Source organism: Gobio gobio (assembly GCF_949357685.1).
Source record: "Gobio gobio genome assembly, chromosome: 14".
In the NCBI taxonomy this organism is placed as follows: Eukaryota; Metazoa; Chordata; class Actinopteri; order Cypriniformes; family Gobionidae; genus Gobio; species Gobio gobio.
This window is the reverse complement of record NC_137107.1, coordinates 12,631,010-12,703,098: the sequence shown is the minus strand read 5'-3', so window position 1 is coordinate 12,703,098 and position 72,089 is coordinate 12,631,010. Positions and strand designations below refer to the sequence as shown.

Here is a 72,089-nt window from a genome sequence, read left to right as displayed (position 1 = left end):
TAACCGACTGCAACGGCTTGAATGGGGGACCCCTGAGGGCCCTGAGGATCATGGATAGGTCCCATGTGGGTATAGAGGGGGGACGAGGCAGGTTCAGCCTCCTAGCCCCCTTGAAGAAGCATATGACTAAGTCGTTTCTTCCTAGGGATTGGCCGGCCACAGGAGCATGGAAAGCTGGTATGGCCACCACATATACTTTGAGTGGGGAGGGGGTACAACCCGCATCCAGTAGCTCTTGTAAAAAAGAAAGTCCCAGTGGTACTTCACATAAATAGGGGTCTTGGCTCCGAGCTAAGCACCGGCTGGTGAACACTGACTATTTAAGGCCGTGTTTAGGATTCCTTCTGGAAGGTCCCTTGGTACCTGTGTGAGGAGGTCCTTTCTCAGGGGTATCGACCAAGGAGCTGCTCCGAGCAGCTGTATGAACTCGGGGAACCATATTTGGGTCCGCCAGAGAGGTGCTATTAAAAGGACTGCACATTGTTGTCCATCCGGACCAAGACGTGGTGTCCTGCCAGGCTCGGGAGGAATGTTTTTAGGGCCAAAGAGACCGCTCTCATCTCGAGGCAGTTGATATGCAGCCATTTCTCCGGGTTCGACCAGAGGCCGCAGGTTGGCCTGCCCTCATACAGAGCTCCCCAACCTAGGTTGGAGGCGTCTGTTGAAATTACCATCCTTCTCGAGACTAGGCCAATGCTTACACCAGCCTGATACCAGTTGGTGTCTTTTCAAGGGGCCAGGGCTTTGATACAGCTGTGGTTTACCCTTATACGAAGACGGCCAGATAGCCAAGCATGAGCCGGGACTCAGCAGTATAGCCAATGCTGCAGAGGGCACATACGCAGTTGGCCTAACTGGAGTACTATCAATGCAGAGGCCATAAGGCCCAATGCCCTTTGAAAAGTTCTGAGGGGGAGGTAGGATCCCGCTCTGAATAATGCAGCTAGCTGTTGGATGGTGAGAGCGCACTCCGGCGCAAGCCAGGCTCTCATTTGGACAGAGTCGAGAACTGTTCCCTGGAACGTTATTCACTGGCTGGGGGACAGTATACTCTTGGATAAGTTGATCCTAAGCCCAAGGCATTCTAGATGGCTGAGAAACCAGGATTTAATAACTCAACATCCGACTGGGCCAGAATGAGCCAGTCGTCGAGGTAATTCAGAATGCGCATTCCCTGCTGTCTCAGGGGGGAGAGAGACACATTCTTGCATTTCGTAAGTGTACAAGGTGCCAGTGACAGCCCGAATGGCAGGATTGTTTACTGATAAGCCACCCCCTCGAATTGTGAGCCAGGCTCTCATTTGAGCAGCGTTGTGAACCATTCCCAGAAAATCAATCTGCTGGCCGGGAACAGTGCACTCTTGGATAAGTTTATCCTGAGCCCAAGGCATTCTAGATGGCTGAGGAGCCAGGATTTGTGAGTTTCTAACTCGTCCTGCGACCCGCTGCAATGGGAATCCTCTCCGGGAAATTCTTTCGCTGCAGGGAGAGTGAGTCACGCGGGGATAAACCGGCGTGAGCTCACTTAGTCCCGTGCTCCACCGTTTCTTCATCTCCAGCTTGAGAGAAAGAGAATGGTGGAGTAAATGCGAGAAGCCTCGTGAAGGCATCAAGACAAGACTTGTGCTCTCGTAGTTTGAGTCAATATTCAATGAACTCGGCCTGCAGGGCCGGCAAGTGACACGCTCAGATGTGAGGCGTTTTAAAACAAACGCCGGTGAAGCTGCTCTTATACAGATAATATGCTCTCTGAGTCTCAACTGATAGTCACAGGGGAGAGCGATCATAGTCAGCACTGTACTCGTTTGAGTGCAGTCAGCGTTGTGCTCGTTCTCGCAGTGTGAGCCGCACTGGGAATCCCCTCTGGGAAATCCCTTCGCTGCAGGGAGAGTGATAGTGTTGGGTCCGAGTCCACTTTTGTCGAGTTCGAGTCAAGACCAAGTCTTAAACAATCAAGTCCAAGTCCGAGTCCAAAAGGGGCCGAGTTGGACTCAAGTCCAAGTTCTTGTCGGCCGAGTCCGAGTCGAGTCCGCCCGAGTCCAGAAAGTAATGATAATGAAAAAGATTATAAATTGCTATTGTAAATTTTAACCTTCTATTAATATTTTAACCTTTCAACCCATTAAAACAATGGTAATATAATATTGAACAAAAATACCACTATTACATCTAGCCATTGCCATTGCCATTTAACATTTTTATTTTGTCAACAGAACCTCAACTAGTTTCCTATCAAACATGGTTTCAAAGAATAGAATGGACATAGATGTAGAACTTTTATTATTACAAGTGCATGCAAAACACAAATGAACCTGTTTTATTGTATTTCAATTATTTAATGCCTCTGGTATCACCAAATGCTAATGTTGGTGTAATGTAATGGGGTGGGCGATACTAAAATCTTACTTCACGATAATGATATGTTTTCTCAAGTAGGATTATTAAAGTAAGAATAAATACTATAGAAATTGAATAAAACAATTAAATGTAAAATAAAACAAACTTCACTTTATTACATGTACAGTGATTCTTATTAAATTTACTAAAGTTAGTCAGCAGTAGAGTGAGTGAGTGAGTGAGTGAGTGAGTGAGTGAGTGATTTTCTCTTTGTCTTTTGTTGTTTGATTAACATTATGGCAGCAGGTTCATTGGACTGCTTTAACTTGACGATTAACTGTTTACATTTACTTAAGACATAACCGACTGTGTTTACATGAATACTCTGTCAGACTTGCATTTTGACATGATGTATGTGAATTTATTTGACAGTCCAAGTGTAAACCATTAGATAATTTGTTACTGATGATGCACGATGAGGCGGCCTCATTTCTTTCTGCCGCTTTACAAAAATCTGATATATATATTTATCGTCATATCGCCCAGCCCTAAGTTATTTGGATTTAAGTTGGTATTAAAAGTTATAATAAGCAACTTACATTTCTCTAAGTTTTCTTTGAACATGTCGGTAGAAAGTTGTGCCAGAAACATCAGTAAGAGTTTATTTGCAATCCGCAGAGTGCTTCTTTTTACCGGATTTCTTGACAGTAAATTCTTTATGATTTTCATAAGCAAAACAAATTATTGCTGACTTTGAAAACATTGTCCTAGCCACGCATTGCGATCCAGTGTGTGATGTGTGTTTTTTCTGCAAGCATAAGATGATACTACTGCTCCCTGCCGGTGTGGTGCAGTAAAATGACAGGCGGGGAGACATTAATTAATTTCTTATCTTAGTTTTATGCCGGTTTTGTTGTTACACATGGACGCGACTGCACTCTGAATATTTTCCGAGTACAAAATGTCCAAGTCCGTGTCAAGTCCGAATACAAATTCACCCGAGTGCGTGACAAGTCCGAGTTCATTCAAAATTAAACTCGAGTCCAAGTTCGAGTACCCCAACTCAAGAGAGTGAGTCTAGAGAGTGAGGGGATAAACCGGCGTGAGCTCACTTAGTCCCGTGATTCACCGTTTCTTTGTCTTGAGCTTGAGAGAGAGAGAACGGGGGAGAAAATGCGAGAAGCCTCGTGAAGGCAGCGAGACAAGATTTGCGCTCTCATAGTGAGAGTCAATCATCAATGAACGCGACTTGCGGGGGCGGAGCTCTATGAGTCTGCTTGCTCTATGAGTCTCAACTGATAGTCACAGTGCAGTGCTCGTCTGAGTGCAGTCAGCGTTGTGCTCACTCTCGCAGTGTGAGCCGCACTGGAAATCCCCTCGCTGCAGGGAGAGTGAGTCATCCAGGGATTAAACCGGCGTGAGCTCACTTAGTCCCAATTCACTCAGCTTTGCAGCTCACCGTTTCTTCATCTCATGCCTGAGAGAAAGAGAACAGCGGAGGAATGCAGAAGCCGCTCGTGAACACAGCGAGACGAGATGCACGCTCCCGTAGTGAGAGTCAATCTTCAATGAATGCGGTTTGTGGGGGGTGGAGCCCGGCAAGCGGCACACTCAGAGATACGACATTTTGAAACAAACGGCGGCGAAAATATGCTCTTTTAGAGAAATCGCCGGATGGCCGCAGGAAAACGGCGAATCAGCAGATGACGGCGTCGAGCCAGATCGCGCTGAGCAGGAAGCCACCATCCGCTGAACTGCTGCTACAGATTCTCTGCGTTCCGCTGCTGGGCTCAATCGATGATGAGAAGGCTTCAGAGCAGGATAAATCAGTGAAGAGGTTGTTGCTGAAGGAGAATAAATCTGATTCCTATGGCGAAATGGGGCGCTTTCAGAGCCAGTAGCTCCGCCCATTTCGTGGGTGCAGGAGGCGCCCCTATTGGTTCGCACATGGCACCTCGCCATAGGTTCGTGCAGTTCTCGCATCCCCACCAATCTGTGCGCTCATAGCTCTGCTCTATGTAGGTTGTGCAGCTACCCTGCATTTTAAAATAAAGGCTTCCATATAATTTGAGAAAAAAGGAGTTTTCCCATAGCGTCTTTAAACACAAGAAGCCGTTTTCGAAAGGGAACTTGTGTTACTTCCTGTTTTACATCATGTTTTGTAGTCCTTTGTAGTTTTTCTTAATTAGTTATTTGATTAGTCTTCCCCAGGTGTGTCTTGTTAACTTGTTAAGCTTGTTTGCTCCTGTGCATTTAAACCCTTGTGTTTCCTGTGTACTTTGTCAGGTCTTGTCCTACATGGATGTATGTTTGGTGCTACTCGTTCTGTTATCTGTTCCTCTCTGATCTCTGTGGTTTTGTAATGTTTATTTTGTCATTAAACTATTTTGTATTTGGATCCAGCTCTCCCTTTTGTTTTTTAGTTCACCCTGCGTTACAGAATGAGTAGCATCAAACGTACATCCATGTAGGATAAGATCTGACAAAGAACATAGGAAACACAGGGGTTTAATAGACAGGGGCAAACAAGCTTAACAAGTTAACAAAACACACCTGGGGAAGACTAATCAAATAACTAATCAAGAAAAACTACAAAGGACTACAAAACATGAGGTAAAACAAGAAGTAACACAAGTTCACACAAGATAAGGAAACAGACTGCGATCATGGCAGCTATAGTGTTTATTTAGTGCTTTACTCTATAGTCACAATAATGCTTTTAACTATCTTAATTTCTTAGGAAATGTATTAGGAAAAGCATCCAAATGAAGATTCTTGAAAGCATTTTGTGACTGACGAGTAAAGCACTAAATAGACAGTATATTAGTCAGTATATTATTTGGAAAAACTAAAAACATGTTTCTTGCATTTTCCTGTTTTTATACAGTATGTTTTTCTATTATATAGTATAATTTTTTTGTAATTAACATTACATTACATTACATTAACATTTTTTGTTAGATTAACATCCTAAGTTTGCCTATTATGAATAATTCAGCTGTGGTTCCTGAGAAACATACCATGTTTAAAAGCTGTTCTATTGAGTCTCCATGGTGTTCAGTAAGGAAATGATCAGTATGCATGATTATGTATAACTGCGGTCATGACCAATTATGTTGCACCAGTAGACCTTTTGGCTTTGGACCATCACCTCAAGTTAAACACCACCCTGGAGCCCTTAAAAAGCAGTTTACTTAAAGAGCAGTCGTCTAAATTTCTGCTGACAACTCCCTATACATACTTACTGTAGAGACCCCATGCAGACTTACTGCATTCATCATTTCTTCATGCAGAGTCAGGGACTTTGGTTTTATTAGTGCCTCGGCTTCAATGACTGCGGCCTGAATCCATAAAGTACCCCAGAGAAGAAGTGCTGCACCTGGATCGTTTTTTCTCGGGTTACTGTCGGATAATAAATTATTTTTTTTACACTGCTGAACTGTATCATTGTCACCCTTACGGGGCTGGTCAACTCTGGCTTGAGGGTCACTGTCCACTCAGAGTTTAGCTCCAATCCTAATCAAACACACATGCCTATAATTTTCAAGTAAATCTGAAGGATTTTGTGTTTGATTGGGGTTGGAGCTAAATCTGCTGGATGGTAGCCCTCCAGGAACAGGGTTGGCTACCCCTGTTCTACCCTGCAAGAAAAAAAATCTAGTTGAAAATGCAAAGATGTAGTCAACTAAATATAATATCAGTTTAAGTTTAATGTGAATATTAACATTTGTGCCTTTTTTAACTCAAAGTACATAGATTGGCAGTATTGTGGATTAACCCTTTTTCTTACCTTTATCTGGCAATGTATCTCAGAGGATACGGATAACAGTATTGAGTGAAAATATATATATTTATCATGCCGCCTTCAAGAGATTAAAGAGTATGTATCTTGTGGTGCATATTACCTAGTTATTAAGTACCATTTTGGCTTGTGTCTAAGCAGCCAATGAGATTGTTAATATTTAAATAGTCTGGATCAGTGTTTGCTGTAAGTTGGTCCTGCAGCGTGGTATCAGAGTTTCTCTAAAAAACCCTCCAACACCCCCAGCTTCCCCAGCTCCACCTGTCTAGGTCTGCTACAGGATATATGCGCACATCTGTCGGTCTGTGTATCTATTGGCAGTAGCAAATCCATACTTATATTTATGATTAGGTCTTTATAATAAATAATATTTCTACTTTGTTTGAATGCACATTTTTGTATTTGGGAAAATAAATATTTCGTATTGATATTAAATATAATTTAAACCAAACCATAATATGTGAAAACCTAATCAATTGGGCTGTAACAAATAAGAGTATTTTTATAAGAGTTGTTGCAAAGTATAATTTTTTTCAAAGTAGCAGCAGCTGTTTACCACTGTAGCTACGAAACAATTCAGAGTGTACGAAACAAAGCAGAGTGTTATTGAACTATTTGTCCCTCTGGATTTACTACCAAAACTTTATACAGTCTGCCACTGATGCGGAAAACTCAAGCTGCTATTCGAAGGTGATTTTTTTAAAGAGACAAGCAGTAATGAGAAATGTATTATATAAAGTGTGACTAATGGAAAAGTAAATGATATATCATACATAGCTTTTTTTCTTACATAATGTTGCAATTATTAGGAGGGAAACCCATGAGCCACATCAACTCTATGGACTTGTGTGCGGTTCACAACCTTAAGACCCTCTGTGTAAATTAGATGGGTGAACTTATGGCACTTCTGGGGACTTCAGTTCCCAGAGGCCCCTGAGGCATGCTGTATGTTCATCATCAGAGAGGGCCCATCTACAGTCATCACAGGCAGCAGTCTTCACCTGACTAAAATAAACCCAGTCTAGCAGATGTGTGAACAGAAGACACTGTGATCAGAATATATTAGCTCCTTGTTTTTAAGAAACAATTTTACATTTTTGTCTCAGAAAATTTGTGACTAAACGGTTCTTTCAAAGAGGTACTTTGAAGGGTATTAAGCAAGTTCATTTTACAACTCTGACATTTCTTGCTGTACAGTTTTGCCTCTGAGAAAACGGTTGATGAGACATTCAAAAGGGATTTGAAAATTGGCTACTGGTTAAATATATACTTCATTCGAATGTTCCTAGAAATTCTCTAGAACTCGTAATTATGTTGTGATGTGTGTTTGAGTGATTTTGGGCATATATACATTTTTTTTCCCTTCAGGCAATTATTTTTTTAGTGCAAGTACATCCAAATGAAGATAAATAGATGCCCTCTCTGATGATGTCATGAAAATGCTGATTAGCTTGTGACACCACAAGAACATTAAAGAACATTAAGAACATTTAAGATAATTACCAAGCCATTACTTTTACAAATAAATAAAAAATAATATATTAATAATATATATACCAATATTTGGTAACACTTTAGATTAGAGAACATCTCGGTTATTGATGTAACCCTCATTCCCTGAAGGAGGGAACGGAGATGTTACGTCAACTGACTGACGTACCAATCATCATCAAGTGGTAACTAAACAAGCCAATGAACATTGGCGAGTGAGATTTGCATGGCAAGCCACTACCCCAGATATAAGCTTGCAAGCAATTCACTCATTCAGGTTTGTGCTGAGGAGCCGAGATGGGGGTTCCGGCCATTCAGCAGGGGTTCTGGCAGGCAGGACATAACATATCTGTTCCCTCCTTCAGAGAACGAGGGATACATCAGTAACTGAGATGTTCCCTATCAGTCAGTTACATTCAACGTTATGTCAACTGACTGGCATAGCGGGGTCCCTATGGAAAGCGCCACAACCGCTGACCCTTCCCAGCTCCCTCTGTAAGTCGCATAGACCTCCATACCTGGGGGGATGGAAAGACAGAACTTTCCAAAGGAGAAGGTCGATAGCTGCCCATGGAACCATTACCAATGCAAAAAAGTGAAATTTTCCCAGAGAAAGACACAGGTTTACTGATAGGGAAATCGCACCATGGAAGAGTACACATAGGGGATTACCAGGAGGGAATCACAACATATAGGGGCAGCTAGCCCAGTAGAGGAGCTGACCGACTGGGCATGCATCTCGAGTACTGTGCCTGGTGTCGGACACCTGGGCCTAGCGTCTGACTGCCAAAGGATGCTTGGAGGAACTCCATCCAGGGTTCGCCAGGCAGGGAACTCACCTGGAAAGCAAATAGGGTGCGCATATCCCCCTGAGAGGGAAATGGTGCTGTAAGTGAGACACTGAGCCAGGCTTCCCGCACATTAACTATTTGTACCCAACACATGGGAAGAAACCGGTTCAACCCAGTGATTGTAGAATCTTGCAAAGATGTTAGGTGTTGCCCAGCCTGCAGCTCTGCAGATGTTTGCCAGATAGGTGCCACACGGCAACGCCCAGGAGGAGGCAACACTCCAAGTGGTGTGAGCCCTTACCCCACTCGCCTTGGGACTGGCACGCCAAGACGATGGCATCTACTATCCAGTGGGCCAACTTCTGTTTGGAGACAACCTGTTCCTTCTGCTGACCTCCAAAGCAAACAAAGACCTACTCTGAGCTTCTAAAGGTCTGTATGCGGTCCACTTATGCACAAGGCGCACATGGGACACAGCGACGCAAGGGCTGGGTCTGCTTCCTCCAGGGGCAGCGCTTGCAAGTTCACCACGTGGTCCCGGAAAGGAATGGTGGGAACTTTGGTCACATATCCGGGCTGGGGTCTTAGGATTACGTGAGGAACGCAAATTCCAGGCACGCAGATCTTACCATGGGCTGAAAGTAAGGCAACAGATCTGTGTGATGGTTACCCGTTGTGTGCCACGGCGCTACATGCATCAATCCAAGTGGCGTGACCGCAGCTGCGGATGGCATATGCCCCAGGAGCCTCTGAAATAGTTGAACCATTGTTTACCCCCTGAATGAATTCAGGCAGTTCAGCACAGGCTGTGAGGTGTGCTATCATGTTGACCGAGTCTAACTCATACAGAGAAAAGAGATACTCTGGACAGGAGAGAGTTTGCTCTTTTCCCAGTTGACCTGAAGTCCTAGATGGCTGATGTGCATGAGCAACAGGTTCCTGTGTCACACAGCAGATCTTGAGAGTGAGGCACAATGAGCCAGTCATTGAGATAATAGTTAAGAATGGGAACCCCCACTTCCTTTAGCGGAGTAAGGGAAGCCTTGTACTGATATGCCCAACCTTCAAAAGCAAATAGTAGGAATGGTCTGTATCAAGGTAAATTCAAGACGTGAATGTAAACGTCCATCAGGTTGATCACTGCAATCCAATTTTGGGGCCGTACACACGTGAGGATGCGCTTCTGCAATACCATCTTGAATAGAAGCTTGTGAGGGGCCTGATTCAAGACACACAGGTCCAAGATCGGCTGTAACCCACCACCTTTCTTCGGTATGATGAAGTACGAGATGTAAAACCTCATCTTGGGTGGAGAGACCAGCTCTATTGCATCCTTCGTCAGCTGGACCGCAATTTACCCAAGCAGGACATGAAAATCCTTGTCTGCCATTGAGGTAAACAGGACACTGCTGAACCTGGGGGGACACCAGGTGAACTGAATTGCATAGCTGAGTCTGATCATCCAAATGAGCCAACTATGGACTGGGAAGCCCTAGCCAGGCCCCCAGACACCGTGCAAGCAGCACCAGCAGAACTACAGATGCACCCGCATAGGGGTGCTGGGGCCCAACCCAGGAGGCATAGCATCCTGAAGTAGAGGCAGTGAGTGATGTGACTTGCCAAGCTCCATGGTTCCCTTGAGGGAGTGGATGGTGATGTGTCAGGAAGCACTGTGTCTCCAAACTCCTGCGCTGTGGCGAAAGAAGAGGGGGATCGGAGTGAGGAAGCATAGCCTCACTCACTGTCAAACCACACCTCGTGTGACCCTGAGATTGAGGAAACTGTTCTTTTATTGGAAAAAGTAGGTACAGAAATAGACTATTTTATTAAAAACAGGATTCTCCACCCGGGGAAGGAGCAGTGTGTTCATCGGCTCCTGAAGAGTTTAAGGATAGGTAGGTTCAGGACTAGTACCTAGTTATTACCCTGTTATAATTATTATTATCTATTTATTTCGATGGTTATTTAATGTTAATTACTATAATAATTGAAAGTCAATCAAATCAGTGTTTTAAACTGTGTAGACCAATGTTGTATTGAAATAATTGTTGTTTTATTTAGTCCTACATTTTACTAAATGGATTATAAAAAAGACATATTAAAAAAATCATAAAAAAGTTAACTTTTAAAGTAAATTTTTTGGAAATTAATAGAAACCAAAATTCACATGATATTTAGTTTGGCCTCCTAACGTTGACTATCAACATTTTCTGACCATTTATTGAGAAAAGAAACAAGTAAATAAGCAAAAACTTTATTTTTGAGAGTATATTTTCAGGCTCAGTTTTGTACCCTAGTTTGTGGAAAGTGTCTGTTAAGGAGAGTCATGAAAAGATAAATATCAGAGACAAAAAGAGATGGTGGAGTGAGTCACAGATCTGATACTATGTTTTCTTCCAACTGGAATCCCTCCATGTGGGGCCACTGGAGAATTTCCATCCTTTTCCAGGCAGAAGATTTTATTTTAATTTGTTAGAAGTATTCACTCAAGTATGATATTGTTTTTCTTCACCTTTTCCCTATTCTCCTTCTTCAACAAGAGCAAGTGAAGAGTTTCGTTGCAAAACGAGATATATCCATTTTGAGAAAATGTTGGTTATTTGACATTATTATTTAAGACATCAACAGTCAAGTTCATTCACAATTTTTTGTACATTAAACTATTACTTGAGCTCAGTGAAGGCCAGGGACACAATATTCTTCAAATCCAGGATATTTTTTATTTATTTTTATGTCCATAAATAAGTCAAAAACCATGCCAAAATGCAACATATTTATCTTAACATTGTCAAACATCTTAAATTGGTTAAAAAAACAATACATCATAAATATATGGAATAGTATATACAAAGATTGATTAATAATAATAAGATTCCGAGTTATTTTTGGCCAGAACATACACAACATAACTTTTTTTTTTTTTTTTTTGCAAAACGCTATTTATCCACCTTAGGCTATATTCTACTACTGTAATACCATTAAGAAAAGCTAGTGAATCAATGTTTTGTGTGTGTGTGTGTGTGTGTGTGTGTGTGTGTGTGTGTGTGTGTGTGTGTGTGTGTGTGTGTGTGTGTCAGCATGACAGACCAACATTACTCGCAGTCGTACGATGACAACAATTAATCTTTGGATGGTCTTCTCCCTTTGATGATTTTCTTAAGATGCCTTCCTCTTTCTCCCAACAGCAGCTGGAATGACCGGCTCCAATCCGTCATCGAAATCCATAACGTTAGCTTGACTCTGAAGCTTTGATTCTCTGACTGACAGACAGCTGTTTATCAGTGACGTAGCCTACGTGACTGACAGCTCGCCTACAGTATAAACTGGTAAACGTTTTTTAGTTAGCCTATTGAATCCTCTTTTTAAAAATATGTTTTTTGTTTTGATATTATCGTTAAATCACTGAGCAAACTCGGAGCACTTCACCGGCGGTGACTCTCTCCTCGCGTGACTTCCTGAGCTCGCGCGGCATCCTGAACGTTCTATATCGCACTTTGTAAAGAAACTGGGCTGGCGGATATCGCGTTTTGTGAAAAAATACATTTTGTAGTAGGCTTAAAATGTACATTTTTAAATCTTATTAATGGCAGCAATTCACACATAGATTAAGGTACATCTAAACAGTGATTTCCAATAATAAAATCCAAATGTCAAAAAATGGCGTTTATCGCGTTTTGCAACCGAACTCTTCAAGTGTGTCTCTTTGATTTTTCAAACATTAAGGTACTGCTGGAATTTCTTTGTACTGGGGTGTCTTAAAGATACACAAGTTATTCTAATATGTTTCGTTTCACTTCCCTTTCCCTGGACATTCAGAAATGTAGAGAAAGGTCATGTGCAGGTCAAGGGTTGAAAGAGGTCAAAAAAAACCTTTTTCTTGTACCTTTTTTTTCTGAGAGTGCAGATAAATTATTCACAATAACATCTATAAAATGTTTTAAGAAAATATAGGGTTAATTTCCATTCCATGATAAAGTACATCTCGGGGTATGACTATAACCTTGTTTCCCTTAGAAATAGAACGAGACGCTGCGTCTTTATATTGATGCTATGGGGAACGCCATCAGTGTGACTAATGTCTGAGGCATGTGTAAACAAACTCAGGGAACCAGGGTTACAGTTGAATTTTGACATTGTGTCTTAGTATTCACTAGGTATGCCTGCCTCACTATACGCTGTCCTGCAAATATGTTTGTGAATTTTATATTCCTTCTATATCTCTACATTGAGGTGTCAAGATAATGGAGGAATTCATATTTGGCTCGTATAGTCTATGCCATGTAGTCTAATTATTTGTATGTGGAGAGACTGTGTGAGCAACGATATGTAAAGATGCCCCAGTTAAAGAGCTGCTTGCGAGCTATGTCTCCCATAGCGCTAAATCCTCTTTGAAGGCTCCTGCCTTGCCAATGGAGCGAGTGCGTTCAGCACTCGAAAAAACTGAATGCGCTCACTGTGATGATCCGCTGTGAGGGAGCTCTTCTCTCGCTTGACTTTTTTTCTGGATGAAAGTCAGGTTTTTGCACCTCACGGTTCAGGCCCTGGGTCTGCTGAGGTAGCCCGGCAGCCTCAGTCAGGGTTTGAGCTATTCTCTCCTAATCACTCTAGGGTCATTAAAATGAAGCTTCCCTGCAGTAGGCTGCTCTCTAAGAGCCTTGTCAAATAGTGCTGACATAGCAGAGGCTATGTCGGGGATTATTTCCCTTAGTGCTCTGCTCTTGGAGCCATATAGGGCTGAGGCCTGTCCTGCAAGGGTTGAAAAACAAGGGACAAAATTGTCCTGTAAGGTGCAATTGCCAGGACTCCCCTTGTAGTTCATAGAAGCTTGGGGATCTTTCCTAGTATAACTCTGCTATACCCACTATGCACATTCACAGCCTACACTAAAAAAAAAAAGGTACAGTGGAGGTACAATTGTGTTCCTTGGGGAACAAAACGTATAACTGTACCTTTAAAGGTACACAATTGGTCCTTAGGATACAATTATACCATTGTTTTCCTTTACTTAGAGCAGGGGTAGGCAAGTTCGGTCCTAGTGAGTCGCTGTCCTGCAGAGTTTGGCTCCAACCCTGACAAACGTCTATAGAATATCTTATTGAGAATAAACAGAGGTTTAGATGGTGATGATTTTGTTGAAAATGTTTGGTCACCAGTATGGTGATCAGTGTTTCTTTAGTTGGGCAGTTTGACTTTTGGCTTTTTATGTGAGTTTGTGGTTTTTGGTACAGTTTTAATAAAACACATAAAAAAGCTATAAACAAAAATTATCATGAAGAAAAATATTTGAGTAAACACATCATTGACTAAAAACGTTAATAAATAATGTTCACCAACAATACTTTCTTGCCACAGATCAGACATTCTGAATTCTGATTTTTAAATACATTCTAGGGGGAAAAAAGTTTAAACGCACACAGATATCAAGAATCAGCATATGAATCTCAACAATGGTGACATACTTAATGCTGCAATGCATGCTGGGAGCCATGAGTTTTATACTGTGGTGGCTTAGTAGGGTTGGAGCTAAACAGGACAACAGCTCTCTAGGACCGAACTTGACTACCCCTGACTTAGAGGTACAAAAATTTACCCTCAAGGGTACCACCCCAGTGACAGCCACTTGTACCTTAAAAGGTACAATTTTGAACTCTTTTTTTTTTTTGAGAGAGAGTATATATATATATATATATATATATATATATATATATATATATATATATATATATATATATATATATATATATAACAAGTAGGAAATAAGAAGTAGGCCCTACATTTGTTCAGCAATTCTACTGATGCTTCAATAAGATAGATAATGAATCAACAATAATCACTACATTGTTCTCTTGTAGAGGTCTTCACGGGTCCAAAAATTCATACCCGAACCCGAAGAGACCCGTAATGTGCTTAACGGAACCGACCCGGACCCGTCTATTATTTCAAAAGCTGGACCCGGACCCGTGAAGATCCGAGAAATGCCAAAAACGTAGTACCCGGAACCGACCTGGACCCGTCTATTATTTAAAAGCTGGAACCGAACCCGGCGTGAAGACACAGACCCGACTGGACCCGTTTGTCACATATTCCACAATAACTGATATTAACAAGTCAATAAACAAGTTATGAAAAATATAACGTTTTGTCTTACCTAGCCGTCGTCTCCCTTCCTTGTAACGTTACTTGTGATTCATTACATCCTTGCCAAAAAGTTAAATCCATGTTATTCCTCTCTTGTTATTCCAAGCATGCTTAATTCACTCATCATTTCAGCTTTAAAAGTCCACTTTATGTCACGGTGACGGATGACAAATGCGTCTTTGCAGATTTGCATTTCGACTCGAGTTAACTCGCATAATAACTTTGACTGTTTGCCTTTTTGAACTATAATAACGATTGCTCGTTCGGTGGCCGCTGACGTCCGCATTATTTATTTGCTATAATCTCTGTGAGCCGAGCCTGACCACCAAAACTTTAAGAAATAAGACGGTTCATTCATATTATTATTAAAGTCAATCACAGCGGAAGCTCGGGTTGCCATAGAAATGACACGGGCTTGATACTGCACATGCGCGGTGGCTGGAGCAACCTGAAATATGAGCTTTTTTTACGCAATTTGAGCATCATAGAAAACATTTGTGACAGTTCAACTGAGATTTTGTTGCTGATTTTAAATATATTATTTAAATATAATTTCAAATCAAACTTCAACAGTGCGTCACACGTAGACAGCACTTACTTTTTTCTCATGTTTGTCCACAATATGCACGAAGGATGCCCGGACAGAAGAGGTGCCCGTGGGTTTAACTTCTTTATATTCGTTGTTTTTTAGCTTTTTTCACACATCACTCATGAAGGTAACCATTATTATTACCGTGCGCTTGCAGAGAGAGCGAGCGAGCGAGAGAGAGAGAGAGAGAGAGAGCGAGCGCGTGAGGCGAGCGAGCAAGAGAGAGAGAGAGAGATCGCTCGTGTTTTTCTTCTTTCTTTTTTTTAAACCTTATTTCCCGGCTCACACTTTTCTTATCCTAATTTTACAGTTGCAAGTTACAAAAAACACACAAGCAGTGCTGACTGACTCTGATCACGGGCAGGTGTTCTCCGAGTCCGGATCGACTCGGGTATTGCACACAATGTTAAACAGACCCGGGACCCGTAGTAATAGATTGGGACCCGACCCGGACCCGGCTGATCATTTAAAATATAGACCCGAACCCGTACGGGTCCCGGGTCGGGTCCCGGGTCCACGGGTCTCGGGGGCTCCGTGAAGACCTCTATTCTCTTGTAATATCTATAACATATTGCTGTATGTCTTGACGTCAAACAGTCTCATCATAGAAATAAATTCAGATTCTAATTTTAACTTGCATATGATTGTTTATTTGTTTATTATTATTTGTTTATCAGCCATTAACTGTACAAAATATATGAAATTTTCCTATGAAATATTTTATTGCTTCTATTACAGATCGTAAACATGGGCCTTGCCTAGTGGATGAATAGGAAATCAAACACTTTACATCTTTGCTGACCATTTCCTTAAATCATCCAGCACAATTAAATGTAGGCTTATTACAGTAGAGTAGTTTCTGTGCAGAATGCTGTATCATTAGAGATGCCTGTCCAGTTTTCAGTTAGCATTGAAGCAGTGATGAGTCATATCAGTGGATCTTAAGAGTGTCCTCCTCAGCCAGTCGTATTTGCCCTACATCCAAAAATCTATTGTCAAATGGACCTAATCCCATCAAAGCATTATATTTTTGCTGCTTAATTAATATCAACATTGGTATACATCTTATAATGTTTGCATTACCTTCTCATTCAATAGAAATGTTTTATTATGAGTTCACGTTCTAGATGTTACAATACTGTCAATATTTCTTATGTATTATCCTAATATTCATTTGAAACGTAAAACTAAATTATCTTGTAAAATATATTGATTGATACAATACAGTTACATTCACCTTATCATGAGTAAAGTGTTACTCTTGCTTAAGTTACATATCATTACAGTCACACTAAATTTTCAACTAAATATCCAAATAAATTTAATTACTAAACTAAATTAAATACATAAGCTAAATTACTGATCTGCCCACATTGTCACTGTATGATAATTGAAATGAGCTAGATGACATCACCGTTTTCTCCAGAGTGGCTGTACAGCCGAATCAAATTATGTTGCATTATTTTCCTGTTTAACACTGTGAAGTTGCTTTGAAACAATCTGCATTGTAAAATGCGCTATATAAATAAAGTTGACTTGACTTGACTTGAATCAGAGTAAATTGGACTAAAACAATAATGTGATGAAATGTTGACTAAATTGAAGGATAAATAATGATGATGATGATAATGATAATAATAATAATAATAATAATAATAATAATAATAATAATAATAATAATAATAATAATAATAATAATAAATACTTTGATTACACCTTAATTCGCAATCTTTTTCTGTGCTCTTTACAGGACTACACCATCACCATGTATTTCCAACAGAGCTGGAGGGACAAACGGTTGGCCTACGCTGAGATGGCTTTAAATCTCACTTTGGACAACCGTGTGGCTGATCAGTTATGGCTCCCAGATACCTACTTCCTGAATGACAAGAAGTCTTTCCTGCACGGTGTGACAGTGAAAAACCGAATGATTCGGCTCCACCCAGATGGCACTGTTCTTTATGGGTTGAGGTAAATGCCACTGCCACTGTACCTGCTACCTATGTTTGTTGTGCTGTTTAATGTCAGATTTCTCAATAACACTGCAAAACACAGTCTTTAAGTCCATAGGAAATCAGAAATTACCCTTAGCGCACATTTCTAGTCTCGTGATGAACCATTAATTCATGACAATTACGTCACAATACTGAAGTAAAGTCACAATTCTCAGTTCACACACACTTTAAGATGATTGTAATCGACTGAAAGTAATAAATAGGTTTCATTCACTCAGTCCAAGCTCAATAATTGCCTTATTCACAGTCATTAGCCTTAACTCTGCAGCCATTTTGTGTAACAACATTTTTTGAATTTATTGTTGCTATCAGTATCAAAGTTCTTAGTTTAACTAATTATAGGTAAAACTTCATGTCACACTTGCTATCACAGTTAGGAGGCAAGGTTGGCTATGGGAAAGCTTCTATTCGGGGTGTGTGAAAGATATCTGTTAATGGTTCACAGCACTGACAGACCGTGTTGACAAGGAAGGTGCTAATGAAATTGGGTGGAAAGTGTGATCACATGAACAAGCTTTGCCTTTTTTTGAGTTATAGCACCGCTTCAAACTTCTTAATTGATGGTTCTACTCCTTTTGGCCAAAGTATGGTGGTTGCTTACTCTCAGAAAACATAAAACTGCATAAAGTAAATTAGTCACGACTGTTTCCTGAAACCTTAACATAGTCGCTCGTCTGTCATTTGAACCTTGTTAGTTCAACAATATAGGAATGATGTTAATGACGTCACACACACAGACCCTGTGCCAGACACAAATTCACGGACGGGCATTATTTTTTTTCAGGGGGGCACAAATGAGAACAACCTCATTGCTCATTAAAAAAAATGAGGAAGAACTAATGTACCACTCCATTGACGCGATACAACAGAGGGCTTTGGACCTAGCCTACTGAAGCAGTCTAAACACATGCAGGACTCGACATTAACGCTTGTCCGGGACAAGTGGATTTTTTGAAGGGGCAAATGAAAGAGAATTTTACTTGCCCAACCGGACAAGTAGCCAGATTAAAATGGCAATAACAAAAATAACTAGGGAATCACCAAAACCCAATAATAATTCTGCATTCATTCAGTGTAAGTGGCGATTGATAGTGCATAATAATATATAATGTATAATGTACTGAGGCTAACAGGGTTGTGCTGTTGAGGCTCGCGCTGCCTCTCGAGGAGGCATAGAAACAAAATGAGCACGGCTCAAAGAAACTCAGTTAATATACTGTGGTAAAAATTGTTAAAGAGTTTTTTATATTTATAACATTCGATACAATAAAGCAACATCACACGACCAAGAGTGCTGAATACCATCACGATTGAAAATATGACACTGATTTATGACAGTTCAATAAACAAGTAATTAATATTGAGTCACTTACATTTTAGATGCAATATTGACTGTTTTTGTTCTATTTTAGCAGCAAAAATAGTTCCAAACAAAGATCACAGCAGAACCATAGCGCGTCTCAAAGCAACACTCAAACATTTGCATGCTCACTATCGAAAAACCAATCAAATCCATTTAAAAAAAATGTTTTTTTAAATCAGACCAAACACCTTTTTATTTTTATTCAGGAGTTATGTATATACAAAACGATAACTTTAAATAGTAGCCTATTGATAAAAAAATCTATATTGTGCAAACAAGCAAGGACTGGTGGTTGGTGGGACGTGACCTTTTTTAACAGTCTATGGACGTGACATGGAGTTGGTGAAGGGAGATAGGCTCATCCAGGGCGGGACCTAGTGACTCACAGGGCGGGCCAGGCCCCCCAATGCCTGCCCATGGCATTGGGACTGCACACGTAGGTTGCTAATTAATCAAAATTTGCCATTAATGTCAGATTTTATAAAATGACAGCGCTGCTGACGGTTTCCGTAATACGAACGAAGCTTGTTGATGTGCTCTTGCTCTGATTGATGTGCGCACGCGCTCATCTGGGAGAAGTGCCATCCATACAAGCAATTCCACCCTTTATGAAGTCATTCAGGGCCATACTCAAAAAAAAAAAAAACTTTTCGAAATGTATTCGAATCCTGAAGGAGTGTATTGGGCACAGAAATACTCTGTCATCCGTCCAACTCGTTTTTTGAAAGTGCCATGTTTAGCATGAGAATCCAACTCTTTAACAGTGTAAATAAGTCAGAATGCATGAAATAGCATTATAACCCCCCCCCCCCCCTTAAATATACATAATGATTTGAAATCTGATAGCTACATAGCTCATAAAAAATATTGTGCCTTTAAGTGTGCCTTCTTCTTAATAACTTGTATGTCACTAACTACTTTAAAAAAGTTTAACTACTGTAAATTATGAGCTGCAGCCACCACAGCTGTAAAATAGTTTTCTCAACACTAAATATTTATATAAAAAATATATATATTTTATGTATTATTATTATTTGATATAGTTGTTATTATTTAATGATTGCTGCCCAGTGTTTAGAAAGGCTTGTCTACAACGGTGCGACCATTGCTGCACTAGCATGAGGTTCTCTATGCTGGACACATCAGAGCAAACATTCCAAATCCCTTTTTCCTGTTGTCGGATGTGTAGCACAAGCACACATAAAACTGTTACCTACTCTTCCACCATGCTGCATCCAATGTAGATAGCATTTTAATTTGTTCTGTTTGCTTTTGATGCACCATATTCTGCTGCTTACGTCCAGTGTAGATGTTTTCTCTGAACTTTTCAGCTAGATGGAACACAATGGAACAAACTGAGACAAGTTGTGTAGTTTTGAGTATTGTGATGTAATTGTACATCTACAAACTGTTGTCTCACATGTTGTCCTCTTTTGGACAAATAAAGGCACGAGTATAAAAACAAACCACTCTCCCTCCTCACTCTGCCATGCATTAACCCAGAGCTGCTCCGGCAAGGCAGAGAGTACGCTCTGAAGCTCCACTCAATCAAACTTTCAATAATGAAAGATGACAAACTGTTTCCTCTTCCAAGAGGCTCTGGCACAGGTGGAATCGAGGAATAAGCAGTAGGCCACAGGTCGGTAGCTCTTTTTCCCAAGAGGGTCTCTTAAACCTGCACCGCTGTGAAGAATTTAAATAAGGTGAACTACAGCTTGGATGTTTGCAGTATCGATACGTCCACTCTTTATAATGTCTTAAGATGGACCTTTGCTGGCTTTAAATTATTCATGAGTCAGGGCTGTTGTTAATGTTTAATTATCATATCATACCCTGTCGTGTCTAAAAAGGGATTCCGAATTAATGTGCCTTAGTCAGCTTTAGTACAGCTACAGTACGTATGCAAAACATCCTCCATATGACCCACAAATGCATAGATTTATAAATATGCAGAGGTTTGTGCTTTATGGGGATTTGGAGGAGAATGCTAATGCTCATATTGAAGGGTTTTAAGCATTGTGTTGAAATCAAAGAAATGTTATAGAATGTTAACACTGAGCGTCTACGCTATAACTGACTGTTTACTCTACATTTCAAAGAAGGCATGGTGGAATAATGAGGAAGAAAAGAGTGACATGAAATATAGCTCACAAACAAGCAGCTCTTATTGCATATGATCTACTAAAAGTAGTGCAAGTATGATATAGAAATAGGCTACCGTTTTTTCTTTATTGCTAACACACTATTCATGAAACAGCTCACCATTTTCTAACTATAAACACAATCTCGTAATTACGCATCAACTTGTACAAACCTCAAACTGTAACGTCAAAATCTATTTTTTTTTTGTCAAAAATATATTCTCTTTTGTCCGAAACAAACTTTGGCCTTAGATGACATGCAAAAACAAATACACAGACTACATTCCTGCCCAGCGAACACTAGTGAGATCAATTCATAACAATGTGACAACAACCTCTTACAATACATTATACAACATAAATGATAGAGTGCAGATACCGTAAAATACAACAGTAAGTTTGTAAGCAGGACAAATTTTATTTTCATTACACTACTATAAAGTGATCTTACAGTAGATGAAATGTGAAAAGAAAGTTAAAATACCAAAGATTTGAATATGAACTCGGTATGCAACACAATACAGTATACTGTCAATTACAGTACAGTAAAAATAAATAAATAAATCCTTTGCACATTCGGCCAAACTTCATTACTGTATACAGTATTAGACTATAGCAGTGTCTTGGTCTTCTGACAAAAGACTTTCTCTATCTCCCTTATGCAGTCGTCTCTTAATTCTGCAAATATACAGAACATGTAAGAAATTGGCTACAAATAAATTTGACAATAACGAGTTTGAGGTTATACAACATGTGCTACAGTATACTGTACATAGTGAAACTTCCCTCTTTTAAAGTGTAAGCACTGTATGTGTATGTGTGTGTGTTTTTTAGCTCTCTCTACAGTGTTAGGAAACATTTTCTACATAATGTTTACTCATGGATAAATGTGTAATTATATTATATGTTTGTATTTTATGAATGAGGTTAAACCTGTGTAAAACGAGGGCATTTTTTAAAAATGTGTTCAACATTTTGAGAAATGTGTCTTTGTTTTGCAAACAAAAGGAATGGTTTGGGAAACTGTGCCAATTGAATCAGTAATAGTGTGTTAGCAATCGAGAAAAACTGTAAATAAAGCACATTTATGGATGTTGTATGCTCCTTAGCCACATATAGAAGTTGCAATTCGAAACGTTCTGGAGCTAAAAACAAATCCAACCCTGCATGTTAATTATAGGATGCTCACAGTGAAATGTAGAAGGCAGTGTAATAGCTATGTTACTATGTTAACACCCATGCTTCATTACCTAATTTAACTCCACTGACGTGTATGGTGTGTTCACTGCTATCGTCTTGCGAGGTTATACACTCAACCAGACATTTTATGGTACACCTTGCTAATACAGGGTTGCACCCCCTTTTCCCTTCAGAACTGCCTTAATTCTTTGTGGCATAGATTCAACAAGGTGCTGGAAACAATCTTTAGATATTTTGGTCCATGATCGCAGCTCATCGTTCCAGCTTATCCCAAAGGTGCTCTATTGGATTGAGATCTGGTGAATGTGGAGGCCATTTGAGTACAGTGAACTCATTGTCATGTTCAAGAAACCAGTTTGAGATGATTTGAGCTTTGTGACATGGCACATTATCCTGTTGGAAGGAGCCATCAGAGGATGGGAACATTGTGGTCATGGGATGGACATGGTCAGCAACAATACTCAGGTCGGCTGTGGTGTTTAAATGATGCTCAAGTGGTACTGAGGGACCCAAAGTGTGCCAAGAAAATATCCCACTATTACATCACCACCAGCCTGAACCGTTGATACAAGGCAGTCTTTCTTTCAGCTTGAACCAGTCTGGCCATTCTCCTCTAGTAACAACAAGACATTTTTGCCCACAGAACTGCTGCTCACTGGATATTTTCTCTTTTTTTCAGACCATTCTCTGTAAACCCTAGAGATGGCTGTGCGAAAAAATCCCAGTAGATCAGCAGTTTCTGAAATACTCAGACTGGCCCGTCTGGCACCAACAACCATGACACGTTCAAAGTCACTTAAATCACCTTTCTTTCCCATTCTGATGCTTCAGCAGATCGTTTTGGCCATGTCTACCTAAATGCATTGAGTTGCTGCCATGTGATTGGCTGATTAGATATTTGCATTAACGAGCCATTGAGCAGATGTACTTAATAAAGTGGCTGGTGTGTGTATAACACTACAAGAGATGGGAGGGTTACTTTATAAACGTATTCCAGTATAAATGACTAATTACATGCTTTATGGTTACCTAATACAAGTATTAAATTATTAAAGCAATGCAATCTGACTACTTCTCAATTACCTCAAGGACATATATGCAAATAAAGAGAGAAAAAGAGAAAAACAAGAGAAAATTGATATTAAGTAGATTGCTTTTTACCTAAATGTCTGTTCTACGAAAAACAAAACAATGTTAAAGGGATAGTTCACCCAAAAATGAAAATTAGCCCATGATTTACTCACCTGATTTAAGCCATCCTAGGTGTATATGACATTCTTTCAGACGAATATTATCGGAGTTATATAAAAAAATGTCAATGGCAGTGAATGGCTGATTTGTTTTGAAGTTCATAAAAGTGCATCTATCTATCATAAAAGTGTTCCACACGGCTCTGGGGGGTTAATAAAGACCTTCTGAAGCAAATCGATGGGTTTGTGTAGGAAAAATATCCATATTTAAAACTTTAAAAACTAAAACAACTAGCTTCCGGCAGACAGCCTACGCAAGTAGACTTGCAGCAAAAGAATAAAGCTTGGAAGAGCCAGGACATTTTGTAATAGCCTATAACTCCGATAGTATTCGTCTGAAAGAGTCATATACACCTAGGATGGCTTAAATAAGGTGACTAAATCATGGTCTAATTTTCATTTTTGGGTGAACTAATCCTTTAATTCGATAGTCCACTTTAAACATTCTGCTAACTTGGCAACTACATGTCAACTAACTCTCATTAATTTGCAACTATATCTCAACTAACTCTCTAGAGTATTACTACACTGTTAAATTAGGGTTAGTAGAACAAGTTCACATACTTGCAAAGTTACTTATAGGCAGAAGAATGTCTGTTTCGGGACAATAAAGTGTTACCAGATATCAAGCAGTCTACTCTAATGACGGGTAGTTGTAAAGGTTCTTAAAGTGATTAGAATGTCTAAAGTGGACTATCATGTTACCCAAACATTGCAACTAGTAATATGAAACTGTTCCCTTTCAAATGGAACTCAATGCTGCATCATGTAGTTGACACTATGGGAACGCTTCCACCAAATATGTCTACGCATGCACATCAGATTGGCTAAACGTACGGATGCAATGACAGAGCGTAGCGTATCACAGAGTTCATAAATAGACAGCCTGATCTCATTGCGAAAATGTACCTCTGGCAACGTTTTTGCAAACCCCAAAATACGTACCAATATGTACATATCACTGCAGTTTCAAAGTGATATGTCCACTGGGTGCCGCCAAAAGCTTCGTTTTTTTCCCGGAACAGATGAGCGTCAATCTGACGTTTTGTGACATTGTTTTTTTAACGTACACCTACACTAAACCCTAAACCTAACCGATAGTGTTAACAAAAGCAAATGTGACAAAAATACAATAGTAACCATGTCTTGTTAGCTTCTGTGAACTCATCTTTGAGCTCTTTTATCATGACTTGTCTTTCACGGGATTCGTACCTGAGCTTTCATTATTACAAGTACAAATCTGTACCAGCTGAGCTACTGAGCAAACTTATTATATAAAAAAAGCCGAGCATATGGAGCAGATTAAGTGACGCAAACTCCAAAATTTATTCATTTACATGGAAAAAAAAAAACGATAAAAAGTGCTTGCTGTTTTACTGCCTCTAGTGTTCATTTCACTTTGAAACTGCAGAGATATGTACATATTGGTACGTATTTTGGCGGTTTGCAAAAACGTTGCCAGAGGTACATTTTCACAATGAGACCAGGTTGCAAATAGATGTTAGAAACACACGTCGACAGCTTCTTTGTCTTCAGAAGCCGTACGTTTGTTGAGTGCGAGTCTATGTTGTATGTCTCATTTAGGAGTTAATAATTGTAAAACAATGTCAGGATTGAGATATAAAAAGTGTGTGACGCGATGCCCCCGCTATATTACAGCAGAAGACTTGCACCCAATGTGTGTTATGTGAATGTTAGTTCTCGAGGGGGCTGACTGGCAGCATTGCGAGAGAATCACAGTTCGCAAGCACCGATACTGCTTGACCCGTTTCTTGGGGGATGAATGCCAAGCATCTGCACCCCATGGCTCGGGTCCCGCTGCTGCCGATCTTGAAGCTTGATATATTAGATTTGAAATCGCACTGTACGCATTTCATTCATAAAGTTTACTCTCGTTCACTTTACACACTCATTTTGCCGGAGTGTTTGCTGTATGAAATTCATTTTAAATCCTTTTCCCCTCAGTTCTGCATCCTGTTTTACAGGTTTTCAGTTCAATTTCTCAGTTCACAACAGAATACAGTCATGTTTTTGCATCCTGATTACATAATAGCCCAGGTTCAAAATTTACTTTTTGTCAAGTGAATTGAGAAAACCGGCCATTAATATTTCTTACCAGCCAGCAACTGTACAGTGTATTATATTTTTTTATTCCTACAATGCAATATTTTTGTCCTTATCACAATATGATTTTTCTTGCATATTAGTGACAGACAGAGCAGGTCATTTGTCACTTGCAACATTATAGACGAGATAAGTCAGTCTCCATCTTTCAGCAAAATGGCAGCTGTCACGAAAATGCATAGACATCATGATTTTTCTCCTATTATATTCATTTTGGTGGCTTAAAACAAGGCATATTTCACATATGCCTTGTCACACAGAGTTCTAGAGAAAGACTTACACCGTGTCCTAACCAGATGCAATGTGATAGGATTCTAGCGAATTTGCTTTATCTGTCCACACCAGACAAAATCAATCACAAATCACAAATCAGAAGAGCATGTGGGTGGGCTCTTTATGCAAGTGCACTGCTGTCTTGTACGCATAATTGCACTACATAGATTATTAAAAAAATAAGCTAACACTTTATATTGATGTTCCAGTCAACTAATTCTACTTACCCGAACCCTAACATCTAACCCACCTTACAGTCCACTGAGAGAGGAGTAAGCTGACATGTACAGTCAACCGAAAATGTATTCAAACACCTTCAACATTTTCTCACAATACCACAGTTTATTCACTATAGTTTCGAAAATGGTAATACAATATGACAAGAACTCAGAGTTAAACTGTGTCAGAACAAATTAATCTTGATAATTTCCGATAACATTAGCCGTTTTTCCACTGTCGGGCCGAACGGTTCTTAGAATGGTAAGGAATGGTTCCAGTTGTTTCCACTTGAGCCTGGTACGCCATGGCACGATTACAAACCGTTCTCGGCCCGGAATTCTCAGCACGGTTAGCTAACTGTCATCTGGGTACTTTTCACTAATAAGAGTCCACATCACAGAAATGTGACACATCTGGTTAGGACGAAGTGTTAATCTGAATTGCATGCAGCTTTGATGAATCCCACATTGTCACTTTACTAAACTACAGTCTTGAATGATCTTTTTTGTCCATCACAATACTTCATACATCCGTTCTTCACTAAGGCGCTCACCCCAGTCAGCATCAGATTTGACCAACTAGAAGGTCTCTGGAGATGCTGAGTCAGCACTGAGCATTGAGTCAGTATGTGGCTCCAATAGTTCCCAAACTCAGGATGAAGTGAGACTAGAGAAATGTGGACAGGGATAAGAAAAAGAAGCCAGAGGACAATTAGGCTGTCCTTTATAATTACATTTTACTTTATTTAACCCTCTGGTGCTCTTCGGTCATTTCTGACTGGAAAATTTTCTGTTTTTAAATTTTAAAAATCACTGCTTCATTGGAATGATATGAAACTTGGTGACTTTTCTAGCATTAGGTATGTAAACACACAAAAAAAATGTGGGTCATGATTCAAGCATTTTAATTGGTCGTAAAAAAAAAGAAGTAGCGTTCATTGTCTTCGGTCATAAATGACCGACCATAGGAAATGAATGGGAAATCGGCAAAAACACAAAAATTATCAGAATATTTGGGTGTACAATCTACAAATCGGCCACAATGTTGAAAAAAAGTACACAGCAGTAAAGGGGTGACACTCTAAAACATCTCTCTCACACAAACACACACACCTCTGAAAAACTGAACCTATGCAGCACATTTAGAATTTTAAAAAATCACAGCTTCATCAGAATGATATGAAACTTGCGGACTTTTCTAGCATTAGGTATGTAAACACACCAAAAACACTCCCATTGTTGTGCTCTTCGGTCAAAAATGACCAACATATAGGAAATTAATGGGAAATCTGCAAAAACACAAATTCACAGAAAAAATCTATTTTTCCCTTTCAAGGGAACTCGAGCTGCGTCACCGCTATGGGAACGCCTCTGCATGATTGCGTTGTGAAGCATGTATGTAATCAGTCCAATAGAGAGACGGAACGTCATGGGCGGGTGACGTCATAGACCCGGAACTATAAAGCATACCTGCAAACACACGCCTTCAGCTTCTGTTGTCTTCAACAAGCTCGCTATGTAACATTGTCCTTGTCAGCTCTATGTTTGTGTCTGGGTTCAGACTTTTTTGTTTTCATATAACAAGTTTGCAACACATACTGACACATAAAAGAGAGACACTATGGCGAGTACGAACAGCAGTACAGAAAGTGTGTTCCTCTCTGCTCTAGCTACATTATGAGTGGGGATACACACTTGATGTGCATTGTTTGTTTGGTAGCAGCACGCTCAATCGGCTCTCGAGGGGGCCACTTCATTCCCTTGCAAGTGAGGAGTTGGAGGTGGTGAATAAGCAGTTAAATATTATGGTATATATTCATTATATCTTATGTGTATATATTTATATTCAAGAGCGCACCTCAGTTAAAGGGGTGGTAAAACACATTCTTTTGAAGGCTTGATTGTGTTTGTGGGGTGCACTGTAACATGTGTTCATGCTTCGTTTTAAAAAAAATTGCCTTATTTTTCATATATTTGACCTTTATTCTACACTGCTCTGTCCCTCCTTGTAAAACGGTCTGATGCTTTCCGGGTTGTATGAAGTCAGTCCCTCAAAAATACGCAGTGGGCTCAGATTGGTTAGCTGGCCCAGTGTGTTGTGATTCCCTAACCGCAGTGCACTTCGGAAACGTCACGCCCCTTACCGCCCGAATCAGACCCAGAACATTTGAGTGAAGATGATCGAGCAGAACCTGTTCAGTCCTCGAGAGTAAAGACTGCGGATCTATAATGATCGCTACTGAATGGCACTTTAACTTTTGTATTTTTAGAACGATTATAGCCAAATATCTGTCGCAAGAACTAACCCAAAACGAACACTAAGCACTGGCTTTACTAGTAAGTTAGCCAAATCACACACAGAACCATGTTTAGCATGCCTGTAGATAAACAATACATAAAAGCTCTAATCAAAGAATCATTTACACTAATGCCAGGTTCGCTGTTGAGATTTTAACGTTAGTGTTTGTATCGTTAGGTGTTCGTCGGATAACGTTAAGTATGAATGAGCATTTAACAGACTGGTTTGCAGAACAGCGCTGTCATCTGTTTACTTCCTTGCTACAACCTATTACAGGAAAACACATTGATGAAAAATAAATCAGACTTACAGGTTGTGGCCCGTAAACAGCTTCTGTTTGTAAATCCAGCTTTCAGGACAAGCCGTTGTGCATATCCTGTATTGAACTCGCGAAGTTTGTGGAAGATTGTGTTGTCCTCCGTGAAATGTGCAGAGCGCGCGTCGTGCATCCACGCACCGGCAGTGTTTTTTTCACGCAGTTGACGTTGTGCAAATCTGGCATTGAAATCGCGAAGACGGTGGATGCAGGGAGCCCTGCGCGCGCCTGATTCCCCGCTGACTCAAACACACGTGCATATAACATGCTGTATGTTAAACGCTCTGCAACGCACCCCCTTCCCAAGAAAGGCTGAACAGAGCCAGTACCCCAGACCTGCAATCCGGATGAAAATAACAGCGTTTCTTCGGCATTGCGGCAAAAACACAGCCTACTAACGCTTCCCCGCGGCGATACAAAATTGCCTCGCCCCCCTTATTTCATATTCCCCGGAGGAGGGGTTTATGTAAATATTGGGCCTGGTGATGTCAGCAAAACCTGGGTGAATGTGTAGTAGTCCCTAGCGGCCGTTTGCTGAGTCCTTAGAAACTGATTTCTTTAAAAGCAAATATCTCCCTTTGCTTTAAACTTTGAACGTTGTAACTTTGCAGATGTTGTTTATGCTCAAGCAGCAACATTACACGTTAGCTAAAGTTAGAATAGTGAAATCGTGGTTTACCACCCCTTTAAAGCGGGCTTATGAGCGCTTTCTTTGTGCCTACTACTCAGCCTCCATAGCGGAGCTTGCCGTCTCTCTCTAATCTCCACACCGAAGTGTCGAGATCATGGGAGCGGTCCATGTCTAAGTAAATTTCCAGCCCCCACATCAGTGTATAGAATAAAATTAGGCTACGGGTCTGATGAGACATGGTTATGGTTCGGTGCCGAGGGTGGAGGAGACGCTTGCGAGCTATATACGGTTTGTAAGCAGTCCTGGTGGGCAAAGCATACTCGGCAGCGGGTCAGGCTGCCGCATGCCTGCTCACTATGGCTTCGTGCATGCTAAGCTGACCTGCTGAAAGACCTGGGTGCGTAACGCCAGGTCTCATCTGTTGTGGTGCGGGAGCAGCAGACACCGAGTACAAGCTCCTCACACTGGGCGCAGCGAAACAGAGCGTTGCCACCCGTACTCCCCCTTAGGCGCAGCTTCCCAAGATTAAGACGGTTCTGAGGGCCGTCATTATTTCAAGGAAGGCTGTGTCCAAGAAGCCCTGACACCAGTGGGCCCAGGGCGGTGAGGGCGGTCGGAGTTCACCTCAGCATATGGTGCCCGTCTGCTTTAGGTGCCCTCACAGGGTCAATCCACCAACCCCGCCCGAGTGTCGGGGCGTGGAGAGCCCTCGCGGGTCATCCGAGGATGGCTCGCGCCCTCCGAGGAGGGAGGTGGCGCTGTCGAGTCAGTTGTTCCCTGCCGGTCAGCTGTTTCAGGGCGCTGCACTCGCGGTGCAGAGTACATCAGTGGCCAGTCTCGAGAGGCTGGTGCGCTTACTAGATTTCTGTCAGAGTGGGAGAGTCTGCCAGATATATCTTAGTGGGTCCTACAGATTATAAATTTGTTGACTCTGGTTATGTCTCGTGCCAAAAAAGGATGGAGGGCTGCGCCCTAATCTAGATCTGTGTGTTCTATATATTAGGATGCTTACACTCATACATCGTGTCTCAATCAACTCCGAGGACTGGTTTGTCACGATAGATCTGCTTACGTCATGTTTCTATCCTTCACCAGCATAGGAAGTACCCGAGGTTCGCTTTCAGGGGAGAAGCGCACCAATTTCGGGTGCTTCCCTTCGGTCTTGCACTTGAAGTGCGTGGACTCATACATTGGACTCATACATGTATAAGTTAGTCTCCTTGTGTAGACTGTTGCCTCTGGCTTGGCGTGCTCAGTTGGGGACACTACATTTTTCAACTAAACATCGAAATAAATCTAATTAATAAACTAAATTAACCATTTAAACTAAATTACTGATCTAATTATTGATCTAAAGCCCACATTGTCACTGTATGATAATTGAAATGAACTGATGACATCAGCGTTTTTTTTTCCAGAATGGCTATACAGCTGAATAAAATTATGCTGCATTATTTTCCTGTTTAACACTGTAAAGCTGCTTTGAAACAATCTACATTGTTAAAAACGCTATATAAATAAAGTTGACTTGACTTGACTTGTATGCAGGGGATCCGCATTCTCAATTTTCGGCGACTGCCACTGTCAGGTTCGACATTGAGATGTCGTTCTCATGCATTTTGGAGGTTAGGGCTGAGGCTCTCATCCAAGAAGAGCGTTCTTTCTCCAGTCCAGAGAATAACGTATTTAAAGGGGTGAAGCTGGACCAGCCGCTCACTGTCAACAGTTCAGAGACTGTTAGGTCTGATGGCAGCAGCGTCCAGTGCTTTGGCCTGTTGTACATGAGACTGTTACAGTGGTGGCTCAAGACCAAGGGTTTTTTCCCGAGGGGAAACCTTTTTGCATGATCAAGGCTATGCGGCGGGGTCTCCGCACCTTGGTCATGTGGAAGGATCCTTGGTTTCTGGCCCAGGGGCCGTTACTGGGGACACCGTGTCAGCGAGCATCTCTGATCACGGATGCCTCCCTTACGGGTTGACGGGCGACCATGAGTGGTCGCTCAGCGCAGGGCTTATGTCAGGCAGGACTGGGGTTTCCCAGAGGGGAAGTCCTTTTCGTGTGATCAAGGCTATGCGGCGGGGTCTCCGCACCTTGATCATGTGGAAGGATCGTTGGTTCCTGGCCCAAGGCCCATTACTGGGAGCACCGTGTCAGCGAGTATCTCTGACCACGGATGCCTCCCTTACAGGTTGGGGGGCGACCATGAGTGGTTGCTCGGCCTAGGGCTTATGGCAGGAACACCATCATTCGTGGCACATAAATTGTCTAGAAATGCTGGCAGTGTTTCAGGCTCTGAAGCACTTCCTGCCATATCTCAGGGGCCATCATGTGCTCGTTCGGACAGACAGCACATCGGTGGTCTCTTACATCAACCATCAGGGGGGTCTGAGGTCTCGTCAGTTATACAAGTTGGCGCGCCTTATTCTCCTCTGGTCCCAGGGTAAAATGCTCTCAGTGAGGGCTATGTACATTCCTGGGCGGTTGAATGTGGAAGCAGACATCCTGTCGAGGCAGGGGCCGAGGCCCGGGGAGTGGAGACTACAAACCAAGTTGTTGAAGCTCCTTTGGGAGAGATTTGGCAGGGCTCAATTGGACCTGTTCGCCACTCTCATTGTTCGAATTCTCATTGTCGTCTGGGGTTCTCCCTAGCACCTCCAGCTCCTTTCGGACTGGATGCTATGGTACAGGAGTGGCCGAGGCTGCCCCTGTACGCATGTCCCCGATTTCTCTGCTTCCGGGAGTTCTAGAGAGAGTGCGCCGGGACAGGGCCCGTCTACTGCTAGTAGCCCCGTTCTGGCCGGGCCGAGTATGGTTCTCGGACATCATGTCTCTCCTCGACGGCTCTCCCCTGGAGATTCCGCTCAGAAGGGACCTTCTCTCTCAGGCGGGCGGTGTCTTCGTACACCCTTGCCCAGAGTTGTGGAAACTGTGGGCTTGGCCTCTGAGGGGGCCCAGCTCATAAGTTCTGGTCTCTCAACCGAGGTTGTTGAGACCATTCTGCACTCTAGAGCTCCCTCCACGAGGAAACCGTACGCACTGAAGTGGAGACTGTTCACCTTATGGTGTAGAGATTGCTTGTGGGATCCAGTTTACTGCCCTGCGAGCGCGGTGCTGGAGTTCCTGCAAGAGAGGTTCTCTGCTGGGTTAGCTCCCTCCACATTAAAGGTGTACGTGGCGGCCTTAGCACCTTACCACACTCCTTGAGTGGGTTTCTTTGGGGCGACAACCCTCTGGTTACTCGTTTCCTCCGTGGCACTTTGAGGTTGAGAGCTACAGTACGCACCAGGGTGCTGGCCTGGGACCTTTCTGTGGTCCTTCAAGGTCTTTCCGAGGCTCCCTTTGAGCCGCTTGAGGATGTTTCTGAGAAGTTGCTCTCTGTTGCACCCTCGTGCTTGGAATTTGCTCCCGGTTGGCTAAGGCCTTCCTATATTCTAGGCTGGTTCATGTTCCTAGGTTCCCACTAATCCTGTGAGACCCTTGTCACTGCAGGCCTCCTGTCCTCCGTTTCTGATGTCAGACCAGGAAAGACTATCTGCTTTGCCCTGTTCATGCACTAGGTGCTTAATTCCGCAGATCTGCCCTGTGGAAAATTTCAGAACAGCCTTTGTCTGTTACAGGCCTCCCTCGAGTGGGGGGTCCAGTCTCGAAGCAGAGGATGAGCAAGTGGGTTGTCGAGGCTATCTCACTTGCTTATGTGGCAGCCGGGCAGCCTTCTCTTTTGGCTGTCCGGGCCCACTCCACCAGGAGTAAGGCTGCCTCTTGGGCATTTTTGGTGGGGGTTCCCTGCAGGATGTTTGTGATGCGGCAGGATGTTCCTCTCTGCTCACTTTCGTCAGGTTCTTCGAGCTCGACATCTGTGCTTCTCCTGGGGCTCGGGTGCTCGCCCTGATAATGTCACATGCGAGCATCCGGCTCCTATGGGGGCGTGGGTATAGTCTCATTCCCATAGCGGTGACGCAGCTCGAGGTCCCTTGAAAGGGAACGTCTCGGTTACGACTGTAACCTTAGTTCCCTGAATAGAGAACGAGATGCTGCGTCACCCTGCCATACTCCCTGCATGCCCGCAAGCGCCTTGTTTCATCCTATTTCAGAAGCCGAAGGCATGTGTTTGCCGGTATGCTTTATAGTTCTGGGTCTATGACGTCACCCGCCCATGACGTTCCGTCTCTCTATTGGACTGATTACATACGTGCTTCACGACGCAATCACGCAGAGGCGTTCCCATAGCGGTGACGCAGCGTCTCGTTCCCTATTCAGGGGACTAAGGTTACAGTCGTAACCAAGACCCTCTAACACAAACAAAAAAATCTAAAACTTTATAATAAATAGTCTTTGAGATTTTTTACATATATATTCAAATCCATCAAAAAAATAAAAAAATAAAAAAATAAATCGTTAATCATTAAATGTGTTCAAAAGAGAACTAGGGAATTCTCAAGCCTCTCCATAGAGACCTCTAGTGATTATACCCATGGTTGCATGATTTCTTAAATAATTCCAAAAGAGGGCGCTAATCTGCCTTCAAAAAAATATATTTTGAAAAAATAAAAAATTACAAAAATAATGTTTTTTATAATTTTCAATGGCAAAAAATAGACCATAATTATTGTTTATATATTAATAAATACCATCAAATAATCTCAAAATACAAAATTAAAAGAAAAAATATTATTGAAGAAAAATAAATTGCATTGGTTTTATTGGGGTGGAGGAAGTTAAATATTTAGGTGTCCAGTCACTTATGACCGGGAAGACAACCAATGCAACCCCTAAACGAAGAGCACCAGAGGGATAAAAAAAATTGCTGACTATTTTTGTAAAGAAATGCAAATCGCAACAACTGTTTAGTGAGCGCAATTGTCAAGATCTAAACTAGACAAACCTGGTACAAACAAGGTTTTTTTTTTTTTTTTACCTTGACACTCGTGGTTGTTTCATGGGAAAGGGCTGAATAAAGATTCTTCTTTTGTGGGCGATGGAAGAAAGAATATCATATATTTTGGAACTGTGAGTAAATAATTTCCATTTTTGTGTGAAATATTACTTCATAGTAAATTCTGAGGGTGCTGGAAGATGCATTTCTGATCAGCGGCTGCTAACTAACTTACATTTTGTGGCAAGGTACCCAGAAACAACTGTGCAAAGTGTTGAGAAATGTTTTGAAACATTGTCAAAATGTTCAGCATAGCTGTTCAAATATAGCCAGTTCTTGCATTTTATTGATGGTGTGCTCTGAACTTTGTGTACTCAGTGATATTGGGCCCTATTTTAACGATCTGAAACGCAAGTGTCAAAGCGCGAAGCGCAAGTAACTTTGTGGGCGGGTCTCGGCGCTGTTGCTATTTTCCCGGCGGGATAAATGGCTCTTGCGCCCGGCGCAAATCTAAAATGGGTTGGTCTGAAGTAGCTTCATTATTCATAGGTGTGGTTTGGGCGTAACGTGAATAAACCAATCCGAGCGTCATCCAACATTCCCTTTAAAAGCAGGTGCGCAAGTTCCATTATGGATTGCTATTATTATGGCGTATTTACCAGGCGCACGCCAGGAGCGGTTCACAGCCGAGGAGACTGATGTTCTTGTAAGAGCAGTGAAAGACAGAGAAGTGAAGTTGTAATGTTGTACATTATGGTAAAGGTGATTTCACAGTCTTTTTTTTTTCAGTCTTTCAGTTTTTTCAGTTTTTCAGACGATTTTTTTTCCTGGTTCTTGACGGACAAACCAATTGTCAGATGTCCTTATATACATATATGTCTTGCCACTATTGGGCAAACAGGTCTTATCCTTAATTATTACAATTAGCCTGAATCATTTGTAAGCTAGATTTATGCCTATTTTTTCACATCTTCGTGGCACACCACAATGATTTCCGTCATCTCATGTGTTAATATTTTTTTAGTGTAACAATTTATGATTTGCAAAAATAACTGTTGCATCTGTGTAGATTACATGAGCAAAGTGTATGCGCGTTGTGCACCCTATACATTATGGTCAAGCATGCGCCCTTAAAATAGCATAATGAACAACGCGCAACGCGCCACTGACTTTAGACTAGGTTTTTTCTGGTCAGTGGCGCAATTGTTTAATGGAACAGCAAAATAGCACCAGGGATTGTTTGTGCCGGAACACGCCTCCTTTTTTGCGCTGAATCGCCCAGGGAGGGCAAGTTCATTCACTAGTTTTGCGACGTGCTTCTGTGGAGGGAAAAGCGCGCTTTGCGCGGGTGCAAAATAGGAATGACACATGCGTCGGTGTACAAAGTCAATTGCGCTGGGTGCAAGATAGGGCCCTTAGTGCTTTGTGTGTACACAGACTAGCAGGATTAGGAAACAGAAGATTTCTGTGAAGTTGTAATATATTGATTTTATTATTATTTTTATTTAGTTAATTTCGGATATTACATTTTAAAAGTGGACCTAACCAGGATATAGACTTACCTTGTGCATTACTGTAAATGCAACATTTGTTTGTGTTTTCAAACTGAGGGACGAGTCTAAATAATTTTGTAAGGAAATCAACCATGTTTTTAACATTGAACTTGTTTTGAACTCTGAACATCCTTTATTCATCCTTTTATAAAGTTGAAAAAGAGGGTGTCATAAGTTGCTCAGGGTTTACATAGAGCACACACAAAAAAAAGAGCACAAAATTTTAAGTTTTAAGGTACAAGTGGCCGTCACTGGGGTGGTACCCTTAAGGCAGGGGTAGGCAATTCCAGTCCTCAAGGGCCACTGTCCTGCAGAATTTAGCTCCAACCCTGATAAAATTCACCTGTCTGTAGCCTTCTAGTAATCCTGAAGACATTGATTAGATGGTTCAGGTGTGTTTGATTAGGGTTGGAGCTAAACTCTGCAGGACTGTGGCCCTCGAGGACTAGAATTGCCCACCCCTGCCTTAAGGATACATTTTTGTACCTCTAAGTCAGGGGTAGGCAAGTTCGGTCCTAGAGAGCTGATGTCCTGCAGAGTTTAGTTTCAACCCTACTAAGCCACCACAGTATAAAACTCATGGCTCCCAGCATGCATTGCAGCATTAAGTATGTTACCATTGTTGAGATTCGTATGCTGATTCTTGATATCTGTGTGCGTCTAAACTTTTTCCCCCTAGAATGCCAACTCACATAAAAAGCCAAGAGTCAAACTGCCCAACTAAAGGAAAAAAGGATCACCATAATGGTGACCAAACCTTTTCAATAGAACCAACATCTAAACCTCTGTTAAATCTCAATAAGAGCTTCTGTAACGGAGGCCAGCTAGTAGTCGCTGTGCGAGTAAACCTCACTCCTCTGATCTCAAGAGATGATCTAGCTACTGATACTTGGGGTTGCAGCCTTTAGCCTCCTTGTTGCGTCCAATTCTCATGCCGGCAGACCGGGGTTCGAGTCCCGCTTGGAGATGCGGTTTGAACTGGAGGGGTTACACTTCTATAGATGTCTTTCAGGATTGTAGCCAAACTCTGCAGGGCAGCGACTCACTAGGACCGAACCTGCCTACCCCTGCTCTAAATAGAGGAAAACAATGGTATAATTGTACCCTAAGGACCAATTGTGTATCTTTAAAGGTGCAGGTATACGTTTTGTTCACCAAGGAACAAAATTGTACCGCCACTGTACATTTTTTTCTGAGAGTGCATAATATAATAATTGTGGCAGGTTTATATTTGCCATATGGCGACTGAATGTTTTGCATTCAGAAACCAGAGGAATAAATTTGATGATGAGTGGAAAAGAGTGAAATAAATGTTCTCAGCAGACAAGAACTTGACTTTCCCCATCCCTTGTCATGCTTTTTCAGTTCTTCTCGTGAATCAAATATGACACGAGCCCCTTAAGTGCAGTTGAGCAGAGACATGTCCTAAAGCTCACATTTTCTCTCTGTTCCTCAACTAATTTAAGAATAAATATTATTATTAATATTATATTATGAACCTGACAATTTTTTTTAAAGAAGATGACCAAAATTACCTCTACAGGATTATTTTGGATAATTTATAATAGCTGGCACTCCAGAGCAGGGTTGCCTGGTCCCAGAAAAAAAAAAAATTAAGCCCAAAAATGACTCAAAACCAAAATTAAAACTAGCCCAAATTTTCCCCACATCCAATCACAGTTGGTTCCCTTTCGAAAGGGAACTCTCGCTGCATCTAGCTGACGCTATGGGGAACGCCCTCGACTGGTGTCTGAAGCTACTATCGAATCACGGCAAAGTCTTTGACCGACGTCAGCCCATGACGTCATCAACGTGCGACCCGTAAGTATAAAAGGGCGCTGTGCCAACACATACACATCTTTCTCGTCTTCAGGGACTGTCTGTTTGAACTGCTATACGAGTTAAGGTAAAACAAATTCAATTATTAATACACACGAGTGTGTATTTACTGCCTGGGATCAAGAGCATGCACAGTCAAGTTCATTTGAAGTTGTTTGTGTGTGAGTGTGAGCGGTTTTCAATCTGAGATCGCTCCACTCTAGTCTGGCTTTTTTCCTGAGGGAAGAAAGTTTGGCATCTGGGACTGGATGATGCTGTCCCGCTCAAGCTGAGGCTGAGCGTTGGCATACATCATGGGTTCTCAGATGCAGGTCGCCGATCGTCGCGACGATCTGGCGGCTAACGAGACTAAACAGCAAGTGCTCTTAGGGATGGCTGGTGAGAGTGGTATGAATCCTCTCAGCCACCTTGACCGTGTATGCTGAGCTGATGAATGTTATGGAACGTGCTGCGGGCAGGCTTCTGCTGCCATGTTGGCGCGTTAGAGGAGAGATCGCTCGCGATAAATTGCACGATCGATTTCTCCTTGGCCATAAACCATCAGCTCAGATGAGCCTTCCATTTCTTCTTGATCTTCTTACAGAGATCGAGAGGGCATGGAAGAATCCATATTCTACCCAATGTTCATCAACATCAGCGTTTTAACTTCGCTGATGTCGAGGGGATAGGGGAATATGGATATGTGTTGAGGCTACCGACTGGCGAGGAAAGTTTGCGAATCCTCGCCAGTCAACACTGAAGAGCTCAAACTCTGCCTTTCTAAATCAAGTTGTGCTTTAATGGCAGGGGCATACACGGCAGCAGGTCAGGCTGGTGCTGCTTTTCACACCATGGCGGTGTTTCAGGCGTACCAGGCGGACCTGCTGGAGGATCTCGACCAGGGGGCCGGGCTGTCCCCTGAGGCGGTTGCTGAGCTGCGCCGCACCACAGATCTGTCTCTCCGGGCCACCAAGCAGACTGCTGCTGCTATCGGCCGCTCTATGGCGGCTATAGTGGTTACGGAGAGGCATCTGTGGTTGGGCCTGGCTGATATCGGGGAGAGAGAAAAGGGTTTTCTCTTCGATTCGCCGGTTTCGCCTACTGAACTTTTCGGCACCTCCGTGGAGGCGGTGGTTGGAAAGTTCAGGGAGGCGTAGGCGTGCTCAGCGGCATTTAAGAATAAAACATGCATACCGCTGAGATCCGCGCCCCCACCCAGGCAGGCGGGACCTGGTCCTTCACGGTCTGAGGACCGTAGGCAGGACCAGAGTGCTAGCGTCTCCTCTCGTGCCCCCCCCCCCCCTCCTTGGAGGAGCAGGGTACAGAGGAGACGGGATTCCCGCGGGAAAAAGGATCTAAGGGAGGTGATCCAGGACAAACGTTCTCAACGAAGGCGTTGGTGATGGATCACTTCCCTTGAGGGCGATTACATCATAGCCCTCTCCTTTTTCCTTTTTAATGTCTTTTTATGACTTTTACCCAGGCGCTTCTTACATCAGGCCTGAGGCGGGCCTATGGTGAGTAGAACTATGTTCTGATGGCCCGCCCGGACTTGCTCAGTGAGAACGCCCCTTTCAGGCATTCAAGGGCGGTAGAACATGGTGGTGAGAACCGCACAATGAGTCTTCGCTCAGCATGCCGCAGGTGAGAGTGGTCATTTTTGTGTGTTATACTAAAAATATGTATTTCTTACAGACCCCAGGTTCCTGTATAGAGTTGGGTATTCATCAGAGAGAACTGTCTTTCCCCTGCTTAGTTAGGCTTTAACACAGCACCATTCTCTGGGCTGTGTATGTGAGCGTGTGTTGGCTTTCCCTGGTTGGTCAAGATGGCGCCAGATAGGCCACCGCTTATGGTTACCAGAAGATGGGCCTCCTCTCATATTGAGAGTAGTGTTTAGGCCGCCGCTCTTTTCTTTGAAATGTTTGCGGATTACTAGGCGGTAGCACACTTTTCTGATAGAATGTAGTGTTTGTCTACCGCTTAGGGTTACTATTGTCTTCGGTTCCCTAAGCCACTGCAGGTTGGATTAGTTTGTCTCTGTTACAGCTGAGCGCTACGGCGTCAGTCTGTATGTGGATGAAGGAGGCGCGTTGCTGAGGCACCGTCACCTTTGGTTGTACACCACTTAGATCGGAGGCCTCCTCTCATTGAGAGTCGTTGGTTTAAATAGCAGTCAGTTTGTTTGTCTGGCAGTTATTTCTCGTTTTTGCGAAACTTGTACAGCTTGTAGGCTTTTACAAGCCTCCCTGGAACGGGTCCCCATAGTAATGGGTAGCTATCATGTGTTAGGCCTCAGCAGGCCGCCATGAAAACGAGCCAGAGGGTCTAATGTTACTACAACCCACATTTTGCAAATATGTCTGTCCCAGTTAGCAGGAAGGATTGCACCGTTTTCAAGATTAAACGGTGACAGTGGTAGGCCTTATCAGGCCTCTAGTAAGGCAGGTGACAATGCTTAAGCATCAAGGTACTACTAGCCTAGCTGGCTATCAGGTTAAAAAGGGGTAATTACGCTCTCCTGAAGGTCGGCTGTCAATTGTAGGCCTCAGTAGGCCTCTTGAACAAGGCGCATTATCAGTTGGAAGGCCTCAAACCAGGCCTCACTGGAGGTATGTACCGATGTGTGCATCAGGACAGCTAGCCTGGAGGCTATCAGGTTGTAGGCCTCATCAGGCCTCCCCGAAGGCCCGCTGTTAGTTGTAAGGCCTTGCTAGGCCTCCCTGACTCGAACAAGGTAGTAGGCCCCATCAGGCCTCCCTAAGGTGTTCCTGGGATCCAGTCATCTGAAACAGTTAGCACGCATTGCAAACAGGTAGCAGGCCTCTCCAGGCCTCCCTAAAGGCTGCTTATCAGGTAGTAGGCCTTAATAGGCCTCCCTTGAGGGCGAATTCCTTAATCAGGATGCTCGAAAAGCCTGCGTAGCTTGACTGTCGGGTAGTAGGCCTCAATAGGCCTCCCGGAGGGTGAGCTCCCAGATTGTGGTCACTTGAACAAGGTAGTAGGCCCCATCAGGCCTCCCTAAGGTGTTCCTGGGATCCAGTCATCTGATACAGTTAGCACGCATTGCAAACAGGTAGCAGGCCTCTCCAGGCCTCCCTAAAAGCTGGTTATCAGGTAGTAGGCCTTAATAGGCCTCCCTTGAGGGCGAGTTCCTTAATCAGGATGCTCGGAAAGCCTGCGTAGCTTGACTGTCGGGTAGTAGGCCTCAATAGGCCTCCCGGAGGGTGAGCTCCCAGATTGTGGTCACTCGAACAAGGTAGTAGGCCCCATCAGGCCTCCCTAAGGTGTTCCTGGGACCCAGTCATTTGAAACAGTTAGCACGTATTGCAAACAGGTAGTAGGCCTCTCCAGGCCTCCCTAAAGGCTGGTTATCAGGTAGTAGGCCCTAATAGGCCTCCCTTGAGGACGGGTTCCTTAAACAGGATGCCCGACTAGCCTGCGTAGCTTGACTGTCAAGTAGTAGGCCTCCATTAGGCCTCCTTGAGAAAACAAGGGTAACCTCAGCTGACCATGCTTCACTAAAATTGGCGGTATTGCTGTCAGGTAGTAGGCCTCACTAGGCCTCCCTGAGGACGGAGTCCCGAGCCAGGATGCTTGGGTTTCCAGCATGGCTTGCGGTTAGGTAGTAGGCCTCTACAGGCCTCCCTGGAATACCCGCTATAAAGTAGTAGGCCCACAGGGCCTCCTTGAAGGTGAAGTTCCTGAGCTAGGCACTTTATTACCAGTTCTCTGTGAGAACTTGTGGTAGTTGGGCCTACAGCTGGAGGTTACTCGCCAGGCAGGCTCAGCTGCTCCCCTCAATGAGGGTCGTCTATGAGTGCTCAGCCGCCTGAGCCTGGTCAGACGGTCGTAGGCCTCTCATGAGGCCTCCCTGTTAGATCAGTCATTAAGGCCCTTTCGGCCTCCCTACTGCTTTGAAACACAAGCACCTGGTAGATCCTTGATTTGAGCACGCAGACTCCCCTCGATAGCAAGGGTTGAAAAGCACTACGCTGAGTATTGCTCTCTTGGATAACCCGTCTCTGAGTTCCGGGCTAAGTAGGACTGCCAGTGTTTCAGTCCCTTAGCTTGGACGCCCCTTGGGCACCATCCAGAGGCTCTGTTTTGAACAGACATGGTTGGCTAAACCGAAGTGTCCATAACACTTCGGGCACCAGGTCAAGCCTCCCTGGTGGCACTCGGGAGAACTTTTTTCCTGGGTAGTGACTGGCTGGGGTTCCTTCGGATCCCCTAGCCACATTCCCTTAAAGGGACCCCTTCGGTGGAAGTAGTGGTCCTGGGCCTTCGAGCTGTCTGGATGGAACCCCACGCAGTGCGTTAGGGTTCCGTTTAGTTGTGTAGCTTGGGCTATGACCGTAGGGAGTGCTGTCACTGTCAGCCCAGGGACCTGAGGGGGAATCGCTCAGGTTTTCCTATGAATTACTTGTGTTGACAGTTGTCACTGCCAATGGGCAGACACTCCCCTCAGCATAGCGGCGTTGGTATATCGTTCCCCATAGCGTCAGCTAGACGCAGCGAGAGTTCCCTTTCAAAAGGGAACGTCTAAGGTTACGTATGTAACCTCTGTTCCCTGAGAACAGGGAACGAGCGCTGCGTCGCGTTGCCATGCTTCAGGGCCTATCTGCCATACAGTCCCTTCAGACGAGAAGATGTGTATGTGTTGGCACGGCGCCCTTTTATACTTCCGGGTCGCACGTTGATGACGTCATGGGCTGACGTCGGTCAAAGACTTTGCCGTGATTCGATAGTAGCTTCAGACACCAGTCACGCCGAGGGCGTTCCCCATAGCGTCAGCTAGACGCAGCGCTCGTTCCCTGTTCTCAGGGAACAGAGGTTACATTCGTAACCTTAGACGATTCCCATAAAGGCCTGGAGTGTTCATAAAAGGGGACTAGAGCGTTCAGGTTTCCAAATGGACTCATTGGCACCATAAAAGTATAATAAATGTTGTACGTATGATATCTACCTTATTTATTAGTACATAACATTTACAGGTACAAAAACATACTTTTTTGTACATTTGGATAGATAGTAAAATGTACAATATGGACATACTGAACATCTAAAACGTTATTTACATGTCTATACAATGTTTACAGATCTTTTATATCATGAATGTATTTACATTTTAACATTGTATAGCTATATTTTAAATTCCTTAGCCATAGGCTACCCCAAAACCTAAACATAACCACTTTTAGTGTATAAAAAGAATGCATAATTATAAATGTATAAAATGTGACAGTTTTAGTGTCAATATACCGCTACATATATATTTTTCAGAATTCAGAATCAGAATAAAAAACGTATCCCAATCCACTCACACGTGCATAAACATATGCATACACCACATCGAAACATGTCACAATCGGTGATGAGGCACATGAAAGACAATGAGCGTTCACAACATACTGAGAAAATGTATTTTGTCCTACGGCAAACAAAATTAATATTACATGATAAGTAGTGGTTACATGATTACAGAAATTGTATTTCTTTTAAGGTTTTAAAGTGTATTCTTTTTTAACAACAGAAGTCACTTTGGACAGAACTATTTCAAATTAAATTAAAAGAGTGAACTGTGTTAAATGCAAATGAAAGCAAAAACTCAATGATCATAAATACAACAGTATCAATAGATTAATTCCATAATTTCAGTAATCATAAATGAGGATTTGTAAATATATGATTTATAAAGTTGTTCATATGTAAACAATTTACATTTAACATCCTGTTAATATGTCAGTATTTTACATCAAACAATGAAAGTAAATTTTAATTTCTACTGCAAGTAAATGTACATGTGGTACAACCACACTTTACATAAAATACATTGGATAGTCATGAGATCAAGCTGTCATAAGACGGTCATACAACCATAGATACAGTTTTGGGAAGGTTACTTTGGAAATGTAATAGGTTTCAGATTACAAGTTCCCCTATTTTAAATATAATGTAACTATTTGCAATTGCTTTATTAAAGTAATGTAACTTTATGATTACTAATGAGATATTAGATTACTTTTTGATAAATTTTCTAATTTCCAGCACTGAAATGCCTTTTTATCACTCGCCATGGTGGCAAGTCTCTTACAGGTTGTAGCCTAAAGCTTTCAGCGGCGATGTGGATTAATGTAATTGGCAGATGTGGTGCTCTGCAAATTCAAATGAGAACCAATCAAAAGCATCAGAATAGCATTGCTTTACTAAACAGCCTTTAAATGGCAGGAGGCATGGTACTCATCAAAAACAGGCAAAGCAAGAAATTAATATTATTCAACATATCATAGCTTTTTACAGAAAATGTTCAGATGTAATCATTTTGTAATCATTAACATTTTCATAAGTGACTGTAATTTTTTTCTTGATTACAGTTACATTTATTTTGTAATTAAATTATGCATATAACTACATGTTACTCCCCAACACTGCATAGATATAAATAGAAAGATACCTTATTGCTCCAGACATGTCAACATGTCCACCTTGGACACCTTGGAGATGTTCATCACTCTCACTGACTAAACCAATACATTTTCATTGAAAGTTCCACAACATTGTGTGGATTATGGTTGTAAGAACTGTCGAATCGTATAACATTTATAAGATCTTTACTAATATATTTTTTTATTTACCATATGCAGAAATTATCTAACATTACTGATAAACTAAATCCTGTGAAAATCAGCTGCTATAGACAGATAAAGACATTTTTCCATTTGAGACTGAAACAGCTGATCTGGTTTAATAAAATCACTTGCATTTATTTAATGCTCTTTTCTCACTAATAATCCTTGTCTGCAATGGACTGGCCATCCATCCAGCTTGTTTTCCTTCCTACAGCCCGAGACTCTGAGCATCCCAGCAACCCCACTTAGGACAAGATGGAAAATTAATGAAAGGAATTCTTTTTTTTTTTTTTTGCTTGTCAATAAGTGGTTTAGGCCACCGCCAATCAGTCATCATCTCACAAATCTATTTCATAGAGTGAAAACTATCCACTAATGCTCTTTGTTGCATCATTATATCATTCATTATACTTTAAACACAAAAGCAGATTCAATAGAAAATGTCTAGCACCAACATGTTAACACTCTCACTGCTGTACATGCACAAACATAAACTGTTTTTTTTTTAATCTTTGAAATTTAATAATATTCTTCCTTGTTTCTTTTGGGCCTACACCCACACACATTGCAGCCGCTATTTCATCTACACAAGGTGTCAAATTCAAAGAGAGTCGCTATGATTTAACATGGCAAATGTAATTACGCAAATGTGCGGCAACACACACAACTTGTTTTTAACGCAAGACATTTTACTGTGCTGCATTGGATTGTTGGAAATTGAATGTTGTGCATACCCTGGCAGAAGGTCCTTGATAAACACACAAAAATTGCGTATAGGTGGGATACAGAATTATGTTCACAAGGATAATTATGGTCTTTGATAGAAGTTGTGTGAGTGAGTGAATGAGTGAGTGAGTGAGTCAAGTGAGTAAGTGAGTGAGTGAGTCAAGTGAGTGAGTGAGTCAGTGACTGAGTGAGTAGGTCAGTAAGTGAGTAAGTGAGTGAGTGAGTCAAGTGAGTGAGTCAGTGACTGAGTGAGTAGGTCAATAAGTGAGTGAGTAGGCGAGTGAGTGAGTGAGTGAGTGAGTGAGTGAGTGAGTGAGTGAGTGAGTGAGTGAGTAGGTGAGTGAGTCAGTGAGTGAGTGAGTGAGTGAGTAGGTGAGGGAGTGAGTGAGTGAGTAGGTGAGTAAGTGACTGAGTGAGTAGGTGAGTAGGTGAGTGAGTGAGTGAGTGAGTGAGTGAGTGAGTGAGTGAGTGAGTGAGTGAGTGAGTGAGTGAGTGAGTGAGTGAGTGAGTGAGTGAGTAGGTGAGTAGGTGAGTGAGTGAGTGAGTGAGTGAGTGAGTGAGTGAGTAGGTGAGTAGGTGAGTGAGTGAGTGAGTGAGTGAGTGAGTAGGTGAGTAAGTGACTGAGTGAGTTGGTGAGTAGGTGAGTGAGTGAGTGAGTGAGTAGGTGAGTGAGTAAGTGAGTAGGTGAGTAAGTGAGTGAGTGAGTGAGTGAGTGAGTGAGTGAGTGAGTGAGTGAGTGAGTGAGTGAGTGAGTGAGTAGGTGAGTAAGTGACTGAGTGAGTAGGTGAGTAGGTGAGTGAGTGAGTGAGTAGGTAAGTGAGTGAGTGAGTATGTGAGTAAGTGAGTGAGTGAGTCAAGTGAGTGAGTCAGTGACTGAGTGAGTAGGTCAGTAAGTGAGTAAGTGAGTGAGTGAGTCAAGTGAGTGAGTCAGTGACTGAGTGAGTAGGTCAGTAAGTGAGTGAGTAGGTGAGTGAGTGAGTGAGTGAGTGAGTGAGTGAGTAGGCGAGTGAGTGAGTGAGTGAGTGAGTGAGTAGGTGAGTGAGTGAGTCAAGTGAGTAGGTGAGTGAGTGAGTGAGTGAGTGAGTGAGTGAGTGAGTGAGTCAAGTGAGTGAGTCAGTGACTGAGTAGGTGAGTAAGTGAGTGAGTGAGTAAGTGAGTGAGTGAGTGAGTGAGTGAGTAGGTGAGTGAGTGAGTGAGTGAGTGAGTAGGTGAGTGAGTGAGTGAGTGAGTGAGTGAGTCAAGTGAGTGAGTCAGTGACTGAGTGAGTAGGTGAGTGAGTAGGCGAGTGAGTGAGTAGGTGAGTGAGTGAGTGAGTGAGTAGGTGAGTGAGTGAGTCAAGTGAGTGAGTCAGTGACTGAGTGAGTAGGTGAGTACGTGAGTGAGTAGGCGAGTGAGTGAGTGAGTGAGTGAGTAGGTGAGTAAGTGAGTGAGTGAGTGAGTAGGTGAGTGAGTAGGTGAGTAAGTGAGTGAGTGAGTAGGTGAGTAAATAAGTGAGTGAGTAGGTGAGTAAGTGAGTGAGTGAGTTAGTAGGTGAGTGAGTTAGTAAGTGAGTGAGTTAGTAGGTGAGTGAGTGAGTGAGTGAGTAGGTGAGTAAGTGAGTGAGTTAGGTAGGTGAGTAAGTGAGTGAGTTAGTAGGTGAGCGAGTGAGTAGGTGAGTAAGTGAGTGAGTGAGTAGGTGAGTGAGTAGGTGAGTAAGTGAGTGAGTTAGTAGGTGAGCGAGTGAGTAGGTGAGTAAGTGAGTGAGTGAGTAGGTGAGTGAGTAGGTGAGTAAGTGAGTGAGTGAGTAGGTGAGTGAGTAGGTGAGTAAGTGAGTGAGTGAGTAGGTGAGTGAGTAGGTGAGTAAGTGAGTGAGTTAGTAGGTGAGCGAGTGAGTAGGTGAGTAAGTGAGTGAGTGAGTAGGTGAGTAAGTGAGTGAGTTAGTAGGTGAGTGAGTGAGTGAGTGAGTGAGTGAGTGAGTAGGTGAGTAAGTGAGTAGGTGAGTGAGTGAGGCAGGCAGGCATTTATATAGCAATGTACTATGTACTATGTACACCCAAAGTGCTTTACAATCATATCAGAGGGTCTCTCCTCAACCACAACCGGTGTGCTGCATCCACCTGCACTCACCACACACCGAGAGTGATATAGCAATTCAAAAGAATAGGTATTATTAGGAGGCCATAATTGATTAGGGCCAATGGAGGAAATTTTGGCCTGGACACCGGGATTACAAGTGCTATGGGATTTTTAAAGACCACAGAGAGTCCAGACCTCGGTTTAACGTCTCATCTGATGAACGGTGCTTTTTTCAGTATAGTGTCCCAATCACTATATTGTGTTGTTAGGTCCAACACAGACCACAGGGTGAGCACCCCCTTCTGACCTCACTAACACCTCTTCCAGCAGCAGCCTACCAGTTTTAACAGGAGGTCTTCTATCCAGATAATGACCAGGCTCAACCCTGCTTAGCTGCTGTGGGCAACCAGTCTTGTGCTACGGGTGATATGGCTGTGGTGCACTTACTGCTGCTGGTGATCTATCCATTCAGTCATGTCTGACTCTCGGCGAACCTATCAACAAATATTATCTATACTGTCCTGTCGAGAACTGCTTCTTTCAACTGTTTCTTCCTAGCTGAATGTATATATTGGTGTCTGTTTTGATGGTGTCAAGTCAGCGAGTTCTTTGCCCTTCTTCTGGTTCCACTGACCATCCCCAATATTAATGATTTCTCTAACGAGTTTGTATGCATAATGGCCAAAATAAGTGAGTCGTAGTCTACATATTTCAGCTTTTAGTGACATCCCTGGTTTTATGCGATCCTGTACATCTTTATTTGTTTTCCTAGCTGTCCCTGGTATTCGTAACATTTTCCGCCAGCACCACATTTCAAATGCATCTATTCTCCTTCTATTGACCTTTCATAATGTAAAACTCTTGCAACCATACAGTGTTATAGGAAAAATATATGGTTCTAATTAATCTGCATTTGGTAGTTTGAATGATGTTTTTGCTCTTCCAGATCTTATTCATACCAACCATTGCGCTTAATTTCAGGGGTGTTTTTTCCATCTCAGTCAATTTTTTATCTCAGGAAGATAAAATCTTGAACTGATTTAATTTCTTTTTTCATTGATTTTAAACTTCATGTCTCCACTAGCTGTTGTCTTCATGATCTTTGTATTTTTTTTATGTTTAGCCCAATTTTTTCCACTTTCGCTTTTGGGACCCACTTTATATTAAGTGGCCTTAACTACTGTACTAACATTTTAATTAATAATTTGATACAATGCACTTATTGTGTACATACATGTTTTTACATTGTACTTACATTTAAAAATACCTAAAAGTAATTACATCTGTAATTCATATCTGTAGTTACATTTGTAATTACACAATTGACACTTCCCTTACACCTAACCCTACCCTTAAACTTACCCCTACCCCCACACCTGTCCCTAACCCTACCCGTATCCCACCTCAATATCAGCAAAGGTGTTTTGCAATACAATTTGAACACAGTAAGTACATTGTACTTATTTTTTGATGTAAGTACATAGTAGTTAAGGCCACCTAATATATAGTGGGGCCCTCTTTTGATTTTCAAAATTAAATGTATCAGGTCCTCTTTCCTTTCACTAATGAGCACTTTCCATTGACCTGAGACATGCAAAAATGAGTCATAACTGATAGCGTTTCTAACTTATACAGTCTTAAAAGTTGGTTTGGACTTTAATACAGCAAAAATACCATCCTAGGCTCATTGAAAATGCGTGCCCCTACAAAAAAAAACTAAAAAAAGTCCCTACAAAAAAAAGAACAAAAAAAGTAGCCATACGTAATATTCACAACAGTTTCCAGTTAAAATGAACTCCATAGCTCATCGGGAACAGTATTGCACCTGCAATGTGCCGTTGCTTGGGTACTACTCCTGTGAAAGGAAAGCCATGGTAAAAGAGCTATAGTGCTAGACTGACATTCATCTGTTTCACATGAAACTGAGCACAATTTTAGCTCCACTTGCTAGACATTTCACTTTTGAAAGTGTCACAAAAGTTGCAAGATCCAATGTAATGTAATTTTGCAGAAATGACGAGTGGCAATATATTGAAAAGTGCCTCCAGTAAACAAGCTAAATTCAAAAGTGTTTAGGGGAAAGATAAAGCTCTCTCACTAGAAAGATAAAACACAGTACAGACTATTCTTTAAAGCATGTACAGTATATTGCAAAAGAGTCGAATAGCCTACTTAATACTGTGATTAATATATATATATATATATATATATATATATATATATATATATATATATATATATATATATATATATATATATATATATATATATATATATATATATATATATATATATTGTCACAAAAACAATACATTGACGTTTAAAACGAGCAGATTGCATCTTTCTGCTATGGACTATACCCTCTATGCCTTGTAAACTAGTGCCTCTATAGGTGTTGGCCTCTATAAGTGTTACACAATGTATACAAACACAGTAACTGGTAGCTATTACTACTTTTGTGTATTTTAACAAAGCTTAAACACTGTAATAGCAAATCAGGATCCAGGACCAGAACCATTTTAAACACGTCTTCTTCAACACAATCATAATCATTAATATTTTTTTAAGAACCAAGAGGTTATTTAGCTCTATTTCATAACATATACAGCATGCATCTTTCTTTTTCTTTTTTTTTTTATAACTTTCCTTTTTCATATTTTTACAGGACATTACAGGAGTATTAAAAGCATGCAATATATCTTAGGTTGTGATATATCTAAGTGAAGAAAGTCAAAACAAAACAAAACACCATTTGCCTACCAATGATTGCATTTTGTCCTTTTCTCTTAGAATAAGAGAATAGATGGCAAACATTTCTCATGACTCATGATATTCACATGGCACAGTCAAGGCTATGCTATGATTTCCTAAAGGTTACCAAGGTAACGGTGTCTCTCATTCTCTCTCTACTCTTTTTTTTTACCCTCCTTTCCCTGTTTTTCTTGCTGTCCTTTTTCCAGAATAACCACTACAGCAGCCTGTATGATGGATCTGAGACGGTACCCCCTCGATGAACAGAACTGCACACTGGAGATTGAGAGTTGTAAGTGAAAGGAAATGTGAACACACACACACATAGGCTTTGTTCAAAATGCAATACTAGCATACTGCATACTGCACCTGCAGAGAAGATCATTTGTTGTGGTCTACAAGTCACCTTTACTTATTTATAAAGCACTTTGTCTGTATACAATACAGATTGTTTCAAAGCAGCTTAGCAGTAGCCACGTTTCCATTACAGATTTGTGCAAAATTTTTTGCGATATTTTCTAAATGTCGATAAAAAACTGTTGGAAATGACGGTGGTTCCATTAAATGATGTTATGCGACAAATCTTTTCCTCTTGCGATAAGTCATTCCAAAAATCATGGCAACGGATGTTGGTAGGTTTACGTATATCCCAGCCATCGCAATAACCATTATTATTTTTAATCGAATGCGTTAAGAGCTCGCTCAAGTAATGGGGAGCTAAACCATTTAGTGCTTTGTAAGTAATTGGCAAGATTTTAAAATGTATGAGATGTTTCATAGGGGCCAGTGCAGTGTTGACAGAACCGGGCTAATATGGTCATGCTTCCTGGTTCTAGTAAGAACTCTAGCTGCTACGTTTTGGACCAGCTGGAGTTACAATTGGTAGTTGGATTAGTAACTAGCTAATAACTAATAATCTAGCCTTGAGGTCATGAACTAACTTTACTGCATTTGTCATTGTATGTCGTAATTTAGATATATTTTTAGGATGGAAAAATGCTGTTTTACTGATGTTGGAAATGTGGCTTTCAAATTAAAGAATTGTATCAAAGAGCACACCCAGGTGAATTGGTCAGTTTCATCAGGGCGTGGAGAAATATAGAGCTGAATATCGTCAGCGTAACAGTGAAAACTAACTCCATGCTTCCTGTAGATCTGAAAATTCAGCTTTTGTCCCCGTTATGATTGAATCACAGGACCGGAATACCAGTAATTTGCCAAGAGATCTCTTTTTATTATTTTATATATCAGACATAGTTGAGACATTGAAAAGTTATTGTCTCATGCCAGCTATATGTTTCTCCATTCCTCCATTTCTCTCCCCTCTCCCTTCTTCATCCTCTCTTCGTCCCTCGTCCATCTCTCATCTCATCTCGTCTCTCCTCTGAGTCTCGTCTCCTCGTCTCGTCTCTGAGGCTGGACACTCAATTTGAATATTATATATACTACTAACAGAGGATCTCACTTGGAAGAGACTTCCTTAGAAGGAAGAGAAACATGCGTCCTATGTTTAAAATAGAGCGTATACATCATGCTTACATCAGTTGCACAATCCACTTTCCTTATAAAGAATCAGTTTACAATACATCATGGAACAGATGCATGCTACTGTGTGCATCAGTGGAAACATGTTCTATAAGAGTGCACATTCCTGTAACAGATATAGCTCATCCAAGTCTCTCCTTGGGACACAATGTTCAACACAGTCTGACTTTACATTGTACATTATACAAATAATTATGAAAAATAATAAAACATAATAATACTAAATAAAAATAACATTAAACAATAAAATTTCGATCTTCACTTCCTAATGATATTTCCCAATGGTAGCATGTATAGGGTGAATAGCAACGGTCCTAGTACTGAGCCTTAAGGTACTCTATACTTGTGATCGATATGACATCCCTTCATTTACCGCTACAAACTGATAACGGTCAGATAAGTATGAATTGAATCATGCTAAAGCAATTCCACTAATGCCAACATAATTTTCGAGTCTATTCAAAAGAATGTTATGGTCGATAGTATCAAATGCAGCACTAAGATCCAGTAACACTAATAGAGAGATACAACCATGATCGGATGATAAGAGCAAATCATTTGTAACTCTGATGAGAGCAGTCTCAGTACTATGATACGGTCTAAATCCTGACTGGAAATCCTCACAGATACCATTTCTTTCTAAAAAGGAACACAGTTGTGCGTATACTGGCTTTTCTTGTATTTTTGACAGAAAAGGTAGATTCAAGATTGGTCTGCAATTAACTGATTCTTTACAATCAATTTGCGATTTTTTAATAAGAGGTTTAATAATAGCCAGCTTAAAAGTTTTCGGTATGTATCCTAATGACAAAGATGAATTAATGATATTAAGAAGAGGATCTATGACCATGGAAGTGTCTCTTTCAGTAGCTTAGTCGGTATGTCCCATCGCCATGTCCTCTGTGCCCCACTGGGCTGCCAGTTCACCTACTCGGCTCCTCAGCAAAAAACTGATTTGATGCAAGCACCTGTGGCTCATTTATACCCGCGCTGCGTGGCATGAGCAGCTGGTGCAATCATTGCATGCCAATGTGCATTGGCTCGTTTAGTTACACTCGAAGTAGATTGGCTCTCGCTAGCGAGATTCCTATTCGTCGATCATTGATGTGGCATCTCCGTTCCCTCCTTCAGGGAACGAGGGTTACATACGTAACCAAGACATTACTGTAGTAGACTGTTGCACGGTTATACATTTCTCTCTAGTATCAATCTTGCAAGTAAAGAAATTCATAAAGTCATTACTGCTGTGCTGTTTGCAAATATCAGAAGTTGAAGCTAAAAATTGTCTCTGTCTACACACTTCAGCCAAGTACCCCCTAACCAGCGCAAAGCATTTTTGGTTGAAAAAAAAAAGACTTAAACAGAGCACTGTGCCATCAGTGTCTGATTTATTAAAGTTTGGAACAGAAAAACGCATACAAAATTCAACTAAAAAACTATTTTGAACATTTTAAATGATAATAATCCATGACTAAATGCATTGCAAATATTTCTCATCACTCAAATGTAGTGATTCAAACTAACGTAGTGAAAACAGTGACCATAAAACCATTTAAAACTATAAAATTGACCATTTAAAACTCCATAAAACTGCAAAACACTGCTCATTTGTAGTGGTCTCTCTTGAACTATTTGGAAATAAAAATATATAACTAAAAAAAAGAAAGAAATAATTAACTTAATGTTGATTCAAGTTTTCTTATTTTTTTGTTCTTTATGCTGCTGTTTTCAATTGCACGGTAGAATATACACATGAAAAAAGTTTTTTTTTTAACAGGTCACAGACACTCGTCAATTGTATTTTTATTTAATGCCAATTCAATATTATAATCTTATCAGTTAACGGTTAATATTCGGATAATGAGCGGCGGTTATCGGTCGGGAAAATTAACCGAAATGAGAATATATATAAAATTAAAGAATATATATAAAATTTATTTTATGAACTTATACTTATATTTTCCTGAAATATTTATTCAATAATAATTTTTAAAGGATTTTTGCATGGACGCTACTTTTTAAATATATGTATATTTTAAAATATCACGTACCCTCTGGAGTGCCTTCACGCACCCCCAGGGGTACGGGTACCCCCATTTGAGAACCACTGTTTTAGAGGATATAATATGCCAAACAAGGAAATCAGGTACCAGAAGATGATGTCATCTTTTTTCTTTTTCTTTTTTCATTCAAACAAACTGTCAGAAAATAGAAAGAACAAATTCAGAGTTTTATAGATATCCTAAGACTTCAAATACAATATGGTAAGGTGTGTTTTAGCTGCATTGCATTTCTAAACAGTAACAGTAATTTTTTTTGTCATAATTTTTTTTTTAATGGAAATACATTTCTAAAAAACTTTACAACACATTTAATCTTTATAACTATATTTTGTTATACACTGTAAAAAAATCAGGTCTCCAATTGAAAATGTTCTAGTGACTGATCACATCAAAATCTTTTAGTTGGCCAAATTGAATTTCTGTTAATTAAATTGCATACATTCACAGAAATTCAATTTGGCCAACTGAAAAATTTAGATGTAATCGGTCACTAGAACATTTTCAATTGGAGAATTGAATTTTTTGTACAGTGTAAAGGCCTGTTCACACCGGGACGATTTTCGCGCGCGTTTATCGCCGACGTTTAACGCCTCGTGACTAAACAATGGGCGCCAATGTGAGTGTTCACACCGACGCGTAAAACGCCAGGCGTAAAAGCGTCATTTAAAAAAAAACGCCTCGGGTTCGTTTTTTTATTTTGACGCGGCGCGTTAAAAACTGGCCGACCAATGAGATCAGCGCTTTTGTTCACGTGCCTGGAGCTGCTGAATGGACAGTAAAACACAACTTGGTGGCGCTCAAGCACAAAATCGGTCTTGCCGAGCACACATTGATACGACGAAGAAGTAGTAAGTAGACAAAGAAGAAGATGGGCTGCTAATGCTGCTTGCCAGTTAGCAAAAAGTGTGTGAATGGTTTTCCCATAGACATAATATATCTGTTGTTTTGGCAAGCACGTAAATACTGTCTCTCCTCTTCTTCTGTGTGACAAGCGAGTGTCAGAAGCGTAAGTGCCGCAGCACCACCTTGTGTACCGGGAGCGCATCTACTGAATGTGCACGTTCACTCGGCGCATCGCCAGTGGAAATCGCTTGGGTGTGAACACTCAAGACGCGCCGAAAAACGTCACGAAAAACGCTGGCGATAAGCGCGTGCGATATTCGTCCCGGTGTGTACAGGCCTTAAGAGTATTTAATGCTGACTGGAGGACAACAAACTAAACTTAAAGTTAACCAACTGACTTCTTTCAAATGAGACTACAATTGTGTGTGTAATGCCAAGACTAGTAACACTTTATAATAACTTTAATTAATAAAGCATTAACAAACATTATGTTTAACAGATCATTAGTTAATATATATTCAAATAGCTACAATGCTACAATATATTCAAAATATCTGATGAACTTGATTTAAAAAATCATTGGTTCTTGTACATTAAAATGCTTTCAAATGCCATTCAATGTTCAATTCAAATATCATCATGCATTTAATGACAAGCTTTCCAATCCACATTAATAAATAAGTTGCTAATTACATTGATATATATACATAACATTTGAAAAGCATTTGTAGATTTTATAAAGTGCATGATCATAGTATATGAATTGAAATTGACTTTAACTAATGATCTGTTAATCATAATGTAATATTCAATAAGTTAATTGGTAAAGATTTGCAAGCACATTATCTCATATTTACTAGCTATTTGATTATATATTAACTAATGATTGTCTAATGTTTATATAATGTTTGTTAATGAAATATCAATGAATGTTATTATAAAGTGTTTTTTTTTCTCCCAAAAGGGTTTACAGGTTAAAAGAACAAATTTGCGGAAATGAATCATACTAGTATTATAATCTAAATCTTCAAAAGTAACAAGTTCCCCTACACTGCACAAATGCCAACTCTTACTCACATTCTGACCACATTACCTTGAAGAAATCGTGACCGTGGACAACAGCAGTTTGAACTCGTCCAGCTCATCAATTTCACTTTTGCTTCTTATCTCTGTCACACTTCACAGACACCTAATGTAAGCAAACATAATCATTAAGCCCATTTAGAGCAATCATCCATATCTGCCGTCCTGCCCACTCTGTCTTTGGGTGTCAGTAGTGATAAATGCTCTTGGAGGGGTTTGACACTGAGAGCTCATGGCACAATTGACAGACATAGGTAAGATTGAAAGTGTTTGCCAGTTTATCAATGAGGTGCCCTGCACTATCGATCAGTCAGTCGTACCAGGATGTTGTGCCCTGTCCATCACGGGTGAGCCCAGACAAATAGCTAAGGTCATGTTTCGAATGATTACACCATGTACATTGTTTCATGCTTACGGTTTATCACTCGTGCAGATCAATGGGTCAGATGCTACCTGCTGAGGCATGAGCATTTTTTAGATTTGCTTGTATCAACATTTCTGTACTTTTGGAACAATAGTGTTTGCTCTTCCAATAACTGAATGCCTTTGGTGTCACTAACTGCACTGTGGGCCTTATTCATGAAACATGAGAACAAATTTATTTGATAATCATTCATAAAAGCATGAACTATTCCCTACATAAACTACCAACAATTTTCTACATTTTTTTTTACAGTTAATATAAAAAGTGTTTGTCAATGCATAAATTGTTTGTAAAACCATTCTTATGTAAATTGTCTAATTTAATACAAAAACACTGTTTTCATATTAATTGCTGTATTCAATGCATAAATGTTGTGCTTAGCAAAATTTCGATTTACACCATTTTTAAAAGTTTTTTTTAACTATATGATACTGAGCTGCCACGTTATAGTAGGCCTATATATTAGTGGTTGGAATAGCAGAGACAGAGAATTGTTATTAATATTTATTTAGTAACACTTTACAATAAGGTTTCATTATTTAACATTAGTTAATGTATTAACTAACATGAACTAACCATGAGAAATACATTTGTTACTGTATTTGTTCATCTTTGTTAACGTTAGTTAATAAAATACAGCTGTTCATGGTTTGTTCATGTTAGTTCACAGTGAATTAACTAATGTTAACAAGATTTGAATAAAGTATTAGCAAATATTGAAATTAACATTAACAAAGATTAATAAATGCTTTATAAGTGCAGTTCATTATTAGTTCATGTTAACTAATGTTGTTAACTAATGTTAACTAATTAACCTTATTGTAAAGTATTAACATTTATTTTATTTCATTTTTATTTCAGAAATGTTGACGTTCACTATTTCACATCAAACTTGTTGCGGTAATCTCTCCTCATTAGCTATGTTTCCATCCAAAGTTGCGAATTTAACATGCACAAAACTAAAATATTGCATAAATCATTTGCGAATAAAGCACTGTTTTCTATACAGCGAGACAATATCGTAACTAGTGCCAAATATCACTAAGAAAAATGTAAGTTGCTACGGCAGGAGATGACATTGTGGGTCTTTTTTCATATAATGACTTGTGCCTCAGAGCACGCAGATGAAACGCAATAATGATATCCCAAAATATGCATAAAAATAGGTGGATGGAAACAGCTAATGTGACAGCTTGTCATACAAGAAAAAGGAAGCACACTAAACACTCATCAAACACAAATGTGTGATGAAACTGAACACAGCAATCCACTATATAGCGAACAGCAGAACCATTTACTTATGCATTTAAAACAAAAATCACATTTTTGTCACCATTGATCAAGCAAATAAACTAATTTGTTCTGCACCTTCCGGTAGGTTGTGCAGTATCACTTCACAAAACGACATGTTTGCCAGATGTAATATCACTGTTGTTCAGCGCAATGGTTGTATCTATAAATTATATACTATGTAAACATTAATTACACTGTCTACCATCTCTACAGATGGGTATACCACGGATGACATTGTGTTCTTCTGGCAAGGAGGGGACAATGCTGTGACAGGTGTGGACAAACTGGAATTGCCTCAGTTCTCAATTGTGGAGCTACGTCTTGTGTCCAGGGAAGTGAGGTTTACCACAGGTATGGACGATTCACTTATGTGCAAAATGGCCCAAATACTTCATGACACTTTTAAAGCAACATTGCAATCAACATATACATTTTATTAGTTTGTGTTTTTCCTGGGAATTTAACCCATTGCTAGTGTAATTCTATGGTGAACGTGATTTCACATGTTCCTTGATCAACATCTTTGGTGATCCTGGAACAACATTCCAATCAACCAATCAGATCTGAGGGACAAGTTTAGGCTTACAACCAGGGTTAGGTGCTTCTACATCAGTGTTATTCACCTATCATTTCCCTATGATTTTAGGGATAACTTATCGGTAGGGTTAGGTTTAGGGGTAAGGATAGGACAGCAATGTTGTTCCACGATCCAGGAACATGTCTTACTTGGCAAAACCATGGTGACCGCCATGCTATTATACAGTCAAACCAAAAATTATTCAGACATCAGATAAAATTTTTTACTAGTGGGTGCAGTACACTATAGGATAGTAAAGGATAGTAAAATAAAATAAGGATAGTAAAATAAAGCAAGCTCTGACATATTATATCCAAAAACTCTTCATACAGTGGACTACCAGTAAAATTTATAAAAAAAAATGTGGGACCAAAATTATTCAGAAACTTTGACCTGACAGTGTTTTGCTTAAGTGTTTTTTCTTTAATTGCTAATGCGTCCTTTTACACCACAGACTGAACAAAATTAAGCATTGCTTGGTCATTGGTTGACCTAAATTGGTATTATCTAACTGTGTACCTAAATGTAACAGCTGACTGGTTGATTGTAATCCATTACATACCTTTCTATCAAAGTTATCTAACATTATCAAGATTAATTTGTTCTGATACAATTTAACTCTTTCTTGTCATGTTTTATTACCATGTTCTAAACTATAGCGAATAAACTGTGATAATGTGAGAAAATGTTGAAGGTCTAAATCAATTTTGGTTTGACTGTATTTCAAATCATGAATGTGATGGTTGATGATCGATGTTAGCATTTGGGGTTTCTGTAGCTCAGCTGATGTTAACACTGAGATTTCTTTTTTCTACTGAGAGCCTCCTATATGAACACAGCTTGGAGCTAGAATGCTGGGAAAATTGATGCTTGGATCAGGACCTAGTAACATTCCCGGGATCAATCCCAGAAAGTGTTGTGTGAAAAAAAGAAAAGAAAAGTGATGACACGTTAGTTATCATGTGACTATTTGCCTGGGGGAAGAAAGAGGATAAAGACTGCGTACAGACAAAGAAGCAAAAAAAATAACAATTTCTGTGAAAAGGAGTGATAAAGGGACCAGGGAGCAATCACCTTCCATGCAGACGGAAAAATTAGCAGTACTGTACGTGATGGAATTATTAACAAAAGGACATAAAAACATTACATTTTTGTCACATTTACTGTTGCATGTCAAATTTTTTCAAACAAAATCCAGTCATTCCAATAGGGATCTGTGCGAAAGGGAGTTTTGTGTAAGGGCAAAAGAGCTCATTTTCAAGTTGGTCACATTATTTCTGTTTGAGTTGTGAATTATACATCACTCTGCTATTAGACACTGGATTTTTTTTTGCTCATGAAGTTTCATGGCTGCACCTTTACACCATTGATTGTTGGAAAATGTACAGTAGTTTTGAAAACAACTGAACTACTGTTACACAGCTAAAATGTAGTTGAGTTCTGCTAGTTTTATGTTGCTCCTCAAATTAGGTTACCCAGCACTAAATGATGGCCTGAGCAAAAATGGAGTGAATAAGATACTAAAGATTTTATCGCAATGTTTTTCACAATGCACTTCGTAGCTTAAGTTAACGCACTGGAGCCGTTGAGGCTGGCCCCTCCCCCTAACACTATAATGCTGCGTTCACACCAAACGCGAATTGAGCGTCAGGCGCGAGTGATTTCAATGTTAAGTCAATGGAAAGGCGCGTTGACGCGCGTCTGGAGGTCCCGCGGCGCGGAAGGCGCGTTACGCGCGGCGCGAAGGACGCGAATCCGCTTCATTCGCGCGTCCAGTTCGCGCGAATGGCGCGAATTGGACGCGAATTGAGCGTCTTGCGCGATACGCGCGTTACACGCGAATGGTGCTTTTGTGCATTCACGCGTTTGAAGCGAATTCGCGTCTGACGCCCGAGTTGAAAAATTTGAACTTTGGCGTCAATTCGCGCCGCGTTAACCAATCAGGAGCCTGCTCGCTGCTGTCACGTGGTAAAGTGACGTGTATGAGAAACCCTGCATAAATTAAAAACAGTACTATTGTGTCACAAAATGTAGTTTTAAGACGTTTTCAGGTGGGAATTCAGTTGTTTGAAGCTCAAATCTGTGGTTTATTTATAAAGAGAGCGCCTATTTTAAAAAAATAATCTTGTGTTTTTGGAGTTGTGAGATCCAGGCGATCACCGGGCAATCACTGCTCATAACCCCGGCGAAGGCAGCCTTTCCTCGGCCAGTCCTTCTGGCGTCTGCCGCTGGCTCTGATGTCCTGTAGTGGTTCGTTTTGTGTAGATCTAACGGCCGAGCTTTGCTCTCATGAATCTATAATTTGTTGTCTGCCAAATCGTTTTGACTGAGGGCAAAGAGAAGTTTAATAACTTTATATTTTTAGGATATTTAAATATACATGTACTGAAGATGATGTAGGAGTTGCCTGGACCACATTTGTGTGGCTATTAATGCTTAATATATATGTTTAATGAAAATGAAAAGAGGCAGAGTGGTGTTTTATGACATATTTCTCCTGGAGTGCCTTGAACGCGCGTCAATTTCGCTTCAAACGCTCGATTTCTACGCGCGTCCAATTCTCTGCTGACGCGCGAATGCATTCAAAATGCACGCGCGTGAAACTAGACGCGGTAGACGCGATTTTGACGCTCAATTCGCGTTTGGTGTGAACGCAGCATTATAACTGTCGATGACGCACTGAAGCCACTGAGCCTTGCCCCTCCCCTAACACTATCATAACTGTCAATGATGCACTGGAGCCACTGATGCTGGCCCCTCCCCTAACACTATCATAACTGTCAATGATGCACTGGAGCCACTGAGGCTGGCCCCTCCCCTAACACTATCATAACTGTCAATGATGCACTGGAGCCACTGAGGCTGGCCCCTCCCCTAACACTATCATAGCTGTCGATGATGCACTGGAGCCACTGAGGCTGGCCCCTCCCCTAACACTATCATAACTGTCGATGACGCACTGAAGCCACTGAGCCAGGCTCCTCCCCTAACACTATCATAACTGTCGATGACGCACTGGAGCCACTGAGGCTGGCCCCTCCCCTAACACTATCATAACTGTCGATGACGCACTGGAGCCACTGAGCCAGGCTCCTCCCCTAACACTATCAGAGCTGTCGATGACGCACTGGAGCCACTGAGGCTGGCCCCTCCCCTAACACTATCATAACTGTCGATGACGCACTGGAGCCACTGAGCCAGGCTCCTCCCCTAACACTATCATAGCTGTCGATGACGCTCTGGAGCCACTGAGGCTGGCCCCTCCCCTAACACGATCATAACTGTCGATGACGCACTGGAGCCACTGAGGCTGGCCCCACCCCTAACACTATCATAACTGTCGATGATGCACTGGAGCCACTGAGCCAGGCTCCTCCCCTAACACTATCATAACTGTCGATGACGCACTGGAGCCACTGAGGCTGGCCCCTCCCCTAACACTATCATAGCTGTCGATGACGCACTGGAGCCACTGAGGCTGGCCCCTCCCCTAACACGATCATAACTGTCGATGACGCATTGGAGCCACTGAGGCTGGCCCCTCCCCTAACACTATCATAACTGTCGATGATGCACTGGAGCCACTGAGGCTGGCCCCTCCCCTAACACTATCATAACTGTCGATGACGCACTGGAGCCACTGAGGCTGGCCCCTCCCCTAACACTATCATAACTGTCGATGACGCACTGGAGCCACTGAGGCTGGCCCCTCCCCTAACATTATCATAACAGTCGATGATGCACTGGAGCCACTGAGGCTGGCCCCTCTCCTAACACTATCATAACTGTCGATGACGCACTGAAGCCACTGAGGCTGGCCCCTCCCCTAACACTATCATAGCTGTCGATGATGCACTGGAGCCACTGAGGCTGGCCCCTCCCCTAACACTATCATAACTGTCGATGACGCACTGAAGCCACTGAGCCAGGCTCCTCCCCTAACACTATCATAACTGTCGATGACGCACTGGAGCCACTGAGGCTGGCCCCTCCCCTAACACTATCATAACTGTCGATGACGCACTGGAGCCACTGAGCCAGGCTCCTCCCCTAACACTATCATAGCTGTCGATGACGCACTGGAGCCACTGAGGCTGGCCCCTCCCCTAACACTATCATAACTGTCGATGACGCACTGGAGCCACTGAGCCAGGCTCCTCCCCTAACACTATCATAGCTGTCGATGACGCTCTGGAGCCACTGAGGCTGGCTCCTCCCCTAACACGATCATAACTGTCGATGACGCACTGGAGCCACTGAGCCAGGCTCCTCCCCTAACACTATCATAACTGTCGATGACGCACTGGAGCCACTGAGCCAGGCTCCTCCCCTAACACTATCATAGCTGTCGATGACGCACTGGAGCCACTGAGGCTGGCCCCTCCCCTAACACTATCATAACTGTCGATGACACACTGGAGCCACTGAGCCAGGCTCCTCCCCTAACACTATCATAGCTGTCGATGACACTCTGGAGCCACTGAGGCTGGCCCCTCCCCTAACACGATCATAACTGTCGATGACGCACTGGAGCCACTGAGGCTGGCCCCTCCCCTAACACTATCATAACTGTCGATGATGCACTGGAGCCACTGAGCCAGGCTCCTCCCCTAACACTATCATAACTGTCTATGACGCACTGGAGCCACTGAGGCTGGCCCCTCCCCTAACACGATCATAACTGTCGATGACGCACTGGAGCCACTGAGGCTGGCCCCTCCCCTAACACTATCATAACTGTCGATGATGCACTGGAGCCACTGAGCCAGGCTCCTCCCCTAACACTATCATAACTGTCTATGACGCACTGGAGCCACTGAGGCTGACCCCTCCCCTAACACTATCATAGCTGTCGATGACGCACTGGAGCCACTGAGGCTGGCCCCTCCCCTAACACTATCATAACTGTCGATGACGCACTGGAGCCACTGAGCCAGGCTCCTCCCCTAACACTATCATAGCTGTCGATGACGCTCTGGAGCCACTGAGGCTGGCCCCTCCCCTAACACTATCATAACTGTCGATGATGCACTGGAGCCACTGAGGCTGGCCCCTCCCCTAACACTATCATAACTGTCGATGATGCACTGGAGCCACTGAGCCAGGCTCCTCCCCTAACACTATCATAACTGTCGATGATGCACTGGAGCCACTGAGGCTGGCCCCTCCCCTAACACTATCATAGCTGTCGATGACGCACTGGACCCACTGAGGCTGGCCCCTCCCCTAACACGATCATAACTGTCGATGACGCATTGGAGCCACTGAGGCTGGCCCCTCCCCTAACACTATCATAACTGTCGATGATGCACTGGAGCCACTGAGGCTGGCCCCTCCCCTAACACTATCATAACTGTCGATGACGCACTGGAGCCACTGAGGCTGACCCCTCCCCTAACACTATCATAACTGTCGATGACGCACTGGAGCCACTGAGGCTGGCCCCTCCCCTAACACTATCATAACAGTCGATGATGCACTGGAGCCACTGAGGCTGGCCCCTCTCCTAACACTATCATAACTGTCGATGACGCACTGGAGCCACTGAGGCTGGCCCCTCCCTTAACACTATCATAACTGTCGATGACGCACTGGAGCCACTGAGCCAGGCTCCTCCCCTAACACTATCATAGCTGTCAATGACGCACTGGAGCCACTGAGGCTGGACCCTCCCTTAACACTATCATAACTGTCGATGACGCACTGAAGCCACTGAGCCTTGCCCCTCCCCTAACACTATCATAACTGTCGATGACGCACTGGAGCCACTGAGCCTGGCCCCTCCCTTAACACTATCATAACTGTCAATGATGCACTGGAGCCACTGATGCTGGCCCCTCCCCTAACACTATCATAACTGTCTATGACGCACTGGAGCCACTGAGGCTGGCCCCTCCCCTAACACTATCATAACTGTCGATGACGCACTGGAGCCACTGAGCCTGTGGACATCTTTTCGGCACCATGAGCGGACACGCCCCCGGCGTTTGAGAGCAGAGAATGTTGCTTATTTTTTCAAGATTTTGATAAGCTATTTTACTTGCCTGTTTTTTTATAATTCAAATTTGGCTGGGTGGTTAATAACACATTTTTCTGTTGTGTGATAAACTCAGATCACATATTTAATTTTGACTTTACATGAACTTTAAGTTACAACCTGAAGTTATTTCCCTTTGATACAATTGTTTATTTTACATTAATAAATAGTCATTGCGACAATTTAAATAATCAGTACATTGAATAAATCAATGAATTATACCACACCTGACATTTAGCATGCTTAGTTTTTAAACAGGCACACGCATGCTAATCTGGGAAAGGCTGCTTGAAACATACTGCTAACAGTTTTCTTAAACCGTGAACCAGATTTTACACATTAACGGGACAAGCTCTTCAGTTACATAATTTTTTCTAATTTTTCCCCCTCAAATTCCCTGTATTAAAGGGCTAAATGGAGATGGAAAAAAAGACACTGCAGGTTTTGTGACAATTCTCAAAGGGACGTAGACGTTGCCTGCTGAGAAGGGAGTTTCAGAAAAATCTGCCATGTTTGCGACTTTCTGCCATGTTTAATTGGAATGGAACTAGTCCCTGGGAAGGAATCCATTGCTTTGGGGAAATTAAATGCTCCATCTGAACAAATGGGAAAATGACTATCTGTTGTCAAAGTGCAGACTTTGACAATTGCAAATTGTAGATCTATTTTTCCTGTGTTTGCTATTTTGTGTTTCCACTTACATGTTGACATCTCTTTTTTCAGCTTCTGCTATGTACTTGTGTCTCCCTAGGTTCATACCCTCGGCTGTCGTTGAGTTTCCGCATCAAAAGAAACATTGGCTATTTTATCCTGCAGACTTACATGCCCTCCATCCTGATCACAATCTTGTCCTGGGTCTCCTTCTGGATTAACTATGATGCCTCTGCTGCTCGTGTGGCCCTGGGTAACCTTCAGTTTTTGTTCAAAAAGCATCCTGTCAGGATGTGAATCCCATAGTATTTTTCTTTGTGTATAAAATCATATCAATAATTTTGAATTTAATTTACTCCAAATATACTTATATACAACTTCCTGTCAACCATGAGTTAAAGGAGTTACGGTTTCAACTTTGACTACATTGGCAAAAATGTAATTTAGTATCATGGGTAGTATCATATACACCGATCAGGCAAAACATTATGACAACTGAAAGGTGAAGAATAACACTGATTATCTCTTCATCACGGCACCTGTTAGTAATTGGGATATATTAGGCAGCAAGTGAATATTTTGTCCACAAAGTTGATGTGTTAGAAGCAGGACAAATGGTCAAGCGTAAGGATTTGAGTGAGTTTGACAAGGGCCAAATTGTGGTGGCTAGACGACTGGGTCAGAGCATCTCCAAAACAGTAGCTCTTGCGGGGTGTTCCCGGTCTGCAGTGGTCAGTATCTATCAAAAGTGGTCCAAGGAAGGAACAGTGGTGAACCGGCGACAGGGTTATTGGTGGCTAAGGCTCATAGATTCACATGGGGGGTCCGGGCAGACTGCTAACAGCAACACTACCTGTATTTGAATGTTGAGCCGCTCATTGGCTACTGATGCAACAGCAACCAATCAGCTGCGCTAGGAGATAATGATGTGATCGCTACCAATGAATTAACGACCTATCAGCCTGCAGCATCTAGAATTTTAATGCCAGAACTAGCTATTTAATAGTTAGTTAATAGAGAATTGGACCCTAATCTAAACTGGGACCAAAAAAAGTAGGGGCATAATGTCCATGGTCCATTGAAGCCCTGACGCAAGTCATGTGAACGTGACACTGTTTATTCAAATGTCTAACATGGCTTACTTGCAGGTGTGACTACGGTGCTCACTATGACAACCATCAACACCCACCTGAGGGAGACCCTCCCAAAGATCCCCTATGTGAAAGCCATTGATGTCTACCTCATGGGCTGCTTCGTCTTTGTTTTCCTGGCCCTGCTTGAATATGCCTTTGTAAACTATGTGTTCTTTGGTCGGGGACCCCAGCAGCAGAAAAAGATCAACGAAAAGCTGAACAAAGCCAACAATGAGCGTCCCCGCTATGAAGAGAAGCGTCTAAGGGAACAGGTATGCAGGATCTCTTGTAAACCATTTATAACGGTTGCACATTTTATTTTTGTGCTAATTAAAACCTAATTTAATTTAATTTAATTTAACCTAAATGAATTGATTACGCATTGACAATGTTCATGCATGTCTAAATCGATACGGATTCACTTAGTTTGTAAGCAGAACAACTTTACTCATCAAAACAACTATTGCCTGAATGAATCGCTTCACATCACTGCTAAAAACGAACATTCAATAGCCCATTAACCATCACTTTACTTAATCAGTGACGTATTTCATTTGATTGAAGTTGCATTTCATTATTAAGAGAGGTTCCTCTTGCTCTGAAAGTTACAAATTACATTCTCATTATGTTATCAGATTGTAGCCTGCTTTATTGCTGCAGGCTTCTGTTTCAATCCAAGTACCGTAATGCAGATGGAGATTGACCGATTCATTTTTCCCTTCTCAAAATGTGTCAGCCATTTTCAAACTTAACAACTGTGTAGTACTAACAAGCTCAGTTACTAAAATATAGTTTTACTGAATTAAGGCATTGTGTCTGTGTCTTTTATGCAGGCTCTTTCTTATTCACCCTCATATTTATGCACTTTTGTATTCTTCGGAAAATTGTTGCTTGATTGTCAGTTTATATGGCCGTTTTAATGTTCTCTTCATTTTTGTTCTTTCACATCGCAAGGACTCCATTTCAGCGCCGTTTCAGAGCAACACCCTCAGGTCATATACACAGCGAAGAAATCTGTATCTCGAGGAACAAAGAAAAGTCGGGGTACATGCATTTAGAAATCATATCAGCTGAAACAGTGGAGACTTAGAATGAGAAGTTGATGAAATATTGTCATTAACTACTGTGTGTGTGTGTGTGTGTGTGTGTGTGTGTGTGTGTCTGGGCATGTTTTTGTGAAATATCAGGACACAAATGTGTATAATGACATGGGTATAACATAGGTATTACAAAAAGAGGGTGAAATATGAGGACGTTCCCCATGTCCTCACTTTTCAAAATGCTTATAAATCACACAGAACAAGTTTTTTTTCACAAACTGCACAGTCTCCTGTGATGGGTAGGTTTAGGGGCAGGAGCAGTGTAAGGGGATAGAAAATACGGTTTGTACGGTATAAAAACCATTACGCCTATGGAATGTCCTCACATTTCACAAAAACAAACGTGTGTGTGTGTGTGTTTGTGTGTGTGTGTGTGTCAGCCATTGCATTTTGAATGAAGTCTTGTAAAGCTTTCTAATCTTCCCAAGTGAAGTTTGTTATGACTGTGACATCACATCATCATTGCATCCCCATGAAAGACTGAACGGAAGTAAATTCTATTTGAGACAGTTTAGTGCTATCCACTTTCTGTGGCCGCTCATGACCACCCCTTTCTTGTCTTTTATTGCCTCAAGGTGGATGCTTACGGAAACATTCTTCTCACCACTTTGGAGATGAACAATGAGGTGATGCCATCCGACGTAGGCAGCAGCGTCAGTGACTCACGGAACTCCGTCATGTCCTTTGACAGCTCCGGAGTGCAGTTCCGCAAGCCCATGGCTTCGCGGGATGGGTTCAGCCACCACTCGTTGGACCGCAGCGCCATGCGCAGTCGTGCCAACTGCCGGCTAAGGAGGCGCTCGTCCAAGCTGAAGCTCAAAATCCCCAACTTGACGGATGTTAGCACCATTGACAAGTGGTCCCGGGTCATTTTTCCTATCACTTTTGGATTCTTCAACCTTATCTATTGGTTGTATTATGTGAATTGATATGCGTTCCCCTAGGAAACATGGGCCATATTTTGAGAGCACATTGAATTGGCTTTGATACAATTGGAAAATATGTGTACACATATAAAGTTGATACATATGTATATGCATATTTCTATATATTATATTTCTATATACACATGCGTGTGTAAAATCTAAAGGACTTTTCTGGTGTAAAAAAAAACGTATTATATAGAATGACTTGAATGTTTAAGAATAATACAAGAGAAACATTTCAAGTATTTGAATTTCTTTTCCTTCTGAAACAAATGACAAATAACAAACATCAGTCCCTTGTTCGAGGGTACGGAACTAAAGACTGCATGATATTTTCGCTAAAAGAAAAGATCGCAAGAGAAAAGGGACACATCTGAACGTCTCATCGGCTTTTTATTGATACTGTAATCAGCCTCTCGTAACCGCAGCTCATGAAATCAGAAGTGGCTTGTGCATTTCGGGGAGAGTCAACTGAGCAGGACCCCAGACCCAATCCACTGCTTTCCCCGTCCTCACGGAATTGTCCGTTTCTACACTGTACAGCAACCTCTTTTGCAATTATGTGTCATTCCTTGATTTTGCAAGTGACAAGCATTCTCTTTATCGGACCTCAGCTCTGGTCAATGGTTTACACTGGACGGCCATTTTGAGTTTAACCAGTGCATCCTGCCCAGTGTCAGTACAATTCATTTTCTCTCTTCCCTTTTTTTGCAGATTCTCTTTTCTTTCATTTTTGGGCTAAAATCATATTTTTGGAGGGCAACACCTAAACATATTCTAGAGGTAGTTCATCAATAGAATTAATTCATCAAGAATTTAAGAAAATGAAGAAAAAAAAGAAAGAGTACATTCATTCAATCAGTAGCCTTATTGCCATGGTCAGGTAGTATTGGTGTTCTTTCTTTACTCTTGTTCCTAGTGCATTTCATTTGTTCTATTGATACAGTATTCATGAACATCTTGTAGAGCTTTGTGTTGTTTGGAATGGAGGGACACCCTTGATGAGCTGTAACGTTTCTTTAGAACTTGGATTTGAAGTTAGTCCATCAACTATGTGATAAATGTACAAAATAAGGAAAGAAAAGAAAAGATTCTTGTGTATTCAACACGGGATGTGACCATGTTTTTATCTGTTTCATGTTTAAGTCAACCACTCTTACCATAGTGTGACCTGATATTGTATATATTCAGTCATTGTAGTGATCCATCCCAAGAATGATATACGCTGATGTTTTTAGTTTCTCTAAAATGTGCCTGTCTGAAACCTGAAGGATGTGTCCTCAGTTCATCAATCAGTGAAAGAGGGCCAGATGACCCTTGATCTTTAACCTTTCACTTTAAGCACTGCAGACCCACCCACAGCTCTGACGTTTTGCATCTTGGGATTGAATCTCAAAGATGAATGACATCAGCATAATCAGGAAAAAAAAATGCTTCTGAATCTTTTCGGGGCAAAGTGACATGTACGATAAAAGCCATGAACTGAAGTGACAACCAAAAAGGCCTATAATCCATTTCTCTTTTTACCATATACCTCTGATTCACCCACCACCTGTTCTTTTGGCCTTGGCCTCATTATGATTTACCTCAGCTTCATTGACACTTATGTCGCCAGATTTTTCTCTATATCCAGGTGACCACAAACTCAAATCCATAAATCAATGAATCTACCATCCATATTCATTCAAGTCTTATTTATGGTAGTCTCTAGATGTCCCAATGCTCAGAGTAGATCGATAAGTAGAAGCATCCCAACAAATGCTTCTCAAAGCAAAGTTGTATCAGTTCTTGAAGATATGGATGAGAACTGAATTGCTGAATAACTGGGCAAGGGGACATTTAAAAGCGAGGAGGGTCCGGTGGTGCCTTGGGAACACGAAAGCCCCAGACTTGCTTGAGTTCCTTGAGGAGGATATTCTGAGCAGGACTCAGACCTCATAGCTCAACAGAGTCCCTTGGCTCTCGACCCCCACACCAGACCTCTTAACAGTCTTATAGGTGTGAACGAACCACTAAATCATCAACAGATCACTCTTTGGAGAAACAATGGAATAAGGGGAAACTGAAGGGAGAGAAGGCTGTACCTCAAGGTACTTGTGAGGTCCTATGTTACATGTTTAAGGGATTTCCATTTATTGTGTTATTATTTGTTATTGTGAGCACGACCATAACACCTGTGCAAGGGAGCCAGTACTCTCAAGTGCAAAGCGAGACATGCACAGTTGCATGCACAGTGTAGCAATTAAGTTAAGCGCAAATCTGCACTAAAAGGGGATGGAGGTCAGAGTGCTTTTCATGAGTAACCTTAGTTACTATGAGTGTTATGGGGGTGCCTTGGCCAATTACAACTCCCAGTTGGCATTCAAGATGCTGCAATGCTTTGCCAATGAAGGTTCAAAGGCAGAGTATTTAGTAACTGATTTGGTATCATTGGTATACACATTTAATCTATACTGTTTAGATATATGAATTTACAATGTAGACCAGACCTTTTAAGCTACAATATCAGTCAACCGTTACTAGTGCAGTGTTGTAGACAAGTTTAGCGATAAGATAAAAATGCCAAATCCACCATTAGCCAACATTTCTCTTATTGTATTCAAGAGAACCAGATCAGTTAGTAAGAAGTGTTTTTTTTTTTTTTGAGTTTAGAAAATAGAGTTTGCGTTGCCTTTGACCCATTGAAAAAGGTGGGATATATACATTGTTTCATTTGAGCACCAACCACTATTAATTGGTAGGACTGCACAATTAAAATGATGTTGATATATTTTTGTATTAGATATTACTGCTCTAAGTTATCAATCGGTGTTAATAGGCGCTCTAATTTTTCCCTTTGAGCGACTAATAATAGAGCAAAAAAAATGCATACAGTATATCATAATCATAACCTGTGGTTAGGTATTTTATTCATTAGAATAATTAGAAATTCTTAGAAGCAGTTCGTACAATGCACATAAGTTAGCGCCCATAGCTTCATTACATTCTAGTAGACTTGCTGGCACTATGCAGTCTTTCTCACTATTGGTCAGTTTATTGTTCCACAGGGTAACCTGAATCACTATTGGTCCATGTGTCCCAGCCAATCACTATAGGCAAGGGTTAAATTTTTCAATTGAGAGGGGATTAGCAACATGCTAATGCAGCCATACTGTGCCACTGAGACATGCTGGATGTTGAATTTGTTCAAGTGGATATTGTGTTGATCATCAACATGTTCTTGTAGCACCAGCACTCTGTTTATTCACAGTGAGCTTACAGCTAGAACAAATTTTTGGAAAGATTCTGGTTTGTGGGCATTTGTCCCTACAAGATTTGCCTTAACAAGATCACTAAGCATTTTCATGAAATATTTCTGAGCAATACAATGCAAATACAACAAAGTTCACGGGAGAGTGATTCTCTTTCAACTCAATTCAAGCCTTAAACATGGTTACATAGCATTATAATTTGATCATTGGACATTTGGGGTACAATTCAGTTATCCATTCTAGATCCGTAAAGGATAATATAGTGACAAATTAGTTCCCTCAAATGCCTCACCCAGGTACTTTGGCTATGTTTCCACTGCTTAACCTCAGAACCACAAAGTGTAGAACCAAATAATTTCCAGGTTTAGGAATACGTTGTCTTTCCATTTGTCAGACCTCAGAGTAAAATATAAATAAATAAAATAAGGTCATTGTGGCTTTTTGTCAAAATTGCATCTTTATTTCTCACTTTTTTGCACAATTTGCATAATTTCAACTGTTTTCTGTAATTGTGTCTTTATTTCTCGTTTCTATATCTGAAAAAGATTATATTATTTATTGTAGCCTAACTGGGCAATCTCCCAGTTGTGACTTTATATGTGACCCTGGACCAAAGCATAAGGGTAAATTATTTGGAAATGTATATCTGATAAATAGCTGATAGCTGAATAAATAAGCTTTCCATTGATGTATGATTTGTTAGGATAGGACAATATTTGTCCGAGATTCAACTATTTGAAAGTCTGGAATCTGAAAATCGCCTTTATAGTTGCCCTAATGAAGTCCTTAGCAATGCATATTACTATTATACTTTATATATATATATATATATATACAGTAGGAAATTTACAAAATATCTTCATGGAACATGATCTTTACTTAATGTCCTAATGATTTTTAGCATAAAATAAAAATCTATAATTTTGACTCATACAATGTATTGATGCCTATTGCAACAAATATACCCATGCGACTTATGACTGGTTGTGTGGTCTAGGGTCAAATATTTCATAAAATTAACTATTTTCCATAAATTGTCATACATTTTGCGTCTCGAGGTCCCTCTCACACACTCACACACAAGTTATTTTAGCGTTTTATCCAGGATATTTGGTTCTGAGTTTTGTGAGTGGAAACATGGCTAGTGTAGTAGTTCACATCAGAATCTGATATGAATAAACTATTTGGGAACCTTCATTTTTGTTCAACAGATTAGATGGCAAGTAGCTGAACAAAGAAAATGGACACACAGCCTAACTGCTCATTTATTTATAGTTAAACTTGACCAGTTTGCTAAGTCTGCAACTTACTGCTGTATAAACGCACTGATAGCTGTATCAGAAAATATATAATGGCATAAATTGCTGTTCCGGAAATACATTCTTAGATATTAGGGTAACTATACACTCTTGCATATGTTTCACTGTCTGAGGGAGTTGGTGCATGCAACAAATCATTCTAGCATTTTTTTAATTGAAAGTTTATTGTTTCACCATAGTGCTAGGATAGATTAACTGTTGTTAAAACCAATTTGCCAGTTTACAAGGGTCATTTGGCCAAAATACTCAGATAAATGTAGCAGCGCTAGGTTAGAGAGGGTGATGGTAGTTGATTCATGGCATTCCATGTTAAATTTGCTTTTTTTATTAAAATAATTTAGGTTTTGTAATCTTAATTTCAAAATCACATGCAGGCTGAATCTGCATGGTTAGCTATTTTTTATTCATACAACTTTTGCTGTGTCGTTTGTTGTGTATTTGTTTTGTTTGATATTAAT

General features: G+C 41.4%; 1 protein-coding gene across 1 annotated transcript; it reads left to right on the top strand.

The window, feature by feature from the left end:
* Window positions 1-16,904: 16,904 nt before the first annotated feature.
* Window positions 16,905-68,327, top strand: gabrb4 (gamma-aminobutyric acid type A receptor subunit beta4). The gene is made up of 7 exons (XM_079834051.1): window positions 16,905-17,119; window positions 49,596-49,678; window positions 56,851-56,988; window positions 64,003-64,155; window positions 65,051-65,307; window positions 65,990-66,079; window positions 66,711-68,327. The coding sequence occupies exons 1-7, from the start codon at window positions 16,914-16,916 to the stop codon at window positions 67,062-67,064; spliced, it is 1,281 nt and encodes a 426-aa protein (XP_079690177.1). The 5' UTR covers window positions 16,905-16,913; the 3' UTR covers window positions 67,065-68,327.
* Window positions 68,328-72,089: the final 3,762 nt, after the last annotated feature.

Coding starts and splice junctions, on each gene's coding strand:
- gabrb4 (XM_079834051.1), top strand. CDS start 16,914: ATGTATTTCCAACAGAGCTGGAGGGACAAACGGTTGGCCTACGCTGAG. Junction 56,989..64,002: donor GGAAGTGAGGTTTACCACAG/GTATGGACGATT, acceptor GTGTCTCCCTAG/GTTCATACCCTCGGCTGTCG. Junction 65,308..65,989: donor AGAAGCGTCTAAGGGAACAG/GTATGCAGGATC, acceptor TCACATCGCAAG/GACTCCATTTCAGCGCCGTT.